The 72,089-nt window shown below is 40.1% G+C and overlaps 2 protein-coding genes and 1 long non-coding RNA gene across 3 annotated transcripts; 1 reads left to right on the forward strand and 2 right to left on the reverse strand.

Annotated features, from left to right (window-relative positions):
* The first annotated feature begins 3,269 nt into the window (after window positions 1–3,269).
* On the forward strand, window positions 3,270–22,967 carry LOC131348868 (antigen WC1.1-like). Its single transcript, XM_058384058.1, has 18 exons — window positions 3,270–3,411; window positions 4,057–4,365; window positions 6,024–6,086; window positions 6,299–6,601; window positions 6,712–7,026; window positions 7,141–7,455; window positions 7,540–7,871; window positions 8,168–8,492; window positions 8,714–9,019; window positions 9,129–9,194; window positions 9,606–9,911; window positions 10,107–10,163; window positions 10,270–10,407; window positions 15,370–15,432; window positions 15,750–15,827; window positions 16,027–16,089; window positions 16,189–16,251; window positions 22,813–22,967. The coding sequence occupies exons 1-18, from the start codon at window positions 3,354–3,356 to the stop codon at window positions 22,965–22,967; spliced, it is 3,315 nt and encodes a 1,104-aa protein (XP_058240041.1). The 5' UTR covers window positions 3,270–3,353.
* Window positions 22,968–27,934: 4,967 nt separating this feature from the next.
* LOC131349258 (uncharacterized) lies at window positions 27,935–49,751 on the reverse strand. The gene is made up of 4 exons (XR_009204054.1): window positions 49,529–49,751; window positions 48,961–49,288; window positions 28,537–28,667; window positions 27,935–28,408 (listed from the first exon to the last, which is right to left on the reverse strand). It is a non-coding gene; the product is annotated as an uncharacterized LOC131349258 (long non-coding RNA).
* Window positions 49,752–51,853: 2,102 nt separating this feature from the next.
* LOC131348870 (C-type lectin domain family 4 member M-like) lies at window positions 51,854–56,341 on the reverse strand. The gene is made up of 5 exons (XM_058384059.1): window positions 56,326–56,341; window positions 54,820–55,122; window positions 53,303–53,445; window positions 53,065–53,171; window positions 51,854–52,799 (listed from the first exon to the last, which is right to left on the reverse strand). The coding sequence occupies exons 1-5, from the start codon at window positions 56,339–56,341 to the stop codon at window positions 52,664–52,666; spliced, it is 705 nt and encodes a 234-aa protein (XP_058240042.1). The 3' UTR covers window positions 51,854–52,663.
* Window positions 56,342–72,089: the final 15,748 nt, after the last annotated feature.

Here is a 72,089-nt window from a genome sequence, read left to right on the forward strand (position 1 = left end):
CCTGCAGTGGTTGTTGTGTCATGGGAGCACGTATTAGCAGCAGAATTTGGAAAATTAGGCTTAGGCATTTCTTCCTTGAATAGCATGGAAAGATTAGACTCCCCCATCCCTGGAGGCTCCCTTAACTCAGACCCCTCTGTACCTCAGTCTCCTTGATTGTGTTGATTCGTTGCCTCTGATGTTCTATCAGGAGACTCTTTTGCTTACGCAGTCACACTAAATAGTGACGATAATAACTAGAATGTTGCATTTCCAGAAGAAAATGCGAGTGTGATTTGTGAGTCTGTTGCTTAAACTATTGCAAGACATGCCCAAATAATATATAAATACAACCGCGAGCGGGTCTCGAACCCGGGTCTCCAGCATGGGAGCGGGTGCGCTACCAAATAAGCTAAACTGCGGCTTGTAACGTAATTGAGACGAATGGTACTAATAGTTCACATGCACAACATGTAAGCCTGCCGATAGCCTATATTAAATATGTACATGCTTAAACTATTGCAAGACATTCTCAAATGATAAATATAAACTAAAGCTTCACTGCAGCTTGTCACGTTATTGACATCAGTGGTACTAATATTTTACAATATTTTCTCCAGCATGGGAGGCGGGCGTGTTAACAAAGTGCCACAAGCGATGAACATTACAAATATAAAAGCTATACATACTTAAACTATTGCAAGAAATCTCCAACTAATACATACAATCTAACGTTACAGTTAAAATATGAAGTCTAAACGAATTAGCGAGTGCGCTTTGCAATTAAGCACAAGTCCGTATGAAACCCAGGAAGTGAAGCATAGCTAAAGTTTAATGTAGTCTGTGTAAGTAGTATTTACCAACACCGCTTTGCCTGCACCACCGCTAGCCTCCGTTACATATATATAAAAGTTATACAGGCTTAAACGACTGCAAAACATTCTTTAAATAATAAACACAAACTAAAGTTACAGTTAAAATATGAAGTCTAAACGAGCCAGCCTGCGCGCTATGCTGAAATGTCCGGGAAGCCCAGGGAGTGAAGCGTAGCTGAAGTTTAAGGCAGCATGTAGCGGTACAGTTAGAATTCAAGCTGTAGGACCAGTTTAAAGACCATACGACCTTAAAAAAACAAACCTCCTGTTCACGGAAGCTACCGATAACCTCCGACAAAAGCCGAACTGTGTGCACTCTTTTTAAAATGTCCGTATGGAAACCAGGAAGTGAAGTCCGTAAAAAAATGCATTTAAAAATTAATATAAAATAAACTATAATACTTATCAGCATGAAAACTAATAGCACCCCTAAGCAGCATTTTAGCATTGGAACCATGTTTCTAGCTATTACCGTTTAAGCGATATGTTGCTTAAACTACTGCAAGAAATTCTCAAATAATTAATATTAATTAAGAGAAAAACACGTTTCACTAAAACCTTTTGGTTGGAAATGCTGCCATCTTGTGGATCCACAATTGTTAGAAATAAAATCACTTAGAATTTTTTTAAATTTTAAATTTTTAAATTTTTATTTTAAACCCCAAACACTACTGGCAATGTCGATCAGCTAATCTGTGCTAAAAATCCAATATTTTCAGATCTTAGACACACAAAAAATATGTAACATTACAGAGAATTCATTAGACATTACATAAAAATGGAAAACACAGTATCCAAATTCAATTTAATTTGTATAGAGCTTTTAACAATAGACATTGTCTCAATGCAGCTTTACAAAAATATAAAAATAGCAAGCCTGATGCAACAGGATAAACCTCACTGCCATCCGGGTCACGGCACCAGTGTAACATCCCCGGGTCCTACTCGCAACCACTTCAAGTGGGTCTCGGGCTTGGGAGGGGGCGCACTAACAAGAAGCCTAAATATTGCACCCACTAGCATCAGTCACTAGTGCACCTCTTGAGATCAGAGGAGTGAGGTTTGACCTGCACAGCACCTACCGCTCACCTCCGTTACAGCAGCTCAGGTGGCTTTTCATCATATAGCTTGTCATCATAAACAACTGCAACACCTCCTCCCCTGCCTGTTAGGCATGGCTGATGTATATAACTATAACCGGACAGGACAAGCTTCATTTAATTCTTTGGTTGAATCCATGGTTTTGTTAAGCATAGAACACTAAACTTCTACTCAATAATAATTTCATTAACAATAAGTGCTTTAGATCTTATATTTAACAGTCTTAGCTTCAGAAAAAAGGTGCTGTCTGTGCATTCACTATGATTTAATTTTATGCTAATCAGGTCAATAAAATTTTTTTTCTGATTGTTAAAACATTTTTGTTTAGCTCGGGGAACAGACACGGTCTCAATGTTGTGAACCCTGAGTGACGACTCATTGCAGCTAGCAGACGGTCGGATTAACCTGCTTGTCTGCTCCCTGGCCCTGGATTTTCACCAGTCAGCTAGATCTGCTCTGAGACTATGTGCTATGCTGCAAGAAATGAGAGCAGCACCCTCCCGAGTGGGATGGACACCCTAACAGGCCAGCCTTGTGCTCCAAAGTGCTTGAGAATTTACACACCTCTACAATATTACTCTTAGTAACCTCAGACTGACGAAGGTGTATATCATTAGCTCCTACATGGAAAACTACCTTTGAGAACCTATGCTTAAGATTGTACCTATATTGTACCTGTTATGTCCGGCACCCTGGCTTCCAGAAGACACCTAACCACTGCTGCTGGAGCTCCCAAAGGTCTAGCTATTTCACATGCCTTAAGATAGTCTACTATAACCAGAGCTATAACCAAATCAATTAATCAAATCAGTCAATACATCACAACAGTATATATATTTTATATGTACTGCAGGTAATACAGTATATTTGTGAATTCAATACTTGCATAGTGTAAAAATACAGTGTCACGTATTAATGTTATAATAACATTGTAATGAAAATGTTAGACAAATGTGTGTGTGTGTCGAAGGGATGTTTAGCTGATGTAGTTGCAGTGTGGTTTATCGGTGTGTGTATCTGCTCTGTGCAGCTGTCGGGCATTAATGCTGTACGACAGCCGAGTGTTTCCTCTCTCTGAAAACAGTGTGTGATGTGATCGACTCTCATCAGTTACACACCTTAGAGACGGGAGGCGGAGCTCTGTTCATCAGTGCATGACGTTATTTTGATATATATGGAGAAAGTGAAACATGCCTCGTCTGATTTGTTATTGAGGCTGTGTGATGATTTCCTCTCGTCTTTCTAATAAGGTAACAGTGAGAGTGATTGGCTGTCTCTCTCTCTCCCTCTGTCTGTCTCTCTGTCTGTCTTTCTGTAGGAGGCTGAGTGAGGGGATACACTTCTCTCAGTCTCTCTGGGTGAGTGGAGGTGAACACATCGTGTATAGCGAGGAGGGAGATGGAAATCTGTCTGACTTTTATTCTTCTGTCATCCACACTCTCACTCACAGCAGCTGGTAAGTTCACACTCATTATTCACACCAAAACATCACACACTTCTCACTTTAACAGTAGGAACGAGTTTTAATCGTGAAATGTCAGAAATTTTCCTGGAGTGACTGTAACTTTATAAACAGTGAAAGTGTTTGATTTTTTATAGCATTTAAAAAGTTGTACATGAGCGTACCCACATCATCCTCAGGGTTTGTTCTGAGGCATCACTTCAATCAGCTCCAGATTAATGTTTAGTGTTTAGACATGATTTATTGTGAGTAAAAAAAAACATAAGTCATAAGATAATGTGTGTGTGTGTGTGTTGAAGGGATGTTTAGCTGATGTATTTGCAGTGTGGTTTTGTCAGTGTGTGTATCTGCTCTGTGCAGCTGTCGGGCATTAATGCTGTACGACAGTCGAGTGCTTCCTCTCAGTGTGTAATGTGGTCGACTCTCGTCGGTTACATACCTCAGAGATGGGAGGCGGAGCTCTGTTTGTCAGTCACACCCCTCATAAAAAGAACTTAACTAACATAAGATAATGTGTGTATGTGTGTGGGGGGCGGGGGGTGAGAGAGAGTGTCATTATAAACCATGACAGAAAATACTTCCAAAAATTTGACAGAAAATACAGAAACTTCTCTCTCTCTCTCTCTCTCTCTCTCTCAGAGAATGTGAGGTTGGTGAATGGTGGAAGTCGGTGTGCTGGGAGAGTGGAGGTTCTTCATGATGGTCAGTGGGGAACAGTGTGTAATTATCACTGGGACATGAGAGAAGCTGCAGTGGTGTGTAAAGAGCTGAACTGTGGGGAGCCTGTAAATGTGCGGTATTCTGCTCATTTTGGACCAGGATCAGGACCAATCTGGATGGATAATGTGCAGTGTAGTGGATCTGAGTCGACACTGAAGAACTGTAGTTCAAATGGGTGGGGGAAACATTACTGTGACCATTTGGGGGATTCTGGAGTCACCTGCTCAGGTAAATTGGTTTTAATCATAAAAAAAATCATGATGAACACAATCTATGTTTAATTTCTATGAAATCTTTGTGCATAACAGGAAACAGACCACAACTCAAGGACAAAACGTTCAAACAATTATAAGCAAAAATGTACCTTGAAGTTTGACCTGTTAGTAATGCTACAGAGATGGACTGATCTCAAATTTCAGGTGTGGATACTTTGAAATGTCCTGTTCCAAAGTTCATAAAAAAAAAATCACCAAGGGGTCCTATGGGCTGCCACAGACTCCCAAAGGGAGAAATGATAATAGTGAGAAATTATAACAATTACAAAGTTAAAAATGAAATTTATATTTATCTCTATTGAGACAGTGGTGAAAAGGAAAAACTCCCTCCCTGAGATGATATGAATAAGAAACCTTGAGAGGAACCAGGCTCAAAAGGGAAGCCATTTTCATCTGGGTGTGATTTATAAATAATAGTCCTTCCTACAACTGTATAAAGTCAGGTAGGATTGTCCTGAGACCTAAGTGCAAAACTGACTACCGCAGCAGCAGTTCAAAGCTGGCGCCATAGTCTCCAAGTGGTGCTACCCAAAGCAGTCCCATGTCTCTCTTTAGGCTGTCTAAGCAAAGCACAGCAGGAGTGAGCACCACCATGTGACTAGACTCCAACCAGAAGTAAGGCATGAGGATGGATCAGGCAGGTCTGGAGAGAAGAATGATCACACTGGGAATACTGGGAGCTCAGGAGTAGCATATGTAGCTCGACAGAGAGATAAATATATATCGAAGAGAGAAAAACATTAGGTATATTTGTAATCATGTGATGGTTAAAGACAATGTGCATTATGTGCAAAGTTCAGGCAGTAACTCTGGCAAGACTAGCTATGACATCATAATTAAAAGTGAGGGTCAGAAGGTGACACAGACATGAGGGCTTCCTGGGACATAAAGCATTCAACCACCATAGTCAGTAAACCTGAATGAACATGTGAGAGTGAAAAGGCAACAGCATCCAACTAATTGGAAGGCTGTTCCATAACTGTGGGGGTTTTTTTGTTTTTTTTTAAGAAAAAGCTCTGACCCCTGCTGTAGCCTTTTCTACTTGTGGTACTACGAAATAGGCTGCACCTTTTGATTGAAGTAGGCGTGGGATATCATAAAAATAACAGTTTGCTCAGGTACTGTGGTGCGAGACCATAAAGTGGTCGTATTTTATAATTAGTGTGAAATTTGGCTGGTAGCCAATACAGTGTGAATTAGATAGGAGTGATGTGTGCATATCTTCTGATTCTGGTTAGGACTCTAGCTGCTGCATTCTTCTCATCCATGTATTAGCGTACTGGTTTTAAAAAGTATCATTTTCAGTGGTCTACCTGCTGTCAAAAAAAAGTCCAGATCCTGACAGTTCTGTTAGAGAAAAATCATGCAACCTTAGAGCCATGAACTACATGCAGGTTTATTATAATAATATGAATGAAGAACCCATAATACTGAGTTAAGAAGTTGCAGAACACAACTCTGAATACGAAGAATTTTCCCTGTTTACATGTTGGTGTTACTTTTGGACTTAAGTCACTGATTCTGAATACAGCCCACTGTAATAGTTTCTAATTTCTGTAACATTAATGTTCATTATGACTTCACCACTTAAATATCTGTGTTTTAATGTAGAACATGAAGCTGAGAATATTGATGACAACATTACAGCTGATCAGAAGGCAGTTATACTGACAGGTATGATGATAATGTGACAGAACTGTAATTTCAGTGATGAACACGGTCATAAATAATATCAAAGTGGATTCACTGTCATTGTTTACAAAGAGAACAAAGAACCGGAGTGTGATGCTGCTGTTACCATGTCTCTATACACTTCTGTACACCTCTCTCTCACTCTCTCTCTCTCTCTCTCTCTCGCTCTCTCTCTATTTCTCTCTCTCTCTCAGACAGCTTGAGGTTGGTGAATGGTGGAAGTCGCTGTGCTGGGACGGTGGAGGTTCTTCATGATGGACAGTGGGGAACAGTGTGTAGTTCTGCCTGGGATATGAAAGATGCTGCAGTGGTGTGTGGACAGCTGCGCTGTGGGAAGGTTGTAGAGATTAGTTATTGGGCTGAGTTTGGACGAGGGTCAGGACCAATCTGGATATATGATTTGTACTGTAGAGGATCTGAGTTGACGCTGAACAATTGTAGCTTAAAAGGGGGACATTACTGTGATCATAGAGAAGATGCTGGAGTCACCTGTTCAGGTAAACTACTCTATTTAGAAATAAAAACCCATACAATTAGTTACATTAGTAACATGTTAATTGTCTTGCTGAAAATTTGCACAATATTTAAACAACTAAATAAAACACAGGTCAGAGTTTGAGACTTACTGCTGGTCCTCACCAGTGCTCTGGGAGAGTGGAGGTGTTTCATGGAGGTTCCTGGTCCACTATGTGTGATGCTGACTTTGACCAGCAGGATGCAGAGGTTGTGTGTCGAGAGCTGGGCTGTGGGATCCCCGTGAAGGTTCTGGGATCAGCTGCTTTTGGTCGAGGAGAGGGTCCGGTGTCGGCCGAGGAGCTTCAGTGTAGAGGATCTGAATCTGACATTACCTTCTGTCCAACATCATCTTCACTCAAACACTCAGACTGCTCCCATGACAACGATGTGGGATTGATATGTTCTGGTTAAGTATCATGATGTAACTTCTGTTTAAAAAGAGACCAGATAGCTGTCAATCAAACTTTAAGGTGCCTGTGTTAATGTTCCTCTTTCACTGAGCTCTCAGCTGTTTGTTCAGGTCACACTGAGGCACGGCTGGTGAACGGACCGGACTCCTGTTCTGGTCGAGTGGAGCTCCAGTACCTCGGTGAGTGGGGCACAGTTTGTGCTGTAGGCTGGGATATGAGAGCTGCAGATGTTCTGTGTGCACAGCTGGATTGTGGAAGTGCTGTGGCTGTGGTGGAGGTGGACTGGTTTGGGGAGGGGAATGGCCACATCTGGGCTGATGTGTTTGATTGTCAGGGGAAGGAGACGCACCTATCACGATGTGACGTCTCATCATGGAGTAGAGCTGCATGCTCTCATAAACACGATGCTGGAGTCATCTGTAATGGTGAGATATTAACGTCATGTACACCACGTTACTGAATAAAGTCAGCGTTCATTAGAATATTTAAATGATGTTCTTCTGCTTCAGGATCATCTGTGGCACTACAGAAGGGGCGAATGCGGTTGTCTGGAGGGAGCGAGTGTCAGGGGGAGGTGGAGATTTATTTCAGGCAGGACTGGAGGAGAGTTCTCCTGGACTCGTGGAGTCTGTCTGAGGCGTCTGTGCTCTGCAGACAGCTGGGCTGTGGCTCCGTGCTGAACTACCGCTCCTCTCCATCCACCACTGAACACAAACACATGTGTGTAACGGGTTTCAGCTGCTCTGGGAGTGAAGCTCATCTGAGGAACTGCAGCAGTGCACAAGCTGAACCTGTCAACTGCAGCTCTGGAGAACAGCTCTACATCACCTGCTCAGGTAAACCTCACAACACCTACAAATAAACAACTATTAATGACAGTATTTATTTGAAAGTACCCATAAAAGTATATTCACACAAAATTGGACAAAGTGGACATAATTGTTGCTTCCATTAAAGAAAGAAAAACCCACAATGGTCACTGAAATAACCTGAAACTGACAAAAGTAATAATACATAAAAAAAATTACCGAAAACTGACTAATGAAAATCTCTCTTGAATTGTGGATAATGGAAGGGTACCAACAATTTTGTCCATATGTGTAACTTTTCATAAAAATTCATTAAAAGTACACCATCTTCAACCCAGTCCCAAAGTTCATCAGGCTGGTTGGTTCTGGGGGAGAATGTGCAGGAAGGCTGGAGGTTTTCCACAGCGGCTCATGGGGGACAGTGTGTGATGACTCGTGGGATATTGAGGATGCACAGGTGGTGTGCAGAGAGCTGCAGTGTGGAGTGGCCCTCAGTACCCATATACCTGCCTGGTTTGGTCCTGGAACTGGGCCCATATGGCTGAATGAGGTGGAGTGTGAGGGGAAGGAGACGTCCCTGTGGAACTGCAGATTTCAGCTGTGCAAAGAGGGTGAATGTGGACACCATGAGGACGTAGGAGTCGTCTGCTCAGGTACAGTGTGATGACTGACAATAAACCTGTTAGATATGTATATGTTTTATTTTAAAACTGAGGTCCAAAGTTCCTGAAATTCAACATGATACTAAGGACTTGTTTATAAATGTAATTGATCTTAAATATATTTTTACATAAAGATAATATTACACATATTAAACTGTGTCAATAAAGCAGGACATTTTCAGATGAAGTGTAAGTCATCCTTTTCTCTCCAGAGTTTAAAGAGATCCGACTCTCAGAGGGCTGTGAGGGGAATCTGGAAGTGTTCTACAATGGAACCTGGGGTAATGTGTGTCACAATGAGATGGAGCTAGAAACAGCAGATATGGTCTGTCGAGAACTGAACTGTGGAATACTCGAGCTTTTGGACTCGGCCAGAGCGAGAGTTGAATCTGCTCCTAATTGGCTGGATCATGTGAAATGTAGGAAACATGACTCTAATCTGCTGAAGTGTCCATCTTCTCCCTGGGGACAGAACAAATGTAATAATCGTGATGAGGTGGTTCATATTACCTGCACAGGTAAGAGGATTCTCTCACTCTACTAGTTTATATATTGCTGTAAAGTTTATGCAAATATTTCAGCTATAAAGTAAGAATTTGGAAAAAGTCTGTTTTTTTTTTAATGCAGAAGACAGAACGTCTCTACATACTCAAGGGACATGCTCATCATTTCCTCTTCAGAAATACTGCTCAAGTAAGTCACTTTTGTAAGTTACTGTTTCCAACCAAAAGAAAGTTTTTAGAATAAAGGATGATAAGCCTTGCATTTTTTTTTTTTTTTAATCAATTTACAGTTACATTTAATGTTGTAGAATAAAACGTTTAGTTCCTGTCCTCACTTATGTTAAAGCAGCTACAAAAAGATGTTCCCTCACCAGCCTTTCTTTTCTCTCTCTTGTCACAAAGCTCTAAAACTGGATACTCCTTTGGTAAATGTTAAATTAGCATTAATCCACATCGTTTGAATAATCACAATCCAGAATTCAGTGTTCAGGAATAAAACGTTTAAAACATGATGATCAGTTCTTGTTGATGTGTGTGTATGGTGTTGTAGTGAGCTGTGTGACTGGAGCTGTTATTCAGTGTTTCCTCTTGTGTGATGTAGAGCACTGGTGTCTCAGGCTGAGTGGAGGAAAGGGAAGCTGCTCTGGGAGGTTGGAGGTGTATCATAACTCTACGTGGGGCTCCGTTTGTGATGATCAGTGGAACATCAGGAACGCTCAGGTGGTGTGCAGACAGCTGGGCTGTGGGTCGGCGCTGAGTGCTGATAGGAATGTTTGGTTGGGTTCTGGTGAAGGGACTATCTGGCTGAACAGAGTGAAGTGTCGAGGGGATGAGATTCACCTGTGGGACTGTCATCATTCCCTGAAGAACCACACTGACTGCTCTCATGCTGGAGTCACATGTGCAGGTCAGAGGGGTGTGCTAACGTTTCAGCTTTCTGTCTCAGTGATGAGACTTGATAACTTTTATTTAGAATCTTAGATGTTCGATTGAAAGCTCACACCCTAAACTGTGAAACACTGATCAGCATGTCAGAAACCTTATTCAGTGACACTTTATTTTTATCGTGTGATCAAAAGTGTTTTTCTTTCTGTGAATACAGACATATCCACCATGTCCACTGCTACACCTGCCGCCACCACCACCACCACCAAATCAGGTATGTGTATTTGTTAGAATACAATATTTGTTACTGTTCATCATTTTTCTAAATATTTCTGATCACAGCGTTGTATCAAGATCCTCTTCTGTGTTTTTGACCTCAGTAAGAGCCAATCCAAACCCTGTGTCACCTGGAGCTCCATCCACCCCTCCACTGGTTCCCTTTGTGTTGGGAATGCTGCTCTTCCTGGCCTTAGTGCTTCTGTTGGTACTGTTTTACCAGAACAGAGTTCTCAGTAGAGGTACCACACTTTCACACATGTTCTTATCTGTCCAACACCAACTGTATTATTGTATTATAGTATTTAATTTATTATAGTATTTATTTATAATTATGTATTGATGCATTTTTATCTATCTATCTATCTAGATGTACATAGATCAGCCATAACATTGTGACCACCTGCCTAATATTGTGTTGGTCCCCATTTTGCTGCAAAACAGCCCTGATTTGTCGAAGCACTAGATCCCTAAAGGTGTGCTGTGGGATCTGTCACCAAGATGTTAGCATCAGATCCTTTAATTCCTCTAAGTTACGAGGTGGGGCCTCCATGGATCGGACATGTTTGTCCAGCACATCCCACAGATGCTAGATTGGACTGAGATCAGGGGAATTTGGAGGCCAAGTCATACCCTCAAACTTGTTGTTGTGTTCATCAAACCATTCCTGAACCATTTTTGCTTTGTGGCTCGGCGCATTATCCTACTGAAACAGGCCACAGCCATCAGGGAATCCTGTTTCCATGAAAGGGTGTACATGGTCTGCAACATTGCTTAGGTACGTGTCAAAGTAAAATCCACATGGGTGGCAGGACCCAAGGTTTCCCAGCAGAACATTGCCCAAAGCATGACACTGCCCCTGCCGGCTTGCCTTCTTCCCATAGTGCATCCTGGTGCAATGTGTACACCCAGCCACTGTGTATTCAGACCCCTTTCTATCAGAACTAGCATTAACTTCTTCAGCAGTTTGAGCAACAGTAGCTCATCTGTTGGATCGGATCACACGGGCCAGCCTTCGGTCCCCACGTGCATTAATGAGCTTTGTCCGCCCATGAGCCTGTCATCGATTCACCACTGTTCCTTCCTTGGACCACTTTTAATAGATACTGACCACTGCAGACCGGGAACACCCCACAAGAGCTGCAGTTTTGGAGATGCTCTGATCCAGTGGTCTAGCCATCACAATTTGGCCCTTCGTCAAACTCGCTCAAATCCTTACACATGCCAATTTTTCCTTCTTCTAACATCAACTTTTAGGACAGAATGTTTATTTGCGGCCTAATATAGCCCACTAATATAGCCCACTGGTCATAATGGCTGATAACTATGTATATAATAGTGTTCAAATTGCTTTTTTACTTTGATTTCTACTTCTTCTTCCTCTTGTTCTTCTTCTTCACATCATTATTACTATCCACTTCCAGTTGTCTCTAGGATGAGGTATAAGACTGAGCCTGAGGCAGTCTATGAGGAGATCAACCACAGATACATGGCTAGAAGAAGCACAAGCTTCACTCAAAGACGTGAGTGATATGTGGACTGTTCTACATCATACTTATTGTATTCTATTTAAACTTGTAGCTGAAATTCACTGCATGCAAATGATCAAATCACTCAATACAGCATACACACCTCAGGGCAAACTGACTGGAGCCATATTTCCTCCTAAATACAGTGTGATTTATTTCTTAGATACAAATAAGGAAAAATATGCTAAATGTGTGTGAGATGAAATGTACAGTTAGAGTACATGTGTAGAGATTTAAGATTCAAGAAGCTTTTATTGTCATTTCAACCACATAAATATATATACATATATATATATATATATATATATATATATATATATATATATATTGCCAAAAGTATTCGCTCACCTGCCTTGACTCGCATATGAACTTAAGTGACATCCCATTCCTAATCCATAGGGTTCAATATGACGTCGGTCCACCCTTTGCAGCTATAACAGCTTCAACTCTTCTGGGAAGGCTGTCCACAAGGTTTAGGAGTGTGTTTATGGGAATTTTTGACCATTCTTCCAGAAGCGCATTTGTGAGGTCACACACTGATGTTGGACGAGAAGGCCTGGCTCTCAGTCTCCGCTCTAATTCATCCCAAAGGTGTTCTATCGGGTTGAGGTCAGGACTCTGTGCAGGCCAGTCAAGTTCATCCACACCAGACTCTGTCATCCATGTCTTTATGGACCTTGCTTTGTGCACTGGTGCACAGTCATGTTGGAAGAGGAAGGGGCCAGCTCCAAACTGTTCCCACAAAGTTGGGAGCATGGAATTGTCCAAAATGTCTTGGTATGCTGAAGCATTCAGAGTTCCTTTCACTGGAACTAAGGGGCCAAGCCCAGCTCCTGAAAAACAACCCCACACCATAATCCCCCTCCACCAAACTTTACACTTGGCACAATGCAGTCAGACAAGTACCGTTCTCCTGACAACCGCCAAACCCAGACTCGTCCATCAGATTGCCAGATGGAGAAGGGAGATTCGTCACTCCAGAGAACGCGTCTCCACTGCTCTAGAGTCCAGTGGCGGCGTGCTTTACACCACTGCATCTGACGCTTTGCATTGCACTTGGTGATGTATGGCTTGGATGCAGCTGCTCGGCCATGGAAACCCATTCCATGAAGCTCTCTGCGCACTGTTCTTGAGCTAATCTGAAGGCCACATGAAGTTTGGAGGTCTGTAGCGATTGACTCTGCAGAAAGTTGGCGACCTCTTCGCACTATGCGCCTCAGCATCCGCTGACCCCGCTCCGTCAGTTTACGTGGCCTACCACTTCGTGGCTGAGTTGCTGTCGTTCCCAAACACTTCCACGTTCTTATAATACAGCTGACAGTTGACTGTGGAATATTTAGGAGCGAGGAAATTTCACGACTGGATTTGTTGCACAGGTGGCATCCTATCACAGTTCCACGCTGGAATTCACTGAGCTCCTGAGAGCGACCCATTCTTTCACAAATGTTTGTAAAAACAGTCTGCATGCCTAGGTGCTTGATTTTATACACCTGTGGCCATGGAAGTGATTGGAACACCTGATTCTGATTATTTGGATGGGTGAGTGAATACTTTTGGCAATATAGTGTATATAATCATATATAAATATATATATACACGTATTGTGCAAAACTGCAATAGCAGTGGTTAAGGTAGTGCAATAAATAATGAACAATATAAGTTTGTTCACACAGGTGTGAGAGAGAGAGAGAGAGTGTGTGTGTGTGTGTGTGTGTGAGAGAGAGAGCGAGAAAGTTGATAGTGGGGAAAGAGACTTTGATGATCTTTTCAGCTGTCCTCACTATCTGTTGAAGGATCCGAGATGGTGCAGTTCCCAAACCAGGCAGTGATGCAGCTGCTCAGGAAGATCTCCATGGTTCCTCTGTAGAACACAGTCAGGATGGGGGGAGGGAGATTGGCTTTCCTCAGCCTCTTCAGGAAGTAGAGGCGCTGCTGGGCTTTCTTGGTGATGGAGCTGGTGTTGATTGATGAAGTTTTCTGCCAGATGAACACCAAGGAATTTGGTGCTCTTGACATCTCCACAGAGGATCCATTAATGAACAGCGGAGAATGGTCACTCTGTGCTCTCTTGAAATCAACAACCATCTCTTTAGTCTTGTCGACGTTCAGGGAGAGGTTGTTGGCTTTACACCGGGCTGTTAGACGCTGCACCTCCTCTCTGTATGCTGACTCGTCGTTCTTGCTGATGAGACCCACCACGGTCGTGTCATCGGTGAACTTGATGATATGGTTGTAGCTGTGCATTGCTGCACAGTCGTGAGTGAACAAAGTGAACAGCAGTGGACTGAGCATGCAGCCCTGAGGAGCTCCAGTGCTCAGTGTGGTGGTGCCACACTGGGATTGACTGAGGTCTTCCAGTCAGGAAATCCAGGATCCAGTTGCAGAGAGGTGTTCAGGCCCAGCAGGCTCAGCTTCTCAATCAGGTGCTGAGGGATGATTGTGTTGAATGCTGAACTGAAGTCTATGAACAGCATTCGTACATGTGTGTCCTTACAGTTCAGGTGTGTGAGGGCCAGATGGAGGGTTGTGGTGATGGCATCGTCCGTGGAGCGGTTAGGACGATACGCAAACTGCAAGGGGTCCAGTGAAGGTGGTAGCTGTGATTTGACGTGCCTCATGACGAGCCTCTCGAAGCATTTCATCACGACTGGTGTGAGTGCAACGGGACGATAATCATTGAGGCAGGAAACTGTAGACTTATTAGGCACAGGGACGATGGTTATTGTCTTGAGGCATGTTGGGATGATGGAGCTGGTCAGTGAGATGTTGAAGATGTAGCTGGTTACTGATGCCGTGTACTCCTCCAAGTCGATAGAGTCGCCGTTGGTTGCAGCCTCCCTGAACATGTCCCAGTCAGTGCACTCAAAACAGTCCTGAAGAGCAGAGATGGCTCCTGCCGGCCAGGTTTTAACCTGTTTCAGAACCGGTTTAAAGCGTCTGACGAGTGGTCTGTATGCTGGAATCAATATAATAGAGATGTGGTCTGAGTAGCCGAGGTGGGGGCGGGGCTCCACACGATATGTGCCAGAGGAGTAGGACCCCTTTGCTCATTAGCCTTGGTTTTATGGGCATTTAAAAGCAACATTACTCCAAGACCCTGGCGCTGCATAAAAACATAAAGCTACATAATCAGCTCTTAAGAATCCTTTCAATAGTCCCTTTGTAGATTATAGTCAGGATGATGGATGGGAGATGGGATTACCTCAGCCTTTAAAGAAAGTAGAGGCACGGATGAGCTTTCCTAGTGATGGAGCTAGTGTTGATGGACCAGGTGATGTCCTCTGCCAGGTGAACACCAAGGAATTTGGTGCTTTTGACAGCCTCCACAGAGGATCCGTTGATGTTCAGCAGAGAATGGTCACTCTGTGCTGTCCTGAAGTCATCAACCACCTTTTTAATTTTTTCATCTTTCCTCTTTTATCTTTAACTATAATGCAAGTGATGCTGTCAAATGGGAAAGGTCCATACAGGAACAAACAACGTTCAAGGGTAGATCTCAATAGACAGCCACTCTCAATTCATACTGCAGTGTGACTTTGTGTGTGTGTGTGTGTGAGAGACTGTCCTCAGAAACAGTGGTTGGGGCATGGGTCTCTGTGTGTGTGTGAGTGTGTGTGTTTGTGCTCATCTGCTTTTCTGAACACATCTCCTGACTGTCCTGCTCTCCTCTAACAGGAAGTCTCCTCTCTGAAGAACAGCATTCTGGGTATGAGGATGTGGATGATGAGCTTCTCTCAGGTAAAAATGACCAGAGTTAGTTTATTTAACTCCATTAACTGAAAGATTTTAGAATTACAATAAGAAATGAGAAATGACTAAATTTCTCCTTTCTGAGATGTGATTATGATGTAATGTATAGAAGAATTTCTGTAACTCCAGTGTTTTAATGCTGGCACATGAGATCTCACCATCAACCTTATCCTACTTTAAGATCCTGAAATCCCTCTTATCAAATTTATCAAAGCTGCTTTGGATGAGAATTTTATTGAATATAAATTTGAGGTCAGAATGTGATGGGGCTGTTTGTACAGAGTCTCTGCTTTTATTTCATTTAGGTGATCCAGGAAGAGTCGAACCACCAGAGGACTACGATGATGCTGTCACTGCTGGACCGATCCCTGATAACCTGGATGGTGTGGTTCTGTTTTGGGATTTGTTTTAGAAAGCAGTATAAATTACACACACTGTGAATAAGTTTGTTTATTGGTTTGTGTGTAGTGACGTTTTTTTACATGTGTACGATGTCATTTTGTATTGTCATCAAATACACAGTGTAGAAACTGCCACTTCAGTAAACTTTAAATATCTTTAAATATCTGTGTTTTGGTGTAGAGGATGTAGCTGAGAATTATGATGACGCCATTACAGCTAATCAGAAGTCAGTTATACTGACAGGTATGATGATAATGGGACAGTATTGCATCCACAAGCATCCAAATGATCATTAATGACATTAACGTGGATTTAATAGCTTTTATCTATACGTTCTTACAGAGGACGTGTCCAAGAACTATGATGATGCCGTTACCACTGAAACAAACCCAAACATCATCACAGGTCAGTTTTTTCTGAAAGCAAGACATTTATTTACCTTAAAAATTTACACAATAAAAATGTTATCTGGCTCTTTTATAAATGTTGTAGTCGTTAGCAATTTAAATCTTGTTGTGTTAAATGTATAAGAAACCCTGGGGGAACATGCAATTACACAGGGTTGGATTTAGGGGATGCTGGGTTTGGATCCTTCTCGCTAATGCTCACCTGAAGACTTTTTTAGATCCAATTTACATTAATTTAATCAAACTCAAGACCTTGGAGGAAGACACAGCTGGAATCTTCTGCCTGGTATGTCGCAGTGGGCTCTGAATACTGTGGGAAAAGGCTACAGAACCCAGTTCACCTCATGTCCTCCTTCTTTCAGCGTGTGGTGCCCACTGTTGTTGGCACAAACCAAACTTAATTCCTCCAAGAGGAATTATTTTTGCAGTGGGCATAAAGCATATTCCCCCACTCAGATTTTCATGGCTGAAACATAATCCCAGCAAAACTGAACTGCTGGTCATCCCAGGTGATTCATCCCCAGTTCAGGATCTTGCAATATTCCTCAACTACTCTATGATCTCCCCTTCAGCCACTGCTCACAATTCTTGGGGTGATCATGGACAATCAACAGATCTTTTCCTCACATGTTGCTAATGTGACACACTCGGGATTCGGCTGTTTTTTTCCACACAGGCTGTTCAGGTGCTTGTTGAGTGTCTTGTCATTTAGATACTAGACTTCTTAACTGCTTTGAACACAACTTGATCTCTGCAAATGATCCAAAACTCAGCTGCATTTAGCTCATACCCCACCCAATCCGATTCAAGACACTGATGCTTGCCTACGCTGCCAAAAACAGACCAGCACCCACTTACCTCAGGGTACAAGGTAGGTACTCATCGAGACTGTGTTTTGGTGGTGAAATGAACATCACCTAAACTTCTGAGTCACTGATTGTCTTCAAACAACGGCTGAAGACCTACATCTTCCTGAAATACTTACTCTTATTTTCTACTGTTTTAAAAATCAATATTTTCTCGCCCTATAACTCAGTATTTTACTATAACAGCAACACACACAGTGGTTTATTACTTATTCATTTATTTGTTAATTGTTAGACAATCCAGATTATGATGATGTCATCACTGAGGAACAGGATGTAGGAGAGACAGAAGGTGAGTGACTTCCTGTTTATTCTGTAATATACATAAGTGCACAGGCAGCAGAGTAAAAGACAAAATTATGATTATCTATGGTATATAATAAATATCAACTTTCAGAACCATTTATAATATATAATATGTAAATATGATATGTAAATTAGTTGAACATGTGCATTTATTAACAGTTTAGGTAAGACCTACTGTAAATATTATCTGATAAACATCCGCTTGCTGTTTTTTTTTTATTATAACAAATCTTTGTTCTATCATTTAACAAGTACAGACATTTATTAAGAGTTTAGATAAACCTGTACATGTCTCTTTTACTTCCACATTTCAGTAAACACAATGTTATTAGGACAGGTTAGCAGGAAAATATCTGTTTAATTCTTTGAAATAATTTTGTTTTATAAAAATTATCTATTTTAATCAGTTTGTAAAATTAAGTGAAATTTGATGGACATATCGACCACATCTTATACACATGGCCTGTGTTAATATTAAGAAATGTGATCTGATAAACCCTCTATTCTCTTTATTTATTGTTTGAATATCAGAGAAATCCTACAGAGTACTGTATTTTAAGGTGTTACAAAACAACTACTATTAATACAATACAAATTATATATTAAAAAAAATAAATGTTTGTATTTTACAGAATATGATGACGTGGAGGAGAACTCTCAGAAAGACAGGGACCATGTGACTGAGACACGCCTCCAAAGGCCTTTTCTCAGGAAATTACATTTCAACTTTTATGAACAAAAATAATGATTTTATAATGTTTCTAATAATTTCATTATCACCATGCTTTATTAGTACTTAGCCAAATGTTTCCAGCTTTCCTTTTACAACACATTTAGTGCTATAAGTCATAGTGAGCTTAAATATCATTGACACACCACACCTCATTTATCTCACCAGTTTATTCCATCAAAATGGACATAATGTTCATATCAGGAATAAAGATTTTGTCACATACACAGATATATACAGCATACAGTTGGCAGTATCTCCTTAAACTAAATAATAACAAACTACATAAAAAAGTTAATAAATAATTAATAGAAATAAAAAGAAATGAGTAATACTGAATATAATGTGTGCAATTATGTTACATGTAGTAACAGTAAAGAATGTGTAAACAGAGTGGAATGTGATGTACCATATGTGCAGGTGTGTTACATGTAGTAACAGTAAAGAATGTGTAAACAGAGTGGAATGTGATGCACCATATGTGCAGGTGTGTTACATGTAGTAACAGTAAGGGATGTGTAAACAGAGTGGAATGTGATGCACCATATGTGCAGGTGTGTTACATGTAGTAACAGTAAGGGATGTGTAAACAGAGTGGAATGTGATGCACCATATGTGCAGGTGTGTTACATGTAGTAACAGTAAGGGATGTGTAAACAGAGTGGAATGTGATGCACCATATGTGCAGGTGTGTTACATGTAGTAACAGTAAGGGATGTGTAAACAGAGTGGAATGTGATGCACCATATGTGCAGGTGTGTTACATGTAGTAACAGTAAGGGATGTGTAAACAGAGTGGAATGTGATGCACCATATGTGCAGGTGTGTTACATGTAGTAACAGTAAGGGATGTGTAAACAGAGTGGAATGTGATGCACCATATGTGCAGGTGTGTTACATGTAGTAACAGTAAGGGATGTGTAAACAGAGTGGAATGTGATGCACCATATGTGCAGGTGTGTTACATGTAGTAACAGTAAGGGATGTGTAAACAGAGTGGAATGTGATGCACCATATGTGCAGGTGTGTTACATGTAGTAACAGTAAAGTGCAGAATGACAGACTGGAAGGGTCGAATCCCAGGATCACCGAGCTGCCACTGCTGGGCCCTTGAGCAAGACCCTTAACCCTAAAATGCTCAGTTGTATAAAATGAGAAAAACGTAAGTCCCTTTAGATTAAGGTGTCTGCTAAATGCCATGAATGTAAACATAAGGTGTGTTACATGCAGTAAAGTGCAGAATGTCAGTAGAGTAACTGAGTCTTTATAGACTCCTAATGGACCTGTATTGTAGTCAGATGGATGCTTTAGTAATGTCAGCAGATCTGGTATTGCATTGTTGTAGATGTTGTGCAGAGAGGGAAGAGCAAACCTAGAGATGTGCTCAGCTAGACACACCACTCTGCAGGGCTTTGCGGTCCTGGTTTGTGAGGTTTCCGTACCACGCTGAGTAAACTTTCTATAGCTTCAGTAATGTTTCCATGATCATTGCGAAAACCTTGAATTTTCTCAGCGGTCTCAGGTAGTACAGTTATTGTCTGTCACTTTTCGCTTGAGCTTGATGGTCTGGTTAGGTCAGGTCCTCAGAGATGTGTACTCCAAGGTACCTGAAGTTGCTGACTCTTTCAACAGGCGTCCCACCAATTTTGATTGGGGTGTAGTTCCACTGCTAGGAAGGTGTTTTACATTGTGAAAGCTATTGTAAACATGTGACGTGATAAATTCCCCCAATTGTATTGTAAACCCCTTCTTTTCATTAAAATACAGCTTTTACCCTTTTTTCATCTCTCTTCAGTGCCATCGACTTTTAGATAGATTCTTAAATGTTGTGCCTTTACTCTAGACTGGGCATAACACTGTTTATATTACTACTGATTAGTGCAAACGTGCAAATTGTATGTCGATATATCAGACGTCAGGACACTGGAACAAAATATGTTAGTCACTTCCTAAGACTTCTGATATCATTCCTGCCAAGCTAATCAGCGCACCGACAGCAGCAATTTGACCCCTCCTACCTTAATTTACATACCCTTTGGTATTTCCCATTATTTACTGACTTGTCCCGATACCACCCAGAGTGACATCATCCTCCCCAAAGTGACATCACGTTCCGGTCTTCTGAATTCCCCTTATTTTCTAAGTTTACTACAAACACGCCTATGTCTGTGCCGACATTTTGGCATTTCTTGGCCTAAAATTTCCCATTATTTTCAGCCTAACTGAGTTTTATTAAAAAAAAAAACTGTGCCTACATATAAGCACTGACTTCCTAGTTGCCTCCATTTGGCTGTAAACCTTCAAGCTGATCAAACATCACACGATCCTCATCTGACTGCTTCTGTGACTGCCACAACAATGTGTAAGTAATTCTACTTTTCTCATATTACTCTTATACACTACTTTAAATACTTTAATAATGATTATATTTTATCAGCTTGTGATAAATGCACTTTTACCTGCGTATTTTGCCATTGACTGATTATACTGCAATGCTTGTGATGCTGTAATGCAGATTATACTGAGCCTAATTGTATTGTTTTTACTATAATGTTATTTACTGCTGATTATACTATTTCCTTCATTCAGTGCATGTCATAAGCCTTGTGCCTTGAGCATTTCATTACTTATTTATTAACTGCTAAGCTTACTGAGTAACAGTCACATGATATGCACATCCCTCACTATCATCTGTGTTCTAATTTCAGCTCCACCATTTGGCCTACCTCGTGATGCAAACTGAATAAGCATTTAGCTGATTAATAACTAAGAAATTCTCCGACACCACTCATCCCTGCCATCATCTGTTTACATTCCTAACATCTGGCAGCTGGATTAGAACCATTTAATCATCTTTAAATATGCTTAAATATGCGTAGCTATTACCATTTAGGACTAGTAGTGTGCCCAGAAACAACAACAACAACGCATTTCCAGAAGAAAATGCGAGTGTGATTGCGAATATGTTGCTTAAACTATTGCAAGACATTTTAAAATCCATTTAAAAAAACTATAATACTTATCAGCATGAAAACTAATAGCATACGTACTATGCTATTACTAGAACTAGTCTGAAGTCTGTAATGCATTTAAAATGCATATAAAATAAACTACAATACTTATCAGCATGAAAAGTAATAGCACACTTAAGCACGGGCGCACTAACAAATAAGCTAAAGTGCAGCTTATAATACTACTGAGATCAGTGGAGTAATATTTTACATGCTTGTTTATGGCATCCACAGATGCATGTTTACGGCAGATGATTCAAATAATTAAAAAACCCCTCTTCACTCCCTCTAGCTGACGTCTCACACACACACACAGCAGCGGTCTGATGTCCGTGAAAAATCCATTTAAAAAAAACTATAATACTTATCAGCATGAAAACTAATAGCAAACCTAAGCAGCATTTTAGCGTTGTAAGCATGTTTCTAGCTATTACCGTTTAAGCGATATGTTGCTTAAACTATTGCAAGACATTCTGAAATAATACATAAAAACAACTGTGAGCGGGTCTCGAACCCGGGTCTCCAGCATGGCAGGCGAACGCGCTAACAAAGTAACAAGAGGGATGCCATCACTGGTAAGTTAACTTATAAAGATGAGGTTTACATCACAGCACACATAAGCAACATTTTAACGTTGGAACCATGTTTCTAGCGTGTGCAGGAGGTGAAGTCCGTAAAAATGCATTGAAAAATTAAATTTAAGCACGGGTGCGCTAATAAATAAGCTAAAGTGCAGCTTATAATACTACTGAGATCAGTGGAGTAAAGGGAGTAAAAGCAAGGTGACTTATAAGCAAGTTGAAACAGGCTTTATACAACTCGCTGCACGGCACCTAGCGCAAGCCTCCGTTACATATATAAAACTATACATGCTTAAACTATTGCAAAAAATTATCGAATAATAAACACAAAATAAAGTTACAGTTAAAATATCAAGTCTAAACGAACCAGCGTGTGTGCTCTGCTTAAATATCAGTTTAAAGACGATACGACTTAAAAAAAACAAACCTCTTCACTCACTCTAGCTGACGTCACACACACACAGTAGCGGTCTGAAGTCCGTGAAAAATACATTTACAAATCCATATAAAAAACTATAATACTTACCAGCATGAAAAGTAATAGCACACCTAAGCAGCATTTTAGCTAGAAACATGGTTCCAACGCTATTACCGTTTAGGACTGGTAATGTTTTACGTGCTTGTTTACGACATCTACAGCACTGTGCTCTAGCTGATGTGTTTTGCTCACTTTTCCCTCCTGAATATAAAAAAGACTATGCTTTGCATTCAGTGAAGGACTATGATTGATGCTATGTTATTTAATGCAATGGGTTACCTTTTATAAATAAGTTGTATAGTGGGTTTGAGCTTGATTAAGCCAAAGACTGTTATACCGGAAAACATGAAACAAAGTCCATACACAGTAAATCCAACAGTAATATAATCCACACAAGGCTTGGTATGTTCTGGGAACAATATTTCGCGTTGTGGCGTCGTGAACATGCTGCTTAAGAATACAAAACCCTGGAAGTGTTATTTGTGGGTGCGTTAGAATTCAGGCAAGGGCTGCCTCTGTTGGCCTGATGCCAAGTTCAATGTTACAGAGCCCCCCTCTCTAAGAACCCCTCTTGGGGTTCTATGGAGAGGGTGACCCCGGGGGTGAGGAGCTGGTCGGTCTGGATGTAGCTGATGGAATTCCTCAATTAGAGAGGGGTCCAGGATATCGTGGGCATCAGCCGAGGAACGTTCCTTCGGGCCATATCCTTCCCAGTCCACCAGATACTGTAAGCGCCCTCTGAGGCGTCACGAATCTATGAGGGCCCGTACTCTGTAGGCGGGGGCCCTGTCAATGTCCAGTGATGGCAGTGGTTCACAACCGAGGAATTTGGTGTTCGGTGGAGCGCGGGCTGGCTTGAGAAGTGACAAAAGAAATGGCGGCGTGATGCAGTACGTGGCAGGAACCTGGATGTGGTAGTTGTCTGGGTGGATTTGCTGTTCGATGCGAAAAGGGCCTATGAACCGAGGGCTGAGCTTACGGCAAGGTAGCCTGAGTTTTAAGTTCTAAGACAACCAGACTCACTGCCCCACCTGATAATTGGGGTGTGGGTGTCTGTGACGATTGGCCTGAAGTCTTTGGCGGCAGATAGCTCGGACATGTGCTCTCTCCTATACCCCTTGCTACGGTGGGCCCAATCATCTATGGCGGGGACATCTGAGGGCTCCCCAGACCATGGGAATAAAGTGCACTGGAACGGTGTTAGTCCAGTGGAAGAGTGGATGAGAGAGTTTTGAGCGTACTCGGCCCATGGCAGAAACTCACTCCACCGGTGCTGTTCTCGACTGCAGTACATTCTGAGATACCTCCGGAGCTCTTGGTTTAGTCGTTCCATCTGTCCATTTGACTGAGGGTGGTAGCCTGAGCTCAAGCTCACATTGATCCCCAGGTGGTCACAGAAGGGCCCCCACATTCGGGAAGTAAACTGGGAACCCCGCTCAGCTACTATGTCCTCCGGCAGACCATAGATCCTAAAAACCTGATGAAACAATGTTACAGCGGTTGCCATAGCAGAGGGTAGCCCCTTTAGCGGCATCAGTTTGCAGGCCTTGGAGAATCTGTTGATGGCCACGAGTATAGTATTATAACCTCAAGAGCTGGGCAAATCCATGACGAAATCGACCACAATGTGAGACCAGGGTCATTGGGGTATGGGCATAGGCTCCAGTAGGCCCGCGGGGAGCTGTCGGTAGGTAGGTTAGCGAGAACTGGAAACGGGGGAAAAACAATGCCCAGCGGGCTTGGCAGGGGCTCAGTCTTTTAGCATTACGCAAGTATTCCAGATTACGGTGATCCATCAGAACAACAAAAGGGTGCTGGGCTACTTCCAACCAGTGCTGCCCATTCTTCCAGCGATGCCTTAATTGACAGTAGCTCCCAGTTCCCCACATCATAATTCGCTTCTGTCGGCATCAATTTCCTGGAGAAGAAAGCACATGGATGCATCTTCCTGGGGTCCCCGTGGCGCTGAGACAGGACCGTCCCTATACCATAGCTGGAGGCATCCACCTCAACCACAAAGGGGAGTTTTGGGTCTAGATGGCGGAGGATGGGTGCATTCGTGAACCTCTGCTTGAGTTTCTGGAAGGCATATCTAGCCTGCTCAGTCCAGGACAGTCTTTTGGGCTTCCCTCTTAGAAGGGAGGTAAGATGGCTCATGACGATGCTATAGTTCTGTATAACCCCAGGATGCACTGTAAATCCTTTATAGTAGCGGGTTCAGACCACTCCATGACACCATTTATTTTACTCATATCCATCTTCACTCCCCCCCGGGAAATCATGTACCCCAAAAACGTGATGGTTTCTTCATGAAACTCACATTTCTTGGCTTTGACATACAGTTGGTGATGCAGGAGTCGAGTAAAAATGGTGCGGACATGTTGCACATGGTCCTGGTCCTGGTCCTGAGGGGGAGTAAATCAGTAAACCAGCTGCCGGCACCAACGGAAATGGATAGGGATATCGGATGGTAAGGGCGTTTAATCCACAGTAATCAATGCATGGGCGTAATCCTCCATCCTTTTTCTCAACAAAGAAAAAACTTGTGGCCGCAGGGGAGGTTGATGGCCAAATGTAGCCCACCTCTAAGGTTTCTTGTATGTACTCCTCCATTGCTTTATGCTCTGGGCGCAAGAGAGGGTAAATCCTGCCCTTGGTGGCATGCCATTAGGCAGGAGATTGATGGCACAGTCCCAGGGGCGGTGGGGAGGGAGGCACGTGGCCTTCTGCTTGCTGAATACCTCCATGAAATTGCTGTATTCCCTTGGGATGTTCGCAGCACCTACTCCCACTGGCCTTTCCACTGAAGTAGCGAGGCAGAGATGTGAAATGGGGTCCTGGAGACAATTCTCAATGCAGTGTGGTGACCAGCACACTAATTCCCCCTCTTTCCAGGACACATAGGGGTTATGGTGCTGTAGCCAGGGAAAACCGAGGATAATGGGATTCTTAGGACATGACGTACAGAGCCAACTTGATGGGTGAGGGGTGTGGTTTGTCGTGTCAGGTATCCCTTTCCGATCGGTTGATTGTCTATGGCCGTCACTCATAGAGGGATCATGCAAAATGGTGGGAAGGCTGAGTTTCTCCACGAGATGTTGATCAATTAGGTTGACGGCCGCTCCTCAGTCGATCAGCACTGTGGCAACAAATGACATGTGGTCAGAGTATAGTCTTACCGTTAGTGTCAAGCTGGAATGACAGTAATTTTCCCCCACCTTAGTTGTCATGGGTCGCTCTGGGCACTCCGCCACTCTGTGTCCTCGGCCGCCACAGTAGAAACACAGCCGCAGGTGATCACAGCATTGTTTGCTCCTCTGGCGGAATACAACCCAGCTGCATGGGCTCAGGGCCCTCCTCTCGGGAGCTCTGTGCTGTCTCATGACCACTCACGTTGTGGCGAGGACGGATGTTAGCTCGGTGTTGACGCAGCAGATTATCCACTAGTGATGTAGCTGGTGAGTAAGACATTGGTGTCCCAACTCCGCCTGAGGAGCCGGACGTAGCCCTTCCCAAAACACCGCTAGCAGTGCCACATTGTTTGACCCACTCTGCGTGGCCAGGGTCCAGAAGCGTACGGCGTAATCCCTTGGCATAACTCAAGCAGCTGGACGGACACGTCCCGATCTCCCGTTGAGTATTTTGATACAGCTTGTAGCGCTGCGAGCTGCTCTTCATAGGCCCAGATGATAGCTCCCTGACATGCTATCATGGCCTGGAGATTTGCTGGATCCACTTCAGGCGAAGTATTCTGCTAGGACTGGCCTGATGCAGAAGGTTGAGGATCCATAAGCATGCTTTATTAGCACCAAAACGCAAAGCAAAGACGTAAATCGGAAAAAACGGAAGAAAAGGGTAAAAACGGACAAAATCATACACGGAAGGGCAAACGAAACCAAAACTCACAAACGGAAACTCGAAAACCGGAAAACATGAAACAAAATCCATACACGGTAAATCCAACAGCAATATAATCCACACAAGGCTTGGTCATTATGGGAACAATACTTCGCATTGTGGTGTCGCGAACACGCTGCTTAAGAATACAAAACCCTGGAAGTGTTATTCGTGGGTGCGTTAGAATTCGGGCAAGGGCTCCCTCTGTTGGCCTGATGCCAAGTTTGATGTTACAATAATGTTAATATAATTTTTATTTATTTTAAACACATTCTAAACACTTTCCATTTATTTGTGTACTGTTTGCATGGAATGGTTTAATAAATCAAAACTGTAAAACATTTTAATGTATAAAATATTAGGGAATTATCACATTTTACTCCAGAGATTGTGGCACAGCACAGTGCTGTCACTTACCAATAGATGCTTTCACTGATTTTTGTCATACATCACCAGATCTTCCTTAATATAAATTATCTCCACACACTTTGTTGCTCAAGTCACTGAATGTGTGAACACCCCACATGCCTACTTTCTCCAAAATAACAATCAACACATAGCATAGAAACACCCCCAACACAACAGTAGCTACCTACTTATCCATATACACACACAAATGATCATCTACAGAATAGCATCAGATACATTGTTAAAAGAAGATTTATATGATTTCTATATTCAGTAAACATAAACCCACTGGACACGTTTCTGAATATCTCACTATTACAGCATCAGACAAAGAAGTTTAATTGCTCTGCTTTGAAGTATTTGACATAAAATAAGCTACAAAGAAACATATGATACTACACAATTGATTTTGGTGGATCTTGTTGCATGAGAGCAACATCAACAGCGTATCATTCTTTTACAATTTGCTTTACTGCCAAATGACACCACTGGAACCATAAATAGTTTCTGATAGTTGAAAAGTTTTATGGCAAGAGGGCAAAGAAACCCTACCTGATGTAACCCACCCATTTTTTCCAGGCTAGGGACCAGCACTGAGAGTAAATCCCTCAGTGTTAATTCCCTGCCCAGGAATCAAACCCGGGCCCACCAAGGACACATTTCTAATAATTAATGATCCAAACAAAAGCACCTGGATTATGCCTAATAAAGTACACACCCTTTTTTACACCCTTGTGTCCTGTTTCCTCAGCTCACACATTACTCTCTGCTAAAACAGGTTGTGCAGACCAAACTACAGGACACACAAAAAAATTCACACCCTTAAATAATACACTTGTAAGTATATGTTCCTTATAGATTAATAGTTTCACACGATTTGACCTGAAAATACAATGACAGTGGCTAATACAGTTACAGCTGAATTTCTGTATTTTCAAACTCGTCTGAATCTGTTTTTTGTTTGTTTAAAGCATTTCATATAATAAAACCTGAACTGAACTACTACTCCATAAACACAGCTTGATTTGTGAATATTGTATCATTTCACTATGCAACTTTTTCACAGACCCATTGCTGTTTAGACGAGCATGGAATGTCATTCCAAATTTGTCTGCCTGAAATCTCAGCACAGTCCTCATCACCTGTTATTCGGTTCCCCCTTACCCCAGTATCTGAAACACAATTTAGAAATGGATCAGTGTTCATTTACTTCAATTCCACACATTCAACCAAACAGCTTTTATTTACTGAGTGTAACAATGATGCAGATGGAGTAGATGTAGAGTCCATGTGTGGAGTTTTATTAAGAAATCGAAGCATACAAATCCAAATCGAGCATCAGTAAGAACAAACAGGAAAGGGGCAGAGTCCAAAAACCAGAAAATAGCAATCAGCATGGTGACAAATCCAAATAAACACAGACAAAATCAGAAATCAAGCAACAGGAAATCTTGGCCATACACAGAAACAAACAGCTTGGTAATGCAGGTAAACTGGTAAAACTTTGCAAAGAATGATCTGTTAGTGTGTGGTATGTGTCAGTATTCGGGTGAGGGTTCCCTCTGGTGGCGAGGAAGGGAACATGCACCGGATTTCGGTACACTAAGATTCTTAATGACTATAGCAACAAAACAGCTTTTGTTGTGATTAGGTGATCCTATGTTTTTAAAATTACATAATTTTAGCATTTTGTTCAGTCAGCAGAAAAACACTTTGTACTTGCAGCACTGAGATATTTAGGAATAAACATAAATAAATACAAGTCTCTTACGCAGTGGTCAGTGGTGTACCATCCACCCATTTCCACACATTCTCTGTGTCTCTGTCAGTCAGACCAATCCAAGCTGGGCTGCTGTTCAACATTTTAATGAGGAACTCCTGGGATTAAGAGAATTAAATCCATTATCAAAACATTTCTCTCTTTCTATAAACTGCTGTAATTACATGTAGCAGAATATAAAAACTTTTCTCTTCTCTCTCTCTCTCTCTCTCTCTCTCTCTCTCACCTGTTCCTCTTTGTTGTTTATGATCACCAGGTCTGCTCCTCTCCCTCTGCAGTCCAGTCTGCTGTCATTCCAGTTTTTTGTCTCAGTAGAGATGTAGTAAATATTGGAATATTGCCACCCCTTACTGCAAGCTAATCAAACAGAATAAGAAATTAAGTGCTGTATTCAGAGTTGGGTAAAGTGTGCCAACTGCCAAATAAATATGTGAACTGTGCATATCTGTATTCAGACCTTGAATGCAACTACAGACTCCAGCACTATTCAGAGTTTATATGAGTTACACCTGTGGGCTTGTAACTTTTATGTGAGACAGCAGTGGAAGGGGCAAAGGAATGATGTTTAATGATTATGACTTTATTGCTGATGGTGCAACACCTTAACCATTGAGCTACCACTACCTCTTTACCATTTATCCCTAATGGTGCAGTGAGTAGCTTCTCAATTATTAAACAAGCATATTGGAAGACATATCCTGTGGTCATGGAAAAGATGTTATTCTGTTTCAGAAGGGTCAAATTATTTGCCTGCATCAAGCAAAGAAAACAAATAAGGAGATTGCTGAAACTATTAAAATTGGATTAAGAACTTACCAAGGCATTATTAAAAAGTGGAAAACCATTATTTTTTATAATTAAATTGTAAGACCTTAACCCCATTAATACCTTTGGGATGTGCTGGAGAAGACTAGCAGTGTTTCAACTCTCCCATAATCAATACAAAATCTTTGTGAGAAACTGATGCAACTGTGGACGGAAATTATGAGTAATATGTGCCGTAGTCAAAGCAAAAGTCAGTCCAACAAAATATTAGAGTGTGTGACTTTTTTTTGGCCAGGTAGTGTACATAAAACTGAATCCAACATGGAACTTCAGCTAGAGTTATGCTACACTATACTCCTAATACATGCCAGAAAAATGTGCCATGCTGTATTACCAGTGTGCTTGATAAGGCAAATAATGTAATCCTCTGTCACTAGCTGAATAAAAATTTAGGGCTGGGAATTAAGATGTTGACAGAAATAACAAACATGTAAATGCATGTGTAACTAAATAATCCATGGTCTCTTGTCATTTCTTTCATCCATGGAGTACAAACAAAGACCACCTTTACAAGAAGTACTCACCTAAATCATTCAACTTCTTCTGAAATTCATCATTTTGCTTCTGTAACTGCTCTTTCATCAAATTTTCCACCATCAAATTTTCAGCTTAGTATTTTTCTTGTTTTAATGGTTGATTCTGAAAGATCTCATTGAGGCAGTTCCAAAATAGGTCAAGATTAAGTTGTGAGCACTTGAAATCGGGGAAAAAAAACATTTTGGGGAATTTTTGCGCTATATAAATAAGAAAAGATTGCCTTTAAATTTCTATAACTTTTGATGTAGAAGAGATATTGCCTTGCAATAAATTGAATTCCAATGCTCCTTTACAACTCAATTTTCATTTTTGTTTTCACAAATGAACCACTTATTTAGACCATTTTTAACATGTAACACATCCCATCCCATAAACAATTGTTTTGCAAAATGCTACAAATACATTTTTTTTGATGAAGTTATTAACAAATTTGGTAATTAATACACATTCTCATTAACATCATGTTACAATGTAGTTATATATTTGGCATCACAGTTTTCAAAGTTCCAGTGAGTATACATCAAGTAAATGATACGAATTGGCATTATTAAAAAACATTTTAATGTTTCACTTCATAACTGATGTAGATTTAAAAAAAAAAAAAAAAAAACCTTTCTCTATATTATTTCATTTGATATTTCACATGGTCATTGAAAAACAAGAGTTTATACATTCTGGGATCATGCCAGAGGCAAGAAGAAATTCTGGCTTTACTTTCACTTTCACTTTCACTGTAATCCATGTTTTGTCTTTAATTTGCTATAAAACACAATCTGGAAAAAAATTTGCAGAAAAGTTGTCAAAAAAACAACAAACAAATTGTGACCTACAATATAATTGTGACCTACAATTTTCATTCATTTAAAAATAAGTATCTTCTAATAGTGGTAAATAATTGCATATTTATCAAAAATATTTTCTTAATAATTTTATGCACTTGTTAAATAATTGGAAAATTTCCTGTGCTACGAATGGATTTGTAGCCTAAGTAGGCAAAGAAGCTTACACAAAATGGCGTCTCGGCAAAGCAGCTTACACAAAATGGCGTGTCGACTCTTTTGCTAATCTAGGCCACTGCGCAGGGTCAAAAGATCGGGAAGAGTGGATTTAGATGTAAATGTGAGTTGTAAAGCGTTTGTTTCTAAAAATAGCTTTTATACCAAAAGAAAGGTTGTAATCTCTACTTTCAGAATATCTAACCATTTTGACTGTAGCTGGTCGGGAAGTGCAAATAATTTGGGCTGATTTTGGGAACTAATTTCTCAGCATAGGCTGGTCAAATGCAAATAAAGTTTGCACCTATAGAAACTGTATTCATCACCGCATTTTGTGAATATCCCCTCATTAATATTCATGAACCCAAAATAGTTGGCATTTGACCTCAAAACACACGCGTGTCAGGCGCGACACTCGGTAAAACGCAATACACAGGATGTTGTAAAATAAACACATGGCACTGGTAATTACGTTGGCAGATGGTCAACTTAACGAGTTATTTTAGGACAGTTGTTATGTGCAATTATCGGATTTTGCCTTGATTACTGATAAGCAATAAGCACTGATGGTGGTTGCTAGTCAGTGATATGACCACAGTGTAACTGGTATGAATAATTAATTTACTTAATTTTTATATGTATACTGTATATATACACTACTCACAAAAAGTTATGGATATTTGGCTTTCAGGTGAAATTTCAGGATGCACCTAAAATGCACTATAACTTTTACAGGTGAACTTAATTTGACCTTCTCTACACTTCTGAATGCACATGTCCAACTGTTCAGTGTTTCAGTACTTTTTGCAGAACTTGCTGTTCTCTAACAAGGTGCTTAACGGCAAAATTCACAACTGGTGTTTGATCCATGAATCGACCAATAAATGTCCTGGTTCAATTAGAATTGGTATTTAAACAGTCCTCTTCATCATGCTGTTCACATTTTGACATCATGAGACCAAGACCACACCTAACAATTGATCAACAGTACCTCGCCATTGTGAGGCTTCAAACAGGATGTTCTCAGAGGGAAGTGGTCACTGAGCTTAGAATGTCACAGAGTGTCATCAGCAGATTGCGACAGAGATACAGAGAGACTGGAAGAGTCACAGAAAGGCATAGAAGTGGATGTCCTTTGGCCACATCCCAGGTTGATGACCGCTTCATTGTGAACAGTGCCCTGAGGAACCGGATGATGAATGCCACTCAACTCCAGGCACATTTAAGGGAGGTGAGAGGCACCCAAGTGTCACGTCAGACCATTTCAAACCATTTACATCAGTGTGGTCGGTGTGCTAGACGACCTGCAAGGGTACCTGACCATACCACCAGGCATCTTGCATGGGCCAGGGAGTGCTGTTCTCTGATGAAAGTCGATTCACACTGAGCAGAAATGATGGCTGCCAACGATGTTGGAGATGTCATTGAGAGCGCTATGCATCAGCCACTGTTGTGGTGGTGTTACAGTCTGGGCAGGTGTGTCTACTCAATACAGAACTGCCCTACAGCTTGTGAATGGTACAGTGACAAGCCAATACTACCTGAATAACATCCAGTCCAGTCATTCCAGTCATTGTGCCCCTGCATGAACAACACAGGCCTAATTTCATCTTCATGGACAACAATGCTCCAGCTCATCTAAGTCGCATCATTATGAAACGGCTGCTGGAGGCTGGGGTACCTCAAATGGAGTGGCCTGCACTTTCTCCAGACCTGAATCCCATAGAAAACCTATGGAATCAGCTGAGTCGCCGTGTAGAGGCTCGTAACCCTGCACCCAGGAACCTCAATGACCTGAGGGCCGCCCTTCAAGAAGAGTGGAATGCCATGCCTCAGCAGACAATAAGTCGACTCGTGAACAGCATGAGACGTCGTTGTCAAGCTGTAATTGATGGTCAAGGGCACATGACCAATTATTGAGACACTGACATTTTTTGTTGTGGTATACCCACCACTGTTGTTGGCTTTTGTTTCAATAAATTGTTTGAGATGAGGAAATCACCATTGCATGCTTCTACTTAAATGTCCTACTTTCATGATATAATATCACTGTAGCATGAACTTTTTACATTTTCCATGAATTTCACCCAAAAGCCAAATATCCTTAACTTTTTGTGAGTCGTGTATATGATATATACTCTTATATATTAACAGTGCATTCAGCGCCCTCTATTGAGTATCCTAAAAATCCCAGAACAACTGAAACTGAAAAGAAGAGACTTTTTTACCAATCGTTTCAGTGAGAGCTATCAGCATGGCATTTTACACTCTCTGCTCCCAAGAACTTCCACGGATTACAGTGAACGATGTCCATCGAATTGTACGATTAGCATCGGTCACTCCTTCAAGTAAAAAGGAGAAGGGCTTCAAACTTGTATGTTTCGAGTTATATCGACCACTTTGAAGGTACGTATTCTCAAGCTAACAAGCTAATGCCAGCTAGTTTGGTTTGTGGCAGTGCATACTCTTATAGTCAGTGTTTTGTGTGCTTAATGTGTGGGTCATTCACACAGAACGTGTTTTATTCCTAATTCCTTTTGCATTATTTTTCAGTGAATGCGATATACGAGTGTGTTTGACCGCTGCGCGCGCACATCGTTTGCAGCCCCTCGCGCGTCTCATGTTCAAATGATTTCAACTTTTCCAAGCAGCGCCGTTCATCAAGGCACAGCCTGAGCCCTCGGCGCTTTTTAAAGCCATTCCTAAACACTGTGTCTTGTATTTGTAAATAAACATGCCTTCTGTGTGAGTGCTTTATTCTGTGTGAGTGCTTTATTCTGTGTGAGTGCTTTATTTTGTGTGAGTGCTTTATTCTGTGTGAATGCTTTATTCTGTGTGAGTGCTTTATTGTGTGAATGCTTTATTCTGTGTGAATGCTTTATTCTGTGTGAGTGCTTTATTCTGTGTGAGTGCTTTATTCTGTGTGAATGCTTTATTCTGTGTGAGTGCTTTATTCTGTGTGAATGCTTTATTCTGTGTGAGTGCTTTATTCTGTGTGAATGCTTTATTCTGCGTGAGTGCTTTATTCTGCGTGAGTGCTTTATTCTGTGTGAGTGCTTTATTCTGTGTGAATGCTTTATTCTGTGTGAGTGCTTTATTCTGTGTGAATGCTTTATTCTGTGTGAGTGCTTTATTCTGTGTGAATGCTTTATCTACATGTTTACAGTGTCCGGTGTTTATTGTGTAAAGAGCGCTGCATTACTCCTCATTTACAATGTAGATGATAAACAGCGCTAATAGTTGTAGTGCAAGATCGTTAAGTCCAATTAAAACAATGTCCAATTAAAACAAAATAGAAAGTCATAGAGATTGTGTCCTGTAGATGGGAATTTATGGAGATTGTGTCCTGTAGATGGGAATTTTTGACAATTCTGTCCTGTAGATGGGAATTTATGACAGTTCTGTCCTGTAGATGGGAATTTATGACAATTCTGTCCTGTAGATGGGAATTTTTGACAATTCTGTCCTGTAGATAGGAATTTTTGACAATTCTGTCCTGTAGATGGGAATTTATGACAGTTGTGTCCTGTAGATGGGAATTTTTGACAATTCTGTCCTGTAGATGGGAATTTTTGACAATTCTGTCCTGTAGATGGAATTTTTGACAATTCTGTCCTGTAGATGGGAATTTATGACAGTTGTGTCCTGTAGATGGGAATTTTTGACAATTCTGTCCTGTAAAATGGGAATTTTTGACAATTCTGTCCTGTAGATGGAATTTATGACAATTGTGTCCTGTAGATGGAATTTTTGACAATTGTGTCCTGTAGATGGGAATTTTTGACAATTCTGTCCTGTAGATGGAATTTATGACAATTGTGTCCTGTAGATGGAATTTTTGACAATTGTGTCCTGTAGATGGGAATTTTTGACAATTCTGTCCTGTAGATGGAATTTATGACAATTGTGTCCTGTAGATGGAATTTTTGACAATTGTGTCCTGTAGATGGGAATTTTTGACAATTCTGTCCTGTAGATGGAATTTATGACAGTTGTGTCCTGTAGATGGAATTTTTGACAATTGTGTCCTGTAGATGGGAATTTATGACAGTTCTGTCCTGTAGATGGGAATTTATGACAGTTGTGTCCTGTAGATGGGAATTTTTGACAATTCTGTCCTGTAGATGGGAATTTTTGACAATTCTGTCCTGTAGATGGGAATTTATGACAGTTGTGTCCTGTAGATGGGAATTTTTGACAATTCTGTCCTGTAGATGGGAATTTTTGACAATTCTGTCCTGTAGATGGGAATTTTTGACAATTCTGTCCTGTAGATGGGAATTTTTGACAATTCTGTCCTGTAGATGGGAATTTTTGACAATTCTGTCCTGTAGATGGGAATTTATGACAGTTGTGTCCTGTAGATGGAATTTTTGTCAATTGTGTCCTGTAGATGGGAATTTAGGACAATTCTGTCCTGTAGATGGAATTTTTGACAATTCTGTCCTGTAGATGGGAATTTTTGACAATTCTGTCCTGTAGATGGGAATTTTTGACAATTCTGTCCTGTAGATGGGAATTTTTGACAATTCTGTCCTGTAGATGGGAATTTATGACAGTTGTGTCCTGTAGATGGAATTTTTGTCAATTGTGTCCTGTAGATGGGAATTTAGGACAATTCTGTCCTGTAGATGGAATTTTTGACAATTCTGTCCTGTAGATGGGAATTTTTGACAATTCTGTCCTGTAGATGGGAATTTATGACAATTGTGTCCTGTAGATGGGAATTTATGACAATTCTGTCCTGTAGATGGGAATTTATGACAGTTGTGTCCTGTAGATGGGAATTTTTGACAATTCTGTCCTGTAAATGGGAATTTTTGACAATTCTGTCCTGTAGATGGAATTTTTGACAACTGTGTCCTGTAGATGGGAATTTTTGACAATTCTGTCCTGTAGATGGGAATTTATGACAATTCTGTCCTGTAGATGGGAATTTATGACAATTGTGTCCTGTAGATGGGAATTTATGACAATTGTGTCCTGTAGATGGGAATTTATGACAATTGTGTCCTGTAGATGGGAATTTATAAACAAACAATATTTGTTTTAAAGTTTTAATCAGTATGTGTTTCCAATTAAAAATAATGTAATGCCAAATTTCTGGAAGACTGAATGGATCATAACTTGGTGGTCTAGTAGTTCTGCCTCTTTAAGAAACACAAAAAGTTTTAAAAAGGTCAAAAGTTTTCTGCTTAAAAGCTGGAAAAAATAAAGTTTTAGTTTTACGTTCATATTTGTAACACCCAGTGTGTAAATTTAATTTGAAATAAAAATAAAAAGGTATTTAAAAAATTTGGGGGTTTTATCCGATTCACCGAATTAATCGAAACAATAATCGCCCGATGATTCCATTATGAAAATAATCGTTAGTTACAGCCCTACTGTTCACTTAACCTTTTTATAATCTTCTGTTTTTATAGTTTCACTAATGTTATTATGTTAATACCATCTCATTGACCCATTAAAGCTATAAATAAAAAAGTATCAGGTGACAGGAGAGATCAGCGTGAGGGAGACTTGTTTCAGATCTTTGAGGAAGACAGAGAAGCTACAACGCTGTATCAGTTATTTATATTTACATATTTACAGAAACACTATCAAAGTTATTCATATTTACATGTTTACAGACTATGAGACTATGATACACACAGCAGTACACTAAACATGTAGACTATGATACACACAGCAGTACAATAAACATGTAGACTATGATACACACAGCAGTACACTAAACATGTAGACTATGATACACACAGCAGTACACTAAACATGTAGACTGTGATACACACAGCAGTACAATAAACATGTAGACTATGATACACACAGCAGTACACTAAACATGTAGACTATGATACACACAGCAGTACACTAAACATGTAGACTGTGATACACACAGCAGTACACTAAACATGTAGACTATGATACACACAGCAGTACACTAAAACATGTAGACTATGATACACACAACAGTACACTAAACATGTAGACTATGATACACACAGCAGTACAATAAACATGTAGACTATGATACACACAGCAGTACACTAAACATGTAGACTATGATACACACAGCAGTACACTAAACATGTAGACTATGAGACTATGATACACACAGCAGTACACTAAACATGTAGACTATGAGACTATGATACACACAGCAGTACACTAAACATGTAGACTATGATACACACAGCAGTACACTAAAACATGTAGACTATGATACACACAGCAGTACACTAAACATGTAGACTATGATACACACAGCAGTACACTAAAACATGTAGACTATGATACACACAGCAGTACACTAAACATGTAGACTATGATACACACAGCAGTACACTAAACATGTAGACTATGATACACACAGCAGTACAATAAACATGTAGACTATGATACACACAACAGTACAATAAACATGTAGACTATGATACACACAGCAGTACACTAAACATGTAGACTGTGATACACACAGCAGTACAATAAACATGTAGACTGTGATACACACAGCAGTACAATAAACATGTAGACTGTGATACACACAGCAGTACACTAAACATGTAGACTATGATACACACAGCAGTACACTAAACATGTAGACTATGATACACACAGCAGTACAATAAACATGTAGACTATGATACACACAGCAGTACACTAAACATGTAGACTGTGATACACACAGCAGTACAATAAACATGTAGACTATGATACACACAGCAGTACAATAAACATGTAGACTATGATACACACAGCAGTACACTAAACATGTAGACTGTGATACACACAGCAGTACAATAAACATGTAGACTGTGATACACACAGCAGTACAATAAACATGTAGACTATGATACACACAGCAGTACACTAAACATGTAGACTATGATACACACAGCAGTACACTAAACATGTAGACTGTGATACACACAGCAGTACAATAAACATGTAGACTATGATACACACAGCAGTACACTAAACATGTAGACTATGATACACACAGCAGTACACTAAACATGTAGACTGTGATACACACAGCAGTACACTAAACATGTAGACTATGATACACACAGCAGTACACTAAACATGTAGACTATGATACACACAACAGTACACTAAACATGTAGACTATGATACACACAGCAGTACAATAAACATGTAGACTATGATACACACAGCAGTACACTAAACATGTAGACTGTGATACACACAGCAGTACAATAAACATGTAGACTATGATACACACAGCAGTACAATAAACATGTAGACTATGATACACACAGCAGTACACTAAACATGTAGACTGTGATACACACAGCAGTACAATAAACATGTAGACTATGAGACTATGATACACACAGCAGTACAATAAACATGTAGACTATGATACACACAGCAGTACAATAAACATGTAGACTATGATACACACAGCAGTACACTAAACATGTAGACTGTGATACACACAGCAGTACAATAAACATGTAGACTATGATACACACAGCAGTACAATAAACATGTAGACTATGATACACACAGCAGTACACTAAACATGTAGACTGTGATACACACAGCAGTACACTAAACATGTAGACTATGATACACACAGCAGTACACTAAACATGTAGACTGTGATACACACAGCAGTACACTAAACATGTAGACTATGATACACACAGCAGTACACTAAACATGTAGACTATGATACACACAGCAGTACAATAAACATGTAGACTATGATACACACAGCAGTACACTAAACATGTAGACTGTGATACACACAGCAGTACAATAAACATGTAGACTATGATACACACAGCAGTACACTAAACATGTAGACTATGATACACACAGCAGTACAATAAACATGTAGACTATGATACACACAACAGTACACTAAACATGTAGACTATGAGACTATGATACACACAGCAGTACAATAAACATGTAGACTATGATACACACAGCAGTACACTAAACATGTAGACTATGATACACACAACAGTACAATAAACATGTAGACTATGATACACACAGCAGTACAATAAACATGTAGACTATGATACACACAGCAGTACAATAAACATGTAGACTATGAGACTATGATACACACAGCAGTACAATAAACATGTAGACTATGATACACACAGCAGTACACTAAACATGTAGACTATGATACACACAGCAGTACACTAAACATGTAGACTATGAGACTATGATACACACAGCAGTACACTAAACATGTAGACTATGATACACACAGCAGTACAATAAACATGTAGACTATGATACACACAACAGTACAATAAACATGTAGACTATGATACACACAGCAGTACACTAAACATGTAGACTATGATACACACAGCAGTACACTAAACATGTAGACTGTGATACACACAGCAGTACACTAAACATGTAGACTATGAGACTATGATACACACAGCAGTACACTAAACATGTAGACTATGAGACTGTGATACACACAGCAGTACACTAAACATGTAGACTATGAGACTATGATACACACAGCAGTACACTAAACATGTAGACTATGATACACACAGCAGTACACTAAACATGTAGACTATGAGACTATGATACACACAGCAGTACACTAAACATGTAGACTATGATACACACAGCAGTACACTAAACATGTAGACTATGAGACTATGATACACACAACAGTACACTAAACATGTAGACTATGATACACACAGCAGTACACTAAACATGTAGACTATGAGACTATGATACACACAGCAGTACACTAAACATGTAGACTATGATACACACAGCAGTACACTAAACATGTAGACTATGATACACACAACAGTACAATAAACATGTAGACTATGATACACACAGCAGTACAATAAACATGTAGACTATGATACACACAACAGTACACTAAAACAACAAAAGCTTGAATTTTTTTAAAGAAAGACATGAAGTTAAACAGCAGTCCTAATGAGGAGTAACATGAAAGTGTTAGTGATCAGTGACATAGTGACATGGTCATGTGACTCACTGGGGCTGATGGGTAATGTAGTTCAGCACCAATTTTGGCATAACCGTGAAAGATCAGCTAAAATAGGTATGAAAGTGTAATTCTGTGTAATTCAGTGAAAGTGTAATTCTGTGGTTGAGGAAAACATCATATAAGAATAAGTAAGTAAGTAAACGTATATATTTAATTGGTAGATTAGATACATGAAGTTATCGAGTTTCTGTTGTTATTATTATCATCTTTAACTCTCCACCTGAATTGAATTTAGAACTCAGTAAAAAAAATTAGGCCTCTGATGGATATAGGAATATTGTCAGCTTGAATCTAGTGACCATTTAATAGAAATGTCTACAATCGGATCATCCCGATGACCCCACCTTTCGACTGATCTGCTATAAGGAGACCCCTGTCAGGTGTGTGTGTGTGTTTGTGGAAGAGTTGTGTGTTAATTGACCAAACAAGTCGTCTCTCTGTGATTGTCGTTATCTGTCCTCTCTCTCACACTCTCTCTCTCTCTCTCTCTCTCACACTATCTCTCTCTCTCTCTCTCTTTCTCTAGGATCTTCAAGAAAAGAAAGAGAAAGCCCAAAATGGGCAGAGTCTGTCACAATATAATTAATGACTTCAGAATGATTGAATTAGAGAGCCTGAAATCAGGTGAGTTCATCAAAGTGTATATTTTCACATCTAGGCCTAAAATAAAAACTAAAATTTCTCACCAGATTTACAAAAGTCATGCTGCCATTAAGTTTATTATCCTGAGATACATGTGTAAAATAATGTTTATTTCTTTACTTGTTTAGAGAAAGAAGCATCTGATACACCTCATCAGCAGGCTTCCCTTTGCAGGAGGTAAGCTCTGTGTGTGTGTGTGTGTGTGTGTGTGTGTGTTTGGACTCTGTATGACCCTCCTGTCCCTCTATCTCTTCTCAGATACTGTGTAATTTTACATCTTGCCCTCTTCCTCCTCCAGCTGGGTTTTGGTGAGTGTGTCCATATAGTCATTATCTTTTACCAACAATTATTAAAAAATGTCACACTGTACACTAGTTTACCTGATAAACGTGTAATCTAGTGTGTGTGTGTTTGTCAAAAATCATCTGCTCTATGTGTGACTTTTGTGTTGATGCCACATGTGTGTGTTGTGTGTGTTTCTGTGCAGGTTCCTGTTTAGGCTACTTGTGTGTTACTAAATACGTGGCTCAGCATGGAGAGCACTCAATGCAGCACACTGACATAGCGGATCACGCCGCTTTATTTGTAAGTAACATCAGTTCCTTACAATTTACTACATATAGTGTAGGGCATAGTGTTTAGGGTGTAGGGTGTAATGTGTAGGGCATAGTGTTTAGGGTGTAGGGTGTAATGTGTAGGGTGTAGTGTTTAGGGTGTAGGGTGTAATGTGTAGGGTGTAGTGTTTAGGGTATAATTTGTAGGGCATAGTGTTTAGGGTGTAGTGTGTAATTTGTAGGGCATAGTGTTTAGGGTGTAATGTGTAGGGCATAGTGTTTAGGGTGTAATGTGTAGGGCATAGTGTTTAGGGTGTAGGGTGTAATGTGTAGGGCATAGTGTTTAGGGTGTAGGGTGTAATGTGTAGGGCATAGTGTTTAGGGTATAATGTGTAGGGTGAAGTGTTTATGGTGTAGGGTGTAGTGTTTATGGTGTAGGGTGTAATGTGTAGGGCATAGTGTTTAGGGTATAATGTGTAGGGTGAAGTGTTTATGGTGTAGGGTGTAGTGTTTATGGTGTAGGGTGAAGTGTTTATGGTGTAGGGTGTAGTGTTTATGGTGTAGGGTGTAATGTGTAGGGCATAGTGTTTGGGGTGTAGGGTGTAATGTGTAGGGCATAGTGTTTAGGGTGTAATGTGTAGGGCATAGTGTTTGGGGTGTAGGGTGTAATGTGTAGGGCATAGTGTTTAGGGTGTAATGTGTAGGGCATAGTGTTTATGGTGTAATGTGTAGGGCATAGTGTTTGGGGTGTAGGGTGTAATGTGTAGGGCATAGTGTTTAGGGTGTAATGTGTAGGGCATAGTGTTTATGGTGTAATGTGTAGGGCATAGTATTTATGGTATAATGTGTAGGGCATAGTGTTTAGGGTGTAATGTGTAGGGCATAGTGTTTAGGGTGTAGGGTGTAATGTGTAGGGCATAGTGTTTATGGTGTAATGTGTAGGGCATAGTGTTTGGGGTGTAGGGTGTAATGTGTAGGGCATAGTGTTTAGGGTGTAATGTGTAGGGCATAGTGTTTATGGTGTAATGTGTAGGGCATAGTGTTTGGGGTGTAGGGTGTAATGTGTAGGGCATAGTGTTTAGGGTGTAATGTGTAGGGCATAGTGTTTATGGTGTAATGTGTAGGGCATAGTATTTATGGTATAATGTGTAGGGCATAGTGTTTAGGGTGTAGGGTGTAATGTGTAGGGCATAGTGTTTAGGGTGTAATGTGTAGGGCATAGTGTTTAGGGTGTAGGGTGTAATGTGTAGGGCATAGTGTTTATGGTGTAATGTGTAGGGCATAGTATTTATGGTATAATGTGTAGGGCATAGTGTTTAGGCTGTAGGGTGTAATGTGTAGGGCATAGTGTTCATGGTGTAATGTGTAGGGCATAGTGTTTATGGTGTAATGTGTAGGGCATAGTGTTTATGGTGTAATGTGTAGGGCATAGTGTTTGGGGTGTAGGGTGTAATGTGTAGGGCATAGTGTTTAGGGTGTAATGTGTAGGGCATAGTGTTTATGGTGTAATGTGTAGGGCATAGTGTTTGGGGTGTAGGGTGTAATGTGTAGGGCATAGTGTTTATGGTGTAATGTGTAGGGCATAGTGTTTATGGTGTAGGGTGTAATGTGTAGGGCATAGTGTTTGGGGTGTAGGGTGTAATGTGTAGGGCATAGTGTTTATGGTGTAATGTGTAGGGCATAGTGTTTATGGTGTAGGGTGTAATGTGTAGGGCATAGTGTTTAGGGTGTAATGTGTAGGGCATAGTGTTTATGGTGTAATGTGTAGGGCATAGTATTTATGGTATAATGTGTAGGGCATAGTGTTTATGGTGTAGGGTGTAATGTGTAGGGCATAGTGCTTATGGTGTAATGTGTAGGGCATAGTGTTTAGGGTGTAGGGTGTAATGTGTAGGGCATAGTGCTTATGGTGTAATGTGTAGGGCATAGTGTTTATGGTGTAGGGTGTAATGTGTAGGGCATAGTGCTTATGGTGTAATGTGTAGGGCATAGTGTTTGGGGTGTAGGGTGTAATGTGTAGGGCATAGTGCTTATGGTGTAATGTGTAGGGCATAGTGTTTAGGGTGTAGGGTGTAATGTGTAGGGCATAGTGTTTAGGGTGTAATGTGTAGGGCATAGTGTTTATGGTGTAATGTGTAGGGCATAGTGTTTGGGGTGTAGGGTGTAATGTGTAGGGCATAGTGTTTATGGTGTAATGTGTAGGGCATAGTGTTTATGGTGTAGGGTGTAATGTGTAGGGCATAGTGTTTGGGGTGTAGGGTGTAATGTGTAGGGCATAGTGTTTATGGTGTAATGTGTAGGGCATAGTGTTTATGGTGTAGGGTGTAATGTGTAGGGCATAGTGTTTAGGGTGTAATGTGTAGGGCATAGTGTTTATGGTGTAATGTGTAGGGCATAGTATTTATGGTATAATGTGTAGGGCATAGTGTTTATGGTGTAGGGTGTAATGTGTAGGGCATAGTGCTTATGGTGTAATGTGTAGGGCATAGTGTTTGGGGTGTAGGGTGTAATGTGTAGGGCATAGTGTTTAGGGTGTAATGTGTAGGGCATAGTGTTTATGGTGTAGGGTGTAATGTGTAGGGCATAGTGTTTAGGGTGTAATGTGTAGGGCATAGTGTTTATGGTGTAATGTGTAGGGCATAGTATTTATGGTATAATGTGTAGGGCATAGTGTTTATGGTGTAGGGTGTAATGTGTAGGGCATAGTGCTTATGGTGTAGGGTGTAATGTGTAGGGCATAGTGTTTGGGGTGTAGGGTGTAATGTGTAGGGCATAGTGTTTAGGGTGTAATGTGTAGGGCATAGTGTTTATGGTGTAGGGTGTAATGTGTAGGGCATAGTGTTTATGGTGTAGGGTGTAATGTGTAGGGCATAGTGTTTGGGGTGTAGGGTGTAATGTGTAGGGCATAGTGTTTAGGGTGTAATGTGTAGGACATAGTGTTAAGGGTGTAATGTGTAGGGCATAGTGTTTAGGGTGTAATGTGTAGGGCATAGTGTTTAGGGTGTAGGGTGTAATGTGTAGGGCATAGTGTTTAGGGTGTAATGTGTAGGGCATAGTGTTTAGGGTGTAATGTGTAGGGCATAGTGTTTAGGGTGTAGGGTGTAATGTGTAGGGCATAGTGTTTAGGGTGTAGGGTATAATGTGTAGGGCATAGTGTTTAGGGTGTAGGGTGTAATGTGTAGGGCATAGTGTTTAGGGTGTAGGGTGTAATGTGTAGGGCATAGTGTTTAGGGTGTAGGGTGTAATGTGTAGGGCATAGTGTTTAGGGTATAATGTGTAGGGCATAGTGTTTAGGGTATAATGTGTAGGGCATAGTGTTTAGGGTGTAGGGTGTAATGTGTAGGGCATAGTGTTTAGGGTGTAATGTGTAGGGCATAGTGTTTAGGGTGTAATGTGTAGGGCATAGTGTTTAGGGTGTAATGTGTAGGGCATAGTGTTTAGGGTATAATGTGTAGGGCATAGTGTTTAGGGTGTAATGTGTAGGGCATAGTGTTTAGGGTGTAGGGTGTAATGTGTAGGGCATAGTGTTTAGGGTATAATGTGTAGGGTGAAGTGTTTATGGTGTAGGGTGTAGTGTTTATGGTGTAGGGTGTAATGTGTAGGGCATAGTGTTTAGGGTATAATGTGTAGGGTGAAGTGTTTATGGTGTAGGGTGTAGTGTTTATGGTGTAGGGTGTAATGTGTAGGGCATAGTGTTTAGGGTATAATGTGTAGGGTGAAGTGTTTATGGTGTAGGGTGTAGTGTTTATGGTGTAGGGTGTAATGTGTAGGGCATAGTGTTTGGGGTGTAGGGTGTAATGTGTAGGGCATAGTGTTTAGGGTGTAATGTGTAGGGCATAGTGTTTAGGGTGTAGGGTGTAATGTGTAGGGCATAGTGTTTAGGGTATAATGTGTAGGGCATAGTGTTTAGGGTGTAGGGTGTAATGTGTAGGGCATAGTGTTTAGGGTATAATGTGTAGGGCATAGTGTTTAGGGTGTAGGGTGTAATGTGTAGGGCATAGTGTTTAGGGTATAATGTGTAGGGCATAGTGTTTAGGGTGTAGGGTATAATGTGTAGGGCATAGTGTTTAGGGTGTAGGGTGTAATGTGTAGGGCATAGTGTTTAGGGTATAATGTGTAGGGCATAGTGTTTAGGGTGTAGGGTGTAATGTGTAGGGCATAGTGTTTAGGGTGTAGGGTGTAATGTGTAGGGCATAGTGTTTAGGGTATAATGTGTAGGGTGAAGTGTTTATGGTGTAGGGTGTAGTGTTTATGGTGTAGGGTGTAATGTGTAGGGCATAGTGTTTAGGGTATAATGTGTAGGGTGAAGTGTTTATGGTGTAGGGTGTAGTGTTTATGGTGTAGGGTGTAATGTGTAGGGCATAGTGTTTGGGGTGTAGGGTGTAATGTGTAGGGCATAGTGTTTAGGGTGTAATGTGTAGGGCATAGTGTTTAGGGTGTAGGGTGTAATGTGTAGGGCATAGTGTTTAGGGTATAATGTGTAGGGCATAGTGTTTATGGTGTAGGGTGTAATGTGTAGGGCATAGTGTTTAGGGTGTAATGTGTAGGGCATAGTGTTTAGGGTGTAATGTGTAGGGCATAGTGTTTAGGGTGTAATGTGTAGGGCATAGTGTTTAGGGTGTAGGGTGTAATGTGTAGGGCATAGTGTTTAGGGTGTAATGTGTAGGGCATAGTGTTTAGGGTGTAATGTGTAGGGCATAGTGTTTAGGGTGTAGGGTGTAATGTGTAGGGCATAGTGTTTAGGGTGTAGGGTATAATGTGTAGGGCATAGTGTTTAGGGTGTAGGGTGTAATGTGTAGGGCATAGTGTTTAGGGTGTAGGGTGTAATGTGTAGGGCATAGTGTTTAGGGTGTAGGGTGTAATGTGTAGGGCATAGTGTTTAGGGTATAATGTGTAGGGCATAGTGTTTAGGGTATAATGTGTAGGGCATAGTGTTTAGGGTGTAGGGTGTAATGTGTAGGGCATAGTGTTTAGGGTGTAATGTGTAGGGCATAGTGTTTAGGGTGTAATGTGTAGGGCATAGTGTTTAGGGTGTAATGTGTAGGGCATAGTGTTTAGGGTATAATGTGTAGGGCATAGTGTTTAGGGTGTAATGTGTAGGGCATAGTGTTTAGGGTGTAGGGTGTAATGTGTAGGGCATAGTGTTTAGGGTATAATGTGTAGGGCATAGTGTTTAGGGTGTAATGTGTAGGGCATAGTGTTTAGGGTGTAGGGTGTAATGTGTAGGGCATAGTGTTTAGGGTGTAATGTGTAGGGCATAGTGTTTAGGGTGTAGGGTGTAATGTGTAGGGCATAGTGTTTAGGGTGTAGGGTGTAATGTGTAGGGCATAGTGTTTAGGGTATAATGTGTAGGGTGAAGTGTTTATGGTGTAGGGTGTAGTGTTTATGGTGTAGGGTGTAATGTGTAGGGCATAGTGTTTAGGGTATAATGTGTAGGGTGAAGTGTTTATGGTGTAGGGTGTAGTGTTTATGGTGTAGGGTGTAATGTGTAGGGCATAGTGTTTAGGGTATAATGTGTAGGGTGAAGTGTTTATGGTGTAGGGTGTAGTGTTTATGGTGTAGGGTGTAATGTGTAGGGCATAGTGTTTGGGGTGTAGGGTGTAATGTGTAGGGCATAGTGTTTAGGGTGTAATGTGTAGGGCATAGTGTTTAGGGTGTAGGGTGTAATGTGTAGGGCATAGTGTTTAGGGTATAATGTGTAGGGCATAGTGTTTAGGGTGTAGGGTGTAATGTGTAGGGCATAGTGTTTAGGGTATAATGTGTAGGGCATAGTGTTTAGGGTGTAGGGTGTAATGTGTAGGGCATAGTGTTTAGGGTGTAGGGTATAATGTGTAGGGCATAGTGTTTAGGGTGTAGGGTGTAATGTGTAGGGCATAGTGTTTAGGGTATAATGTGTAGGGCATAGTGTTTAGGGTGTAGGGTGTAATGTGTAGGGCATAGTGTTTAGGGTATAATGTGTAGGGTGAAGTGTTTATGGTGTAGGGTGTAGTGTTTATGGTGTAGGGTGTAATGTGTAGGGCATAGTGTTTAGGGTATAATGTGTAGGGTGAAGTGTTTATGGTGTAGGGTGTAGTGTTTATGGTGTAGGGTGTAATGTGTAGGGCATAGTGTTTAGGGTATAATGTGTAGGGTGAAGTGTTTATGGTGTAGGGTGTAGTGTTTATGGTGTAGGGTGTAATGTGTAGGGCATAGTGTTTATGGTGTAGGGTGTAATGTGTAGGGCATAGTGTTTAGGGTGTAGGGTGTAATGTGTAGGGCATAGTGTTTAGGGTGTAGGGTGTAATGTGTAGGGCATAGTGTTTAGGATATAATGTGTAGGGCATAGTGTTTAGGGTGTAATGTGTAGGGCATAGTGTTTAGGGTGTAGGGTGTAATGTGTAGGGCATAGTGTTTATGGTGTAGGGTGTAATGTGTAGGGCATAGTGTTTAGGGTGTAGGGTGTAATGTGTAGGGCATAGTGTTTAGGGTGTAGGGTGTAATGTGTAGGGCATAGTGTTTAGGGTATAATGTGTAGGGCATAGTGTTTAGGGTGTAGGGTGTAATGTGTAGGGCATAGTGTTTATGGTGTAGGGTGTAATGTGTAGGGCATAGTGTTTAGGGTATAATGTGTAGGGCATAGTGTTTAGGGTATAATGTGTAGGGCATAGTGTTTAGGGTATAATGTGTAGGGCATAGTGTTTAGGGTGTAGGGTGTAATGTGTAGGGCATAGTGTTTATGGTGTAGGGTGAAGTGTTTATGGTGTAGGGTGTACTGTTTAGGGTGTAGGGTGTAGTGTTTAGGATGTAGGGTGTAGTGTTTATTGTGTAGGGTGTAGTGTTTAGGGTGTAGTGTTTGGTGGTTAACGTTTAGGGTTAATTCTCCGGTTACTGTTTTCATTCTGTTTGTTTTCTCAGAAAGAGATTGAGTCACTGAAACAGACTGTAAGAGATTACAGGCTTGAATTCAAGGTAAGAAAACTCACACACACATTAGCCAGTTAATAAAAGCTTATAACAGTGCTGGGTAAATACAATGACTGTAGTTTGTCTGGAGAAAGCTGGCTCTTCATCACATAATGAACATTTTATTCATTTATTTCATTTATTTCACAGGATAAGTTACACAGTGCCCTGAGTCTTCACAAAGCTGATGATATTGGAATGGCTGATTACGCTCTGGAGTCTTTAGGTAACACATGAACTCTCTAGTCCTTCATGTTGAAATGAGCTGTTTAGGGTAAATCTGTTATTAAAAATGGTAAGAATACAAACCACAAATCTGTCTAGATACGAAAAGTCAGTGAGGGGGTAAAGAGGGGATTAGAGAAGCAAGCAACAGTTCCATGTTGTAAGATGACAAATTGTGCAATGGTTCAAGGCTTGTAAATAATGATGTGGTGTATGTGTGTGTGTAGGTGCGACTGTGCTAACCAGTTCAGAGACTTATAAAACCAAATACTGCAGTCTGTTCGGTGTCAAATTCTGGTGCAAAAACCACGGCCCTGAGACTGTTTTACAGGTAACACACATAGCCACAACTACACACTCAGCTATAACTCCATTAGTAGCTGTGTAAATGAATTAATAAGTGTCTGTTTGTGTGCGTGTGTGTGTGTGTGTGTGTGTGTGCGCACAGCCGGAGGTCTACCCCGGTAAATGTTGGGGATTTAAAGGATCTGAAGGGCACCTGGTCATCTCCCTGCTTTATCCTATAAGAATCACCCACGTTACCCTGCAGCACCTGCCCCGAGTGCTTTCTCCCGGCCAACAAATCATGTCCGCACCCAAAGACTTCATAGTTTATGTGAGTCGACACAAACACATATAATAATAATAATGATAATGATAATGATAATAATAATAATAATAATGATAATGATAATAATAATAATAATAATAATAATGATAATGATAATAATAATAATAATAATAATAATAATAATAATAATAATGATAATGATAATGATAATAATAATAATAATAATAATAATAATAATATTTTACACTTTTTATTAAAACACACTACAGGGACTGGACAGCATGAATAATGAAAAAACAACTCTTGGAATATTCACCTATGACCAGAACGGAGAACCGATCCAGACCTTCAAACTTCCGGTGAGAAAGAATGATTTTCACAATTACACAAAAGAAATGACACAATTCTTCATAACAAAAGTGGTAAAATGTGTGAGTGAAGGCAGTAGGGACTCACAGTAAGGTGCACATGATAAAGTGGACTCTGACTTTCAGAACTTCCTGTATGTGTTATACTGTGGCTGGTTGTGTTTTTCAGGACTGTCCCAGTCAGCTGTTTCAGCTGGTGGAGCTGAGGATCCTGAGTAATTGGGGTCACTCTGAATACACCTGTGTTTATCGCTTCAGGCTCCACAGCCAGCCGAGCTGCAAGTGAAAGAGACCAAGAAGGGAAAACAGCAATGAGATGAAATTAAATAGAATGAATATGGCTGGGCAGGTTAACGCGTTATTATCGCGTTATTGTCGCGTTATTATCGTTATAATAACTCATTAATTAATTAACGCCAACAATTATTTTATCGCGCATTAACACAGTTTTTATTATTTTGTAAATTATTTTAAAAGTCTGTTGCTCATTGGCTCTGAATACACATACAGACAAACCATGGGTGACGGAAGGGGTGGGATCTTGATCCGTATTGGCTTGGGATGAACGTCATCACGCGTCTCAACCAATGAGAGCATTCGGGATGACCGTAAGACTGCTGCGGCGCTCAGAGGAACCGGAGAAGAGATAGAACTGGAGGATAAACAGACATGGAGAAAGGCAACGAACTTTTACATGGACATTTTCGTTTCTAACTTCTTCCAGACGGCCGACAGATAGATAGATAGATAGATAGATAGATAGATAGATAGATAGATAGATAGATAGATAGATAGATAGATAGATAGATAGATAAGTGGGTAGGCAGATAGATAGATAGATAGATAGATAGATAGATAGATAGATAGATAGATAGATAGATAGATAGATAGATAGATAAGTGGGTAGGCAGATAGATAGATAGATAGATAGATAGATAGATAGATAGATAGATAGATAGATAGATGGATAGATAGATAGATAGATAGATAGATAGATAGATAGATAGATAGATAGATAGATAGGTAAGTGGGTAGGCAGATAGATAGATAGATAGATAGATAGATAGATAGATAGATAGATAGATAGATAGATAGATAGGTAAGTGGGTAGGCAGATAGATAGATAGATAGATAGATAGATAGATAGATAGATAGATAGATAGATAGATAGATAGATAGATAGATAGATAGATAGGTAAGTGGGTAGGCAGATAGATAGATAGCTAGATAGCTAGATAGATAGATAGATAGATAGATAGATAGATAGATAGATAGATAGATAGGTGGGTGGGTGGGTAGGCAGATAGATAGATAGATCTATCTATCTATCTGTCGGCCGTCTGGAAGAAGTTAGAAACGAAAATGTCCATGTAAAAGTTCGTTGCCTTTCTCCATGTCTGTTTATCCTCCAGTTCTATCTCTTCTCCGGTTCCTCTGAGCGCCGCAGCAGTCTTACGGTCATCCCGAATGCTCTCATTGGTTGAGACGCGTGATGACGTTCATCCCAAGCCAATACGGATCAAGATCCCACCCCTTCCGTCACCCATGGTTTGTCTGTATGTGTATTCAGAGCCAATGAGCAACAGACTTTTAAAATAATTTACAAAATAATAAAAACTGCGTTAATGCGCGATAAAATAATTGTTGGCGTTAATTAATTAATGAGTTAACACGATAATAACGCGATAATAACGTGTTATCTTGCCCAGCCCTAATATATATATATTAATAAAATCTTATATTTTAATATAATATAATATACTAAAATGTTATGTTACTACAGTTTGTTATATTTTCACTTTACATTATTATACTATGTGCATCATAAAGGAAGTATTTTGAATTAATAGTGTAGTGTGTGTAGTATTTTCTTGACACACTGTGTGACTTTTAGCGTTACTATAAAAGATTAGTATATTTATGAATGAGTATTCATAAACTCAGCTTGGTGAGTGGAAGGTGGTCAAATTGTACATTTTTATAAACAACATTCACGCTGTCACTCAGTGAGTCGAGCATGTGAAGTGATTCATGACGAGTCACTCAGTGAGTCGAGCATGTGAAGTGATTCATGACGAGCCGCTCAGTGAGTCGAGCATGTGAACTGATTCATGACGAGCCGCTCAGTGAGTCGAGCGTGTGAACTGATTCATGACGAGCCGCTCAGTGAGTCGAGCGTGTGAACTGATTCATGACGAGCCGCTCAGTGAGTCGAGCGTGTGAACTGATTCATGACGAGTCGCTCAGTAAGTCGAGCATTTGGATTGATTCATGATGAGTTGCTCAGTGAGTCGAGCATGTTAAGTGTTTGAAGATGAGTCGCTCAGTGAGTCGAGCGTGTGAACTGATTCATTATGAGTCGCTCAGTGAGTCGAGCATGTGAACTGATTAATGATGAGTCGTTCAGTGAGTCCAGCTTGTGAACTGGTTCATGATGAGTCGCTCAGTCAGTCGAGTGTGTGTGTGTGTGTACGTGTGTGTGTGTGTGTGTGTGTGTGTAGGGTGAATAGGAGGCTACTGCTCTACGTATGTGTGGAAGTTTAATGTGTGTATGTTTTTTATTACTTATTAGGGATAAATAGACATTTAAATTATAAACTTTTATCATTTTTATTCTGGATTTTTATATTCCTGTAAAGCTGCTCTATTCAAATAAAACTGAACTGAATTGAATATGTTTGTCTCTATTTACCTGCTCAGGGACCACAGTAGGAAATGAGCAAATTGCTGTCACTGGTATCTTTGCTCAGTTAATTGTCATTAAATGTTTCATGCACATCCTCACCACTAGAGGGCGACCAAGCTTGTGTTTACGAACTTTATGAAAAAAAATACTGGGATTTATACAGAAATGTCTGTTCTGACTGAGACTTTATTCCCTTTTGTACTTAGGAGCTTAGCTACTCTATGTTACTCTATGTTTGAAGTATTTTGGGACTGTGTTGTGTTTTTGAGCTCCATTAAACCTTTTAACCCTTCACCTGCCTTCTCACCCTGTATTTGGGTCCACTCTGCAACACGTCACTAACAGCAAGCCTCCATGGGGTTTTCCCTATTCAGGTTATTATATGTGTCCAAACCTCATGGCATCATAGACATCATTAGGGATAACGAGAAATAGGGAACTTCCACCAGCAAAAGTAAAATGAATTTATTATTATTATTATTATTATTCTAAAAAAAATTGCTATAAGATAATTACTATGTTCCAAAATTATTGGTCATCTATTTTTCTTTATTTAAATTAAGCATTTGAAAGATTAGGAACTCCATAAATGTTTCCCTGGAATATAAATATGACTTAACAGAAATTAGATTAAAGAAAAATACATACATGTCTGAAAATACTTCTCATACCTGGACTGTAGAGCTTTGCGTTCTAGAATGATTTTTGCTTTTAAATGATATTTATTGATATAATGATACTGCAACAAGTAGCTCCATATATTACAGTACTCAATAATTGAATGCAGGTATAAGTGAATAAAAATCAATTTTACATCATAGGTAAAGATCATTTTTGTACTTTGTGAGTTTTAAGAATTACATATAATAAAATAACTTTTAAACACTGCATAGAATAAAACTTGAACTGAAATACTCCATAAATTCAGCTTGATTTGTGAATCATTTTTCTGTACTGTTTCACTTCTAATAACTTTTCTCACAGATCCATATATTCGAAATTGAGCATGGAATGTCATTCCATCCATTATTTATTAGAATACCAAACATCTTTACACAGTCCTCATTACCTACATCATTCGGTTCCCCCTTTACCCAATACCTGAAAAGCAGAGATTTAGAAACAGATCAGTTACCTCAAATTCCTCACATCTAATTTAGCTAATTAGCTTCACTAAGATTCTTAATCACTGTTGCAATAATATAAATAGTGTGATGAGAATATAAAAGTGATACCAAATTCTATTATCTTAGCATTTACTTCAACGTTGTATAAAATTATCAGTCAGTTGAAAACCACCTGGTAGTACTCTTTCTTAAATGGTAATGTGCTTGGGAATAAACACAAATCAATACAAGTTTCTTACGGGTCAGTCAGTGGTGTACCATCCACCCATTTCCACTCCCCCTCTTTGTCTCGGTCACTCAGACCAATCCAAGAGTCACTGTTGCGCAACTGTTTTCTGATAAACTCCTGGAATTAAGAAAACAATATACAATATTAAAGTATTTTCTCTCTATGAACTGTCATAACTATAATAAAACAATATGAATACAGAAACTCAGTTCTCTCTCTCACACACACTCCCACACACACACACTCACATGTTCCTCTTTGCTGTTAATGATCACCAGGTCTGCTCCTCTCCCTCTGCAGTCCTGTCTGCTCTCATCCCAGTTTTTCTCCGCAGTAGAGATGTAGTAAATATGGGAGTTAAAATATCGCCACCCATCAGTTAAAAGTGAAACTGATCAAACAGAATAACATATTTATTCAGAATAACATTTAGAGTTTGGACAAAATGTGCCAAATAAATATTTTCTGTATCTGTATTCAGACCTTAGATGCTACTACAGACTCAAGCACAATTCAGAAGTTACAGGTATGACTGTGGGATTGTAACTTATTTATGTGAGAAGGGCATGATGTTTAACAATATTCAATCTACTTTGCTAATAAAGGGTTTCTTGGTTAGTTATCAGTGAAGATCAAAATTGCATTCACTATACATTCATACCAAGAGAGGAGGAGATCATTACGGCATAAGGATCCCACAGGGTGTAAGATTTATTATGTAAGGGAGTAAATTTGAGGGACCAAGGAGAAGCAAATAAATAACCTCCTGTACAGTATGTGCTAACCGAAATGAGCCAATGAAGCAGCCATCTGCAAGATTTTGGTGTGTCATTCCATCCAATTTGTGCCGCCACTGTCTGGAATTTCTTGGGGTAGTCCACAGCTGAGTTGAAGTACTGCCACAGTTGGAGTAACTGTACTGACACCACCTTTCCTTCTTCTGGGCACTCAAATACCTCCCTGATGAGCTGGGAAAAGTGTAAGAAGGAAGTGCACACCTGTGAATTGTTGTCCCAGACCACTGATACCCAATCCAGGGCCTTTCTGATAAGTAGGGACATCATGAAGGTTGGTCTGTAAAGAATTTTTCACCCTGCCACAGGAAGGCCCTACCTGTGGGAAGACCTTGCAGGGCCTGCATCAGGAGGGTGTTCATGGCATGTAGTGCCATGAGTTGTCTGCGGTAGGTCACAAGCACTTCATCTTGGTGTGTGATGAAGTATTCTCTAAGGAAGCATCAGGGAAATGCTGACAATACTTCACATTAAACAATAATGCAAGCTCGATTTAAATGTGCGCAAACCAGGGAGTGATCCATGTGACCTGAAAGCGCTCAGTACTCTGGTGAGGGTTCCCTCTGGTGGTTTGGAGGTAGAAGTACTGGTGTCACTGTAAGCTTACTGAAACAATTTTTTTGGCCAGACAGTGTACATAAAACAGAATCCAGAATAGAACTTTGAGCTAGAGTGCTGGAAAGATCCTGCATCCTTAGGTGAAGCAGACAGTAAATAAAATTTGCTCTCAATATATACTCTGAATGTTTGCCAGAAAATAATTGTGAAAGCGTAGAATATCGAAAGCTGCCATGCTGGGCTACAAGTGTGCTTGTTGAAATAAATAATGTAATTCACTGCCACTGAGTAAAAATTTACAGCTGGGAATTAGGATGAGGTTAGAAACGACAAACCTGTAAAAGTATTAACTGTACATAATCCTTGGGCTCTGGCATTTTTTATTCATAGATTCTGTTACAAAATGTACTCACCAAAATTATTCGATTTCTTCTGAAATTCATCGTTTTTCTCAAGTAGCTGGATTCTCTCATTAGTCAGGGTGTTGCAACTGGCCTGTAAATGGTTTCTCTCTGTAATCAGGTTGTTGTAACTGGCCTGTAACTGGTCTCTCTCTATAGTCAGGGTATCGTAACTGGTCTCCAGCTTTGCTTTTTCTCTACTAAGGATGCTGAATTTGATCCACAGCACGGTGATGGTAGTCAGCAGGAGAAAACACAGCAGCAGCAAACACACTGAAGTCAGTCTGTAACATTTCCTCTCTGCAGGGTTGAGTCCTACAACAACAGAAAATAATTAATGTAATCATTTTCATCAGCTGTTCAGGATTCAACCTGAGAATAATTATGATGGTACACCAGCAAATACATACCACCATCATGGTGTAAATTGCAGATTTTGGTAAAGTAAATAGTTTATATATACAGTTGAAGTCAGAGGGTTAGAAAGCCAAACACATTTAAACACATTTCCAGACACAATTCCTGAAATTAAGCATGGAGAACATTAACTATCTTGAATAACTATTAAAGATAACTATTTCAATAGTTATTTACCATCAAGATAACTATTTCATTTTAAGAATGTGAAACATCAGAACAAGAAAGAGAATTCCCATTCTTGTTGAGAAAATGATTTATTTTAGTTTTTAATTCTTTCATCACATTCTCAGTGGATCAGATACCTACATACTTGGTTAGCATTTGGTAGTATTGCCTTTAAATAGTTTCATTTGGGTGAAACTTCTCACAATAGGTTGCTGGAATTTTTGCCCATTCCTGTAGACAGAAATGCTGTAACTGAGTTCTGCTCACAAATTTTCTATAGGATTGAATTCAGGGCTTTGTACTGATCACACCAATACCTTGACTTTGTTGCAATTAAGCCATTTTCCCATGACTTTGCAGGTATTCTCAGGTCATTGTCCATTTAGAAGACACATTTTTGATCAAGTTTTTTTTTTATTGCATTTTTTGGGAATTACAGGAATCATTTAAAATAATAGTAATAATAATAATACATAACAATACACAAACAAAATAAAAACAGCAAAATACAGAGGAAGGGATATCACAGACATTATAAATGGAATATATAACTGAAATGGAAATAAATAAATAAATAAATAAATAAATAAATAAATAAATAAATAAATAAATAAAAAGTGGGGGAGGGGTTACTTAACTACACCGCTATCCCCTCAATGCTAGATTTTTTATTCTCAGGGATAACATATTGTTACATCACCCACAGTTCTGGTCCACCAGAGCGAACCCTCACCCAAATATTAGCACTTCTGGAACTTCTGGTTTACTGAGGTTCACTTCTGGTTTTCACTTCCACATCTATGGACATTTAGTGTGCATGCCGTGAATCAACGCAAAGTATCGTTAGCTGTTTGTTTTGCCATCATTTCTCTGCCATTGTGTATGACCATTTGCACTATTTTTGAATTAATTGCCTTTTGTCTTTGCCCTTACTGGATATGGTTGCCATGCTGACTGTGTTTCATTGTGTATGACCTTTTGCTCTGTTTTTTTAGATTTATTGCTCTTGTCTTAGCCCTTGTTGGACTTGTTAGCCATGACGACTGTGTTTTCTGATTTTTGGACTTTATTCCTGTTCTGTCAACCTGCTTTCTGCCTTGCTGTTTTGTGGGATTATCTTGGTGTATTTATTCAAGTTGCTATCAACACCACCAATGGATTCAGCCAATCCTTTGTTACACATGTTCTGCCTCTACACCTAGATATTTAAGGAAGGGGTCCCAAATCTATGAAACGTCTATGAAATCCTATGAAACTTAAAGGGTTTGTCTCTTAGCACTGGGAAGTGGGCTTTGTTAGGGACAAAGAAGAGCAAGAGCTGAGTACCTTTAAACCATAAGGGAGTTCCTGTATAAGGTCCAGTAGGCAGATTCTAGGTCCTAACTGCAGAGGGCAGGAGAAAATCTTCTCCAATTTCAAGAAAACACCTGACCAGAACTTTTGTTCTTTGAAACACTCCCAAAAGCAGTGTATGAGAGTTCCCCCTTGCATTTATTGCAGAATCTGGATAAATTGAGGTTCATTTTGTGCATGCGTACTGGAGTAATATCAAAGTCAAAGTCAAAGAAGCTTTATTGTCACTTCAATCATATATAGCTGATGCAGTACACAGTGAAGTGAAACAACGTTCCTCCTAGACCAGAGGTGCTACACATAACAAAGTCAAGACAAAGTACAGTGATGCAGACAAACATAGAGCTAAACATAGAGATAAAACTAAATTATACTTAAGGTGCAATAAATAAACTAGACATACAACAGAAGTGCACAGGATGACGACAAGACAAACAACATATAGACCGACTTTTGTGCAGATAGCAGTGTATACAGTGAGTGCAAATAAGAAATTGACATTTTGTGCAAAGAACAGTGTATACAGTGAATGCAAATATTAAAGTGACACATGGATTAACATAAAAAAAAAAGTAAAGTGCAATGTAAAGTGACATGTGCGTGCAAACAGGACAATTTAGTGCGTGTGCGTGTCTGTGTCCAGCACAGTTCAGTTCTTCTTGGAACACAGTTCTCAGCTTTTGTGCATGTGTGTTATGTATGTGTGTGAGAGTACGTGTCCAGCACAGTTCAGTTCTCCTGTTGAGGCCAGATCTTGATATGTAACCTGTGCAATATTTTAAACTGTATTTTCCAGGATGCATTATCTGCTAAACAAGAGGATCTTTGCTCTCCAATCTGCTTCATGTATTTCCTCCGCAATATCCATTTTCCCACAAACCTTGTCCTTGTGTCAACTTATATTGTAAAAACGACTAAGTGCTGACCGGGAAGATAACAGTTTTTTCAACTGTACCTCCAATGTAGACAGACCAATATCACTTGGGTGATCCTTTAGTTTTTTGACACAAAACTGTTTAATTAGTGATAAGTAAAAAAAAAAGTGTTTCTTATCAGTATTATACTTTATAATAATCTGGTCAAAGGTCATAAACGTATCATTTTACATCACATCACCTATGAAACAAATCCCTTGTTTCTTCCAGATTGATAGCGCCTCATTCAGTCCAGGGGGGAAATCTGGGTTGTTGTGTATAGGTGTTAATGGTGAAAGATGTTTTGTGCTCACGCAGCTTGTAAATTGCACACTTTATACTGAAAATTGTGAAGCTTCAGGATCATAGAGCAGGATCACCTGGAGCAGTTTGGTGCATGGGGATTCGCTGCAGGTTTTCTATTTTGAGTTGTCCATGTTGTAATATTCAAGCTGTTTGAATATAGATTCATATTGAGTGTTATATATGTTATGCATATAGACTCTAGGGGGCAGTGGGTGAAAAAGTAGGTCATGTTGATATGTGAAAACAGGCATTTATTCCCCACAAGTTCGGGTGCCAGGGTGCTGAATTAACATTAGAGAAAGCAATTGACATTGCCAGATCGCATGAGATGTGTAAGCCCAGAGTGGAAGCACGAATGCTGAGCAGGAGCAACAAGTGCACAGGATAAGAAAGCATGCAAGAATGTGACAGAGCAGTCAGAACAACAAAAAACGAACAACGTGCAGGCGGAACGCCTCAATTCATGCGAATACTGTGGGAAAGAAAACAAAAGAAGGGAAACGTGTCCAACAAAACGAAACCAGGTGTGCTACATGTGGCAAAGGTTTGCAGGTCCAAATCCAAGTAAGTGCATTCTATAAGTAAAAACAGAACTCCAGATCGATATGCTGATGTGAGTAGTGAATTCTTTATTGACACAGTCACAAACGAAAACGCATTTACACCATCAGAGCAAGCATTTGCTGAAGTCAAGATAGGAGAATATGGCTCAATTTTAAACTAGACACAGGTGCTCAGATTAATGTAATTCCTGCAAGATCAACAAATTCCTCTACACTCCGGTGGCAAAATTCGGGCTCGACCCCTATTGACCCCTAGCGACGCCCCTGGCCCAGTGTCTTCACAGCCCTCAATCCCTGCGCACTCTCACTCAGAGCCGTTTCTCCTGCAGGTTAATTACAAGAGCCGTGTTCCAATCTGCAAGAGATTCCCTTCGGAGTAAACTACACAGGGAGCAGGATGCACACTTTAAAGTGCACTGTGACACGGGCCCGAGAAATCGGCAATCCATTGCTCTTCCTGTAATAGCCCCAGTGGCGGGCCGCGCATTTCACACCTCGGCCTTCACTGGTGTCCTTCCTGAAATAATCCACCTCTATACCATCATTATGACGCCACGGCAACAGATACTAATCAATCGTTAAATAACAAAGTAAAAAAGAAATTAGACTACAGTATTTCACACCTCACAAGGAATAGTCAATTTTATTACGGTTACTTTTCTCAATAAAGTCATTCTTGATGCCGTATGCAGCATCAACTGCAATCTCCGGAGGACGCAGCATCCGAAATGAGACGCAGCGAATATAGAAACACTGTATAACAGGGCGTTGTGTCACAGGATCTTGTAGACACATGAATTTTTTCAGCCTGAATTTGTGAGGTTGAAAAATAATGAAGATTTTTTGTAAATGCTGTAAGGATTTTTTTTTTTTATTCAGATCAAATTTCAAAGCAGAAAAATTCAAACTTCTTTTCTATGAGTTTTTATTCAGTTCATGTGATTCAATATGCTGTTTTGCTTTCAGGAATTTTAGCACTATTATACTTCCACAGTAGTCTGAGATACACTATATTGCCAAAAGTATTCGCTTACTCGTCATGAATCACTTCACATGCTCGACTCACTGAGCGACTCGTCATGAATCACTTCACATGCTCGACTCACTGAGTGACTCGTCATGAATCACTTCACATGCTCGACTCACTGAGTGACAGCGTGAATGTTGTTTATAAAAATGTACAATTTGACCACCTTCCACTCACCAAGCTGAGTTTATGAATACTCATTCATAAATATACTAATCTTTTATAGTAACGCTAAAAGTCACACAGTGTGTCAAGAAAATACTACACACACTACACTATTAATTCAAAATACTTCCTTTATGATGCACATAGTATAATAATGTAAAGTGAAAATATAACAAACTGTAGTAAAATAACATTTTAGTATATTATATTATATTAAAATATAAGATTTTATTAATATATATATATTAGGGCTGGGCAAGATAACGCGTTATTATCGCGTTATTATCGTGTTAACTCATTAATTAATTAAAGTCGACAATTATTTTATCGCGCATTAACGCAGTTTTTATTATTTTGTAAATTATTTTAAAAGTCTGTTGCTCATTGGCTCTGAATACACATACAGACAAACCATGGGTGACGGGAGGGGTGGGATCTTGATCCGTATTGGCTTGGGATGAACGTCATCACGCGTCTCAACCAATGAGAGCATTCGGGATGACCGTAAGACTGCTGCGGCGCTCAGAGGAACCGGAGAAGAGATAGAACTGGAGGATAAACAGACATGGAGAAAGGCAACGAACTTTTACATGGACATTTTCGTTTCTAACTTCTTCCAGACGGCCGACAGATAGATAGATAGATCTATCTATCTATCTGCCTACCCACCCACCTATCTATCTATCTATCTATCTATCTATCTATCTATCTATCTATCTATCTATCTATCTATCTATCTAGCTATCTAGCTATCTATCTATCTGCCTACCCACTTACCTATCTATCTATCTATCTATCTATCTATCTATCTATCTATCTATCTATCTATCTATCTATCTATCTATCTATCTATCTATCTATCTGCCTACCCACTTACCTATCTATCTATCTATCTATCTATCTATCTATCTATCTATCTATCTATCTATCTATCTATCTGCCTACCCACTTATCTATCTATCTATCTATCTATCTATCTATCTATCTATCTATCTATCTATCTATCTATCTATCTATCTATCTATCTATCTGCCTACCCACTTACCTATCTATCTATCTATCTATCTATCTATCTATCTATCTATCTATCTATCTATCTATCTATCTATCTATCTATCTATCTATCTATCTATATATCTATCTATCTATCTATCTATCTATCTATCTATCTATCGGCCGTCTGGAAGAAGTTAGAAACGAAAATGTCCATGTAAAAGTTCGTTGCCTTTCTCCATGTCTGTTTATCCTCCAGTTCTATCTCTTCTCCGGTTCCTCTGAGCGCCGCAGCAGTCTTACGGTCATCCCGAATGCTCTCATTGGTTGAGACGCGTGATGACGTTCATCCCAAGCCAATACGGATCAAGATCCCACCCCTCCCGTCACCCATGGTTTGTCTGTATGTGTATTCAGAGCCAATGAGCAACAGACTTTTAAAATAATTTACAAAATAATAAAAACTGCATTAATGCGCGATAAAATAATTGTTGGCGTTAATTAATTAATGAGTTATTATAACGATAATAACGCGATAATAACGCGATAATAACGCGTTAACCTGCCCAGCCATATTCATTCTATTTAATTTCATCTCATTGCCGTTTTCCCTTCTTGGTCTCTTTCACTTGCAGCTCGGCTGGCTGTGGAGCCTGAAGCGATAAACACAGGTGTATTCAGAGTGACCCCAATTACTCAGGATCCTCAGCTCCACCAGCTGAAACAGCTGACTGGGACAGTCCTGAAAAACACAACCAGCCACAGTATAACACATACAGGAAGTTCTGAAAGTCAGAGTCCACTTTATCATGTGCACCTTACTGTGAGTCCCTACTGCCTTCACTCACACATTTTACCACTTTTGTTATGAAGAATTGTGTCATTTCTTTTGTGTAATTGTGAAAATCATTCTTTCTCACCGGAAGTTTGAAGGTCTGGATCGGTTCTCCGTTCTGGTCATAGGTGAATATTCCAAGAGTTGTTTTTTCATTATTCATGCTGTCCAGTCCCTGTAGTGTGTTTTAATAAAAAGTTTAAAATATCATGATTATTATTGTTATTATTGTTATTATTGTTATTATTATTATTATTATTATTATTATTATTATATGTGTTTGTGTCGACTCACATAAACTATGAAGTCTTTGGGTGCGGACATGATTTGTTGGCCGGGAGAAAGCACTCGGGGCAGGTGCTGCAGGGTAACGTGGGTGATTCTTATAGGATAAAGCAGGGAGATGACCAGGTGCCCTTCAGATCCTTTAAATCCCCAACATTTACCGGGGTAGACCTCCGGCTGTGCGCACACACACACACACACACACACACACACACACACAAACAGACACTTATTAATTCATTTACACAGCTACTAATGGAGTTATAGCTGAGTGTGTAGTTGTGGCTATGTGTGTTACCTGTAAAACAGTCTCAGGGCCGTGGTTTTTGCACCAGAATTTGACACCGAACAGACTGCAGTATTTGGTTTTATAAGTCTCTGAACTGGTTAGCACAGTCGCACCTACACACACACATACACCACATCATTATTTACAAGCCTTGAACCATTGCACAATTTGTCATCTTACAACATGGAACTGTTGCTTGCTTCTCTAATCCCCTCTTTACCCCCTCACTGACTTTTCGTATCTAGACAGATTTGTGGTTTGTATTCTTACCATTTTTAATAACAGATTTACCCTAAACAGCTCATTTCAACATGAAGGACTAGAGAGTTCATGTGTTACCTAAAGACTCCAGAGCGTAATCAGCCATTCCAATATCATCAGCTTTGTGAAGACTCAGGGCACTGTGTAACATATCCTGTGAAATAAATGAAATAAATGAATAAAATGTTCATTATGTGATGAAGAGCCAGCTTTCTCCAGACAAACTACAGTCATTGTATTTACCCAGCACTGTTATAAGCTTTTATTAACTGGCTAATGTGTGTGTGAGTTTTCTTACCTTGAATTCAAGCCTGTAATCTCTTACAGTCTGTTTCAGTGACTCAATCTCTTTCTGAGAAAACAAACAGAATGAAAACAGTAACCGGAGAATTAACCCTAAACGTTAACCACTAAACACTACACCCTACACCCTAAACACTACACCCTACACCATAAACACTACACCCTACACAATACACTCTACACACTAAACACTATGCCCTAAACACTATGCCCTAAACACTACACCCTACACCATAAACACTACACCCTAAACACTACACCCTACACCATAAACACTACACCCTACACAATACACTCTACACACTAAACACTATGCCCTAAACACTACACCCTACACCCTAAACAGTATGCCATACACATTACACCCTACACCATAAACACTATGCCCTACACATTATACCATAAACACTATGCCATACACATTACACCCTACACCATAAACACTATGCCCTACACATTATACCATGAACACTATGCCCTACACATTACACCCTACACCATAAACACTATGCCATACACATTACACCCTACACCATAAACACTATGCCCTACACATTACACCCTACACCATAAACACTATGCCCTACACATTACACCCTACACCATAAACACTATGCCCTACACATTACACCCTACACCATAAACACTATGCCCTACACATTATACCCTACACCCTAAACACTATGCCGTACACATTATACACTAAACACTATGCCCTAAACACTACACCCTACACCCTAAACAGAATGCCATACACATTACACCCTACACCATAAACACTATGCCCTACACATTACACCCTACACCCTAAACACTATGCCCTACACATTACACCCTACACCATAAACACTATGCCGTACACATTATACACTAAACACTATGCCCTAAACACTACACCCTACACCCTAAACAGAATGCCATACACATTACACCCTACACCATAAACACTATGCCATACACATTATACCATAAACACTATGCCATACACATTACACCCTACACCATAAACACTATGCCCTACACATTATACCATAAACACTATGCCCTACACATTACACCCTACACCATAAACACTATGCCCTACACATTATACCATAAACACTATGCCATACACATTACACCCTACACCCTAAACACTATGCCCTACACATTACACCCTACACCCTAAACACTATGCCCTACACATTACACCCTACACCATAAACACTATGCCCTACACATTATACCATAAACACTATGCCATACACATTACACCCTACACCATAAACACTATGCCCTACACATTACACCCTACACCATAAGCACTATGCCCTACACATTACACCATAAACACTATGCCATACACATTACACCCTACACCATAAACACTATGCCCTACACATTACACCCTACACCATAAACACTATGCCCTACACATTACACCATAAACACTATGCCATACACATTACACCCTACACCATAAACACTATGCCCTACACATTACACCCTACACCATAAACACTATGCCCTACACATTATACCATAAACACTATGCCATACACATTACACCCTACACCCTAAACACTATGCCCTACACATTATACCATAAACACTATGCCATACACATTACACCCTACACCATAAACACTATGCCCTACACATTACACCCTACACCATAAGCACTATGCCCTACACATTACACCCTACACCCTAAACACTATGCCCTACACATTATACCATAAACACTATGCCATACACATTACACCCTACACCATAAACACTATGCCATACACATTACACCCTACACCATAAACACTATGCCCTACACATTACACCCTACACCATAAGCACTATGCCCTACACATTACACCCTACACCATAAACACTATGCCCTACACATTATACCATAAACACTATGCCATACACATTACACCCTACACCATAAACACTATGCCCTACACATTATACCATAAACACTATGCCATACACATTACACCCTACACCCTAAACACTATGCCATACACATTACACCCTACACCATAAGCACTATGCCCTACACATTACACCCTACACCATAAACACTATGCCCTACACATTACACCCTACACCATAAACACTATGCCCTACACATTATACCATAAACACTATGCCATACACATTACACCCTACACCCTAAACACTATGCCCTACACATTACACCCTACACCATAAACACTATGCCCTACACATTATACCATAAACACTATGCCATACACATTACACCCTACACCCTAAACACTATGCCCTACACATTATACCCTAAACACTATGCCCTACACATTACACCCCCCACCATAAACACTATGCCCTACACATTATACCCTACACCCTAAACACTATGCCCTACACATTACACCCTACACCATAAACACTATGCCCTACACATTACACCCTACACCATAAACACTATGCCCTACACATTATACCCTAAACACTATGCCATACACCTTACACCCTACACCATAAACACTATGCCCTACACATTATACCCTAAACACTATGCCATACACCTTACACCCTACACCATAAACACTATGCCCTACACATTATACCCTAAACACTATGCCATACACCTTACACCCTACACCCTAAACACTATGCCCTACACATTACACCCTACACCATAAACACTATGCCCTACACATTACACCCTACACCCTAAACACTATGCCCTACACATTACACCCTACACCCTAAACACTATGCCATACACATTACACCCTACACCACAAACACTATGCCCTACACATTACACCCTACACCCTAAACACTATGCCATACACATTACACCCTACACCCTAAACACTATGCCATACACATTACACCCTACACCACAAACACTATGCCCTACACATTATACCCTAAACACTATACCCTACACATTACACCCTACACCCTAAACACTATGCCTTACACATTACACCCTACACCCTAAACACTATGCCCTACACATTATACCCTAAACACTATGCCCTACACATTATACCCTAAACACTATGCCCTACATATTACACCCTACACCATAAACACTATGCCCTACATATTACACCCTACACCATAAACACTATGCCATACACATTACACCCTAAACACTATGCCCTACACATTACACCCTACACCATAAACACTATGCCCTACACATTACACCATAAACACTATGTCCTACAAATTATACCCTACACCCTAAACACTATGCCTTACACCCTACACCCTAAACACTATGCCCTACACATTACACCCTACACCCTAAACACTATGCCCTACACATTACACCCTACACCCTAAACACTTTGCCCTACACAATACACCCTACACCCTAAACACTATGCCCTACACATTACACCCTACACCCTAAACACTATGCCATACACATTACACCCTACACCACAAACACTATGCCCTACACATTACACCCTACACCATAAACACTATGCCATACACATTACACCCTACACCCTAAACACTATACCCTACACATTACACCCTACACCCTAAACACTATGCCATACACATTACACCCTACACCATAAACACTATGTCATACACATTACACCCTACACCATAAACACTATGCCATACACATTACACCCTAAACACTATGCCCTACACATTACACCCTACACCATAAACACTATGCCCTACACATTACACCATAAACACTATGTCCTACAAATTATACCCTACACCCTAAACACTATGCCTTACACCCTACACCCTAAACACTATGCCCTACACATTACACCCTACACCCTAAACACTATGCCCTACACATTACACCCTACACCCTAAACACTTTGCCCTACACAATACACCCTACACCACAAACACTATGCCATACACATTACACCCTACACCATAAACACTATGCCATACACATTACACCCTACACCCTAAACACTATGTCCTACATATTACACCCTACACCATAAACACTATGCCATACACATTACACCCTACACCCTAAACACTATACCCTACACATTACACCCTACACCCTAAACACTATGCCCTACTCATTACACCCTACACCCTAAACACTATGCCCTACACATTACACCCTACACCATAAACACTATGTCATACACATTACACCCTACACCATAAACACTATGCCATACACATTACACCCTACACCATAAACACTATGCCATACACATTACACCCTACACCATAAACACTATGCCATACACATTACACCCTACACCCTAAACACTATGTCCTACATATTACACCCTACACCATAAACACTATGCCATACACATTACACCCTACACCCTAAACACTATACCCTACACATTACACCCTACACCCTAAACACTATGCCCTACTCATTACACCCTACACCCTAAACACTATGCCCTACACATTACACCCTACACCATAAACACTATGTCATACACATTACACCCTACACCATAAACACTATGTCATACACATTACACCCTACACCATAAACACTATGCCATACACATTACACCCTACACCCTAAACACTATGCCATACACATTACACCCTACACCCTAAACACTATGCCCTACACATTACACCCTACACCATAAACACTATGTCATACACATTACACCCTACACCATAAACACTATGCCATACACATTACACCCTACACCATAAACACTATGCCCTACACATTACACCCTACACCATAAACACTATGCCCTACACATTACACCCTACACCCTAAACACTATGTCCTACATATTACACCCTACACCATAAACACTATGCCATACACATTACACCCTACACCCTAAACACTATGTCCTACATATTACACCCTACACCATAAACACTATGCCCTACACATTACACCCTACACCACAAACACTATGCCCTACACATTATACCCTAAACACTATGTCCTACATATTACACCCTACACCATAAACACTATGCCTTACACCTTAAACCCTAAACACTATGCCCTACACATTACACCCTACACCATAAACACTATGCCTTACACCTTAAACCCTAAACACTATGCCCTACACATTACACCCTACACCATAAACACTATGCCTTACACCTTAAACCCTAAACACTATGCCCTACAAATTACACCCTAAACACCATGCCCTACACATTACACCATAAACACTATGTCCTACAAATTATACCCTAAACACTATGCCCTACACCCTAAACACTATGCCTTACACCATACACCCTAAACACTATGCCCTACACCACAAACACTATGCCCTACACCCTAAACACTATGCCTTACACCATACACCCTAAACACTATGCCCTACACCCTAAACACTATGCCTTACACCATACACCCTAAACACTATGCCCTACACCCTAAACACTATGCCCTACACCCTAAACACTATGCCTTACACCATACACCCTAAACACTATTCCCTACACATTACACCCTAAACACCATGCCCTACACATTACACCCTAAACATGATGCCCTACACATTATACCCTAAACACTATGCCCTACACATTACACCCTAAACACTATGTCCTACAAATTATACCCTAAACACTATGCCTTACACATTACACCATAAACACCATGCCCTACACATTACACCCTAAACACGATGCCCTACACATTATACCCTAAACACTATGCCCTACACATTACACCCTAAACACTATGTCCTACAAATTATACCCTAAACACTATGCCTTACACATTACACCATAAACACTATGCCCTACACATTACATCCTAAACACTATGCCCTACAAATTACATCCTACACCCTAAACACTATACCCCACACATTACACCCTACACATTACACTCTACACTATAAACACTATGAACTACACATTACACCCTACACCCTAAACACTATGCCCTTCAAATTACATGCTACACCCTAAACACTATGCCCTACACATTACACTATACACCCTACACATTACTCCCTACATCCTAAACACTACACCCTAGGCATTACACCCTACACCATAAACACTATGCCCTACACATTACAGCCTATACCCTAAACACTATGCCCTACACATTATACCCTATACACTACACCCTACACCCTAAACACTATGCCCTACACATTACACCCTATGCCCTACACATTACAGCCTATACCCTAAACACTACACCCTTCACATTACACTATGCACCCTAAACACTACACCCTACACATTACACCCTACATCCTAAACACTACGCCCTACACCCTAAACACTATGCCCTACACATTACGCCCTACACCCTAAACACTATGCCCTAAACACTATGCCCTACACATTACACCCTACATCCTAAACACTATGCCCTAAACACTATGCCCTACACATTACACCCTACATCCTAAACACTACATCCTACACATTACACCCTACACCATAAATACTATGCCTTACACATTACACCCTAAACATTATGCCCTACACATTACACCCTACACCATAAATACTATGCCTTACACATTACACCCTAAACACTATGCCCTACACATTACACCCTACATCCTAAACACTACACCCTACACATTACACCCTACACCCTAAACACTATGCCCTACACTATATGTAGTAAATTGTAAGGAACTGATGTTACTTACAAATAAAGCGGCGTGATCCGCTATGTCAGTGTGCTGCATTGAGTGCTCTCCATGCTGAGCCACGTATTTAGTAACACACAAGTAGCCTAAACAGGAACCTGCACAGAAACACACACAACACACACATGTGGCATCAACACAAAAGTCACACATAGAGCAGATGATTTTTGAGAAACACACACACACTAGATTACACGTTTATCAGGTAAACTAGTGTACAGTGTGACATTTTTTAATAATTGTTGGTAAAAGATAATGACTATATGGACACACTCACCAAAACCCAGCTGGAGGAGGAAGAGGGCAAGATGTAAAATTACACAGTATCTGAGAAGAGATAGAGGGACAGGAGGGTCATACAGAGTCCAAACACACACACACACACACACACACACACACAGAGCTTACCTCCTGCAAAGGGAAGCCTGCTGATGAGGTGTATCAGATGCTTCTTTCTCTAAACAAGTAAAGAAATAAACATTATTTTACACATGTATCTCAGGATAATAAACTTAATGGCAGCATAACTTTTGTAAATCTGGTGAGAAATTTTAGTTTTTATTTTAGGCCTAGATGTGAAAATATACACTTTGATGAACTCACCTGATTTCAGGCTCTCTAATTCAATCATTCTGAAGTCATTAATTATATTGTGACAGACTCTGCCCATTTTGGGCTTTCTCTTTCTTTTCTTGAAGATCCTAGAGAGAGAGAGAGAGAGAGAGAGAGAGTGAGAGAGAGAGAGAGAGAGAGAGAGAGAGAGAGTGTGAGAGTGTGAGAGAGAGAGAGAGAGAGAGGACAGATAACGACAATCACAGAGAGACGACTTGTTTGGTCAATTAACACACAACTCTTCCACAAACACACACACACACCTGACAGGGGTCTCCTTATAGCAGATCAGTCGAAAGGTGGGGTCATCGGGATGATAATACCCGTTTTCCATCAGTCTGGGACTGCGACGTAATATTCCTGCAGGATAAGAGGAGAGAAACATAAGAAATGTAACCTAAAACAAACACTGAAACTGATCAAAAATATTTCAAAATACCATCAACATTACAGCACAAAGAGCCTTTACATCTTATTCTTATTAGAATTAGTAATTTTGAGTTGTATACCGTTGTGTTGAATCATTGCTTTCTGCTCGCTTTGAAACATTTTTCACACTCTTACACTTTCTGTGTATATAGCAAATGTAGCATTTAGAGCTGTGTGATGTCATGAAGATTCTGTGACATAATCCTAAGAACACTGAGGGGAGGGGGGACTGGGGGGTGATGCGAAGGGGGCGGGGTCTTGGTTTTCAGGTGTGTGTGTGGGGGGGGGGGTCGGGGGGGTGAGGGGTGACTGGGGTGGGGGCGTGGGGGGCGGTTGTTCCGATTGTAGACATTTCTATTAAATGGTCACTAGATTCAAGCTGACAATATTCCTATATCCATCAGAGGCCTAATTTTTTTTTACTGACTTCTAAATTCAATTCAGGTGGAGAGTTAAAGATGATAATAATAACAACAGAAACTCGATAACTTGATGTATCTAATCTACCAATTAAATATATACGTTTACTTACTTACTTATTCTTATATGATGTTTTCCTCAACCTCAGAATTACACTTTCACTGAATTACACAGAATTACACTTTCATACCTATTTTAGCTGGTCTTTCACGGTTATGCCAAAATTGGTGCTGAACTACATTACCCATCAGCCCCAGTGAGTCACATGACCATGTCACTATGTCACTGATCACTAACACTTTCATGTTACTCCTCATTAGGACTGCTGTTTAACTTCATGTCTTTCTTTAAAAAAATTCAAGCTTGTTGTTTTATTGTACTGCTGTGTGTATCATAGTCTACATGTTTATTGTACTGTTGTGTGTATCATAGTCTCATAGTCTACATGTTTAGTGTACTGCTGTGTGTATCATAGTCTACATGTTTAGTGTACTGCTGTGTGTATCATAGTCTACATGTTTATTGTACTGCTGTGTGTATCATAGTCTCATAGTCTACATGTTTAGTGTACTGCTGTGTGTATCATAGTCTACATGTTTAGTGTACTGCTGTGTGTATCATAGTCTACATGTTTATTGTACTGCTGTGTGTATCATAGTCTACATGTTTATTGTACTGTTGTGTGTATCACAGTCTACATGTTTATTGTACTGCTGTGTGTATCATAGTCTACATGTTTAGTGTACTGCTGTGTGTATCATAGTCTACATGTTTAGTGTACTGTTGTGTGTATCATAGTCTACATGTTTAGTGTACTGCTGTGTGTATCATAGTCTACATGTTTAGTGTACTGTTGTGTGTATCATAGTCTACATGTTTAGTGTACTGCTGTGTGTATCATAGTCTACATGTTTAGTGTACTGTTGTGTGTATCATAGTCTACATGTTTAGTGTACTGCTGTGTGTATCATAGTCTACATGTTTAGTGTACTGTTGTGTGTATCATAGTCTACATGTTTAGTGTACTGCTGTGTGTATCATAGTCTACATGTTTAGTGTACTGTTGTGTGTATCATAGTCTACATGTTTAGTGTACTGTTGTGTGTATCATAGTCTACATGTTTAGTGTACTGCTGTGTGTATCATAGTCTACATGTTTAGTGTACTGCTGTGTGTATCATAGTCTACATGTTTATTGTACTGCTGTGTGTATCATAGTCTACATGTTTAGTGTACTGCTGTGTGTATCATAGTCTACATGTTTATTGTACTGCTGTGTGTATCATAGTCTACATGTTTAGTGTACTGTTGTGTGTATCATAGTCTACATGTTTAGTGTACTGCTGTGTGTA

The sequence above is a fragment of the Hemibagrus wyckioides genome, linkage group LG29 (genome assembly GCF_019097595.1).
Source record: "Hemibagrus wyckioides isolate EC202008001 linkage group LG29, SWU_Hwy_1.0, whole genome shotgun sequence".
In the NCBI taxonomy this organism is placed as follows: Eukaryota; Metazoa; Chordata; class Actinopteri; order Siluriformes; family Bagridae; genus Hemibagrus; species Hemibagrus wyckioides.

What these genes read in the sequence shown, in the direction of transcription:
- LOC131348868 (XM_058384058.1), top strand. Translation starts at nt 3,354, where the DNA reads ATGGAAATCTGTCTGACTTTTATTCTTCTGTCATCCACACTCTCACTC. An exon ending in TGCTGGAGTCACCTGTTCAG is followed by an intron (nt 6,602 to 6,711) that starts GTAAACTACTCT and finishes AATAAAACACAG; the next exon opens with GTCAGAGTTTGAGACTTACT. An exon ending in ACATCACCTGCTCAGGTAAA is followed by an intron (nt 7,872 to 8,167) that starts CCTCACAACACC and finishes AAGTACACCATC; the next exon opens with TTCAACCCAGTCCCAAAGTT.
- LOC131348870 (XM_058384059.1), bottom strand. An exon ending in TTAACAGCAAAGAGGAACAT is followed by an intron (nt 53,172 to 53,302) that starts GTGAGTGTGTGT and finishes TCTTAATTCCAG; the next exon opens with GAGTTTATCAGAAAACAGTT. An exon ending in GGTACACCACTGACTGACCC is followed by an intron (nt 52,800 to 53,064) that starts GTAAGAAACTTG and finishes TCTGCTTTTCAG; the next exon opens with GTATTGGGTAAAGGGGGAAC.